Here is a 72,089-nt window from a genome sequence, read left to right as displayed (position 1 = left end):
TCAATTTAAGTTTGATTTCTTCTGTGCTAGGGACAGTATTGTCTGTCACCTGTATGATGAAAAAAAAATTGCTGAGATCATTTTATAAGCAGAACGTTCCACAAGTAAAAGGTCAGAAAGCACACACATACCTATGTATCTGTATACCTGAACGCATAGAAAAATCCAAGGGATGTATACCCAACAGTTACCGGGAGGAACTTTGGATAGAGGAGTGAGATCAGGGAATAGATAAAGGCAGAACTTTACTTGTCCATTTAGATTCTTTAGCACTGTTTAAATTTTTCAATGACATTTATTCATGCATTACTTGTACAATTCTTTAAAAGATGTGGTATCTCCTTTATGTGAGAGACTGTCTTTTTTATACCTCTCCTCACACAAAATATTCCATAGATTTCATAATGCGTTGAGGGTCTAAATATAGTTTCCTCACAAGTTAGTCCTACTTATAGGCTCGTTGAAGGGAGGAATGAGAGAGACAGGCTAACCAAAGACAGAATAAAATTATGTATAAATATCATGAGCCAAATTTGGTGCCCTTTCAGCAGTCAGATGGGTGTAGTACATTTTCCCAGAGTGTGGTCTACTTACATTTGGATCACACAAGGTGGCACTTATTAGAAATACAGATTCCAAGGTCCCACTCTTGATCTACCCAGCAGGATGCTCTGACGATGAGACCTACGAGCTTTCATTTTCGAAGAGCACTGTTGGTGGTTCTTAGGTATACCAACATTTGAGCATCACTGATATATATAAAAGAGTACTAACATGGGATTTGAGGGCCTGACTTTTAGTTACAACACTTACCATTCGGGTGGCCTTACACAAATAGCTATCTTCTCTGACTTTTACTTTCTCATCCAAGAATCGAAAATCCTTCTAGGATTTTAGGATTTGTTCTAGGATTCTATGATTTCTATACTTATAAGTATGGGATAGCACTGCAAAAGAATCACTTTTCTCCAAACAAATCTTCTCATTATCATATTTATATTTGTGCCTGATCCTACCAAGTAAGAGGACATCTTTAATGAAATCGTGTTTATTGTTTCAAACTTTTAAAATCTGAGCTTATCAAACTCTTAGGTGCTTATATTTGACAGAAATTCCTGCTGCTAATGGTCATGAGTGTTAGTCATGGGGGGAATCCTTGCCAGGGTGGTAATACAGCAGTCATCAGAATGTCTCCTGTTTCTTCCTAATTTGTAAATATTTAGAGTGAAGTGTCTGTAAAGTGGCTGGGGTAGGAGATGCAGTTGGTGGAGGAGACATGGGGAATAGAGGGCGTGTTGTAAACATAATGACAATTAATTTCTTAACGTGGAGGTCACTGAAATCCTAAGTTGTCTTTAGTGTGGGTGTGATTCCTTCTTCTACCTCCTTTTTGTGTTTAGTAACTGGATTATTAGGTCTCCTGCAAGTTTGCTTTGCCTCTGTTCTAGCACTTTGGACCAGATTCCCTGTCTGCTGGCAACACAGTGATAGGCGGTTAACTAGGCAAAACGGCCTTGGAGTTACACCCTGATGAGCAAGCTGGTGCAAGCAGTTGGAGAGTATCGGGATAGAAATTCTCTCCCTTGCTGACCTTTGGCTCTGCTTCTAACCTAAAAAAAAGAAAAAGAAGGAAGATTACTGGACTTGCGGTATTTCATTATAAAGAAATTCGTGAGAATTTCTTACATTTGTTTAAAATTACAGTTGTTAAAGACATAAAAATGTGGCCTCACTGTTTTGTATAATAAATACTCTACTGAATTTGGTTTAACCTGGTATATCATAACCACAATGAAAATAACTACATACATGCATACACACACATACAAGCAATACCCTGCAATTTTCCAATGATATGTACAATATCAAAGTCCCAGTTGTATTTTGCAAGACATTGTGTCCCTTCTGTGCTTTGTTTCCTTTTTTCTTTTCTAGTCCTAGAACTATTGCCTACCTTGCTCTCTCCCTCCCTCTCTCCCTCCTTCTCTTTCTCTCTTCCTTCGTTCTTTGAAAATTGACATGTCTAATACTGCTGAGCTCCCATAGTGGTTTTTTTCATAGACGGCAGTGATACAATCATGCAGTGGGAAAACATTTTTTTAAAATGCAACTATTTATAAATTTTATGGTGAGGGGAGGTTGGAGAGAAACAGGACTCAGTTTTCAGAGGAGACTCTTCTTTTGTCTGGAAGAATCACCTTAACGAGACTATTGCTTATGAAAAGGCAAAATCCAGAGTATTTCTGATGAGAATGATTTGCACAAAGAAGAAAAAATATCTATGCTAAATAGTGAAAAATATAGTATTCATTGAGTAAGCAGACAATTCTGAGAGCTTGTTAGGCTAACTGACTCCTTTCCCTGGGTGGTGGATGATAGGAACAGGAGACAAGGGACGTTAGGGGATGATAAGAGACATAGTGAGAGCCCTTGAATTCCAAAGGTCTAAGACTCAGTCTTGAGGACCAGGGGAGAAGGAGGGAAATTACAAAAAGGGACCTTCTCATGGAAGGATGTGGCCTATGAAATTTAGGAGCACTGACGTTCGATCTCAATTCTTTTTCATTGTTACCGTTCCTTCATTTATACTTAAATTTTCAAGTAAGTTTTATTAATCGTTGAAGCTAAAGGAAATGGTGAATTGGTTCTTTGACCACAGTTGTTTTGAGCTCATGATTTGAGTGTAGCTGTTTCTTCTTCTGAGGCTACTGTGGAGGTAGTAACTTCCTTCCAAGGCATGTTGGCAGGCCTCAAATTCTATGAGTCGATCTGTAGTAAATAAAGTGGTTTATGAAAGAGCGAGAAATGGGCAGTGACACTCAAGGTTGGCTAGTAGAATGTACATGTCTTCTCCAAGGTTCTCTATAAAATTAAGAAATAAGAATATTAAAGGGCCATGGATATCTGCAATCATGCTAGATGGAGAGTTGAATAATTTTTATTTGGTTGTTAGAGGAGAGAGGAGTCTTGCAAACTTGGAGACTTTCAGTTCGGTCATAGTATATTGCGTTTTCAAAATTCCTCACATTTTAGAGTACTCATTTTAAATAGCATACTTGGACATGCTATAAGTTAATATTTTTAAAATATCCTGTTAAAAGTGATTTTATATAAGATTATACTCTATGTGATGGTATGGGTGTTAAATTTGATTCAGATATACAAGAGCACTATTTGGTTGCAATGAAAAAGATGACTAATGTTGGACTCAGACTGAACTTTTAGAGGTCATCTAACTTTTAAAAGATGGAGTTTACTTGATTGACAGATCTCATAAAAGAGAATTTCAATGGAAAAACAATCTGACTTTGTAATCAGTAACAGTGTTGTTTTCCACTATCACCCTGGAAATTCATTCCTTCATTGATACAATGCCTGCTTTTCAATCCTTTTTTTTTCTTAGTCACTGCTTTATTTTCTAAAATTCTCTTCAGATTAAGAAATACAAAGCCACACTCAGTAACAGTGATTCATGAATAAAAAATTCACAATCCATAGTCATTCTAGAGGTCTGAATTTTTTCCCTCCTTCTTGAGCTTTTCAGTTTAAAGATAAATACACTCTGGGAAGATTAATTGTTTCAAATTATTGGTATCAACCGAAAAATTCTCTTAGTCATATTAGCATCATCTGCCCTAACAGTGAGGCCTGTATAGATAATATTCACTAAGCATATTTATTTTTAATCTTTGAAGAAAAAGAAATCTCTGTTCCTAGTCAATAGTCCAGTTCCCTGGATTGGAAGGTAAATGTGGATATTAATTGTGGCTGACACTGCATGCCCTACATCAGTGATTGTATCAGGAGTCAGGGGTCTTAAAAGGAGATATAAATTGGTGCCACAGACCTGGCGCCAGGCACAGACAGGGCCTGGTTCTTAGTCATGGCCAGTGTTGCTCTGTCAAAGTGATTTCTGGATCTTTTGACCTATCCCCTGCCCTGAGATACACAGCCAGTACTGAATAAACTTACTGTTAATTGGCCTTTTTGCTCCTGTGTTCCTTTAATTTTCTGGTCTCCCTTTCTCCGTTTTACCCTCATCTGTAGTTGAGAGAAAGTGCAAAGTGATTCTTGAGGAATCGTCCTGAGGGGCCATGATGAGACAGAATTAAAAAACAAGCTCCCAATGGCAGACACCCTGAGAGAGCACGAACTCAGAAAATGTGGACCTTAGAAAGGGAATCTTGGAGGAGGAAGGTTTTGAGAAAGAAAACTTGGGAACTGAGGAATTTCCTCACATGATATCATGACAAAAAGGGACAATATGGGTGTTACCAAGGGAAGAAAACCTCATAGCTGAAAAATCAGAATTTGGCTGAGAGAACTGGATAGGAAGAGATACCAAAAAAAAATTAAGAGGTTGGGAAAGAAAGCAGAAAGAGTATGCTTAAGGAGACTGTTTCAGTGTTTCCCCTAATGGCTAGTGTACACTCATTCCTTTCCCACACCTAACCTTTCTGTAATTTAACAGCTTTCAAATCAGAGGTTTCCCAGTAGGCAATTAAATATCTGAAAATATATATGTTATGAAAGTTCATAAAAATAAATTCAATTATTAGATATGAAAATCCAATTTCCTTTTTCCCTTCTTATCCAGTCTTTAGAACTTAATGGCAAAAAGCCTCAGAAGATTTTTCTTAAATCATTATTTTTTAAAAATCTTATCATCTTCTCTTCTGCCATTAAAGCCTAGCATGGCAGTGGACCAAAGTGCATTGACATTATTGGGGAGATGCTAGCAAGGAAACTTAAAATAAAGAGGATGAGAACGTTTCTGTTTCCTTCAATTCCCAGCAGCCTGAGTTTACTAAGGTCACCACCAGAATTTTAAGCTTGACTTACTGCCTATACTCCATTTTAAATTAACTAAATAATATTTATTTACTTCATGGGTTATATAAGACTTCTTTCTATTTAATATCTAAATATTAAGTAGGGTTTTAAGTTTTCTCCCATTGTGCAATTAATATGTAATCACGAAGAAGACTGTGGGCTGTGTCAGCAAAACATAGGACAGTTTGGTGTGAAAAACAAAACTCAGACATACAGAGTATCTAAAATAAAAGACAACCTGCTTCAGATTGTCTGTGGTTTGAGATTATTTCTGTTGTTAAAATTACTCCTCTTCATTAACGTGGATGACTGCCAGTTGACCAAAGTCTGGTGCCTGAAACTTACAGGATAAACAAGAAGATGATCTAATACTATAAAATCACTGAGAAATGCATTTTTAAATGACCAAACACTCAATACTTTTCTAGAATCACCCTTGATCTCATTTTAAAATCCACGCAATAGCTTTAAAAAAATTTGTTCTTTCAAAAGCTTCTAGTTTTCTGTATTTATGATATAGTGGGTTTGAATATTACATACATATTTTTGTAAAAATTGGGCCACTTCTGCCAAGATAAATATTGTGTAATCCCCTAAACTATCATAACAACTCCAGAAGTAAACTTACAACAAATAAAAAGAAAACAACCCTTTGTAAAGAGCACGATCAGCAAGGCAGACATGGCAATGTATTCTTGGTAGACATTCAGTACATAGCTTATCTTAAATGGAATATAGAAAGAAAATATTTTTGCTTATATTTGATGATAAGTTTTAAGAAGCAGCTCACACTTTTAAATTGTTTGCTCATGGTGGAGAGGAATAGTATCAATATGTCCTCTTGCCTCTTTTGTTAACCATATCTATGATAGTCAGCAATAACATCTGAGTCTTTTTTGTTCTGCTCTGGTGTGGTTGGGTTCCCCTAAAAGTCATCCTTCCATCCGAGGTCATTGTGTTGGTTAATTCCACATGTCAACTTGACTGGGCCATGATGTACCCAGATAGTTGGTTAAACATTATTCTGGATCTGAGAGTATTTCTAGGTAAGATTAACATTTGAATTGGCAGACTGAATAAAGCAGATTGCTCTCCTCAATGTGGGTGGGCTTTATCCAATCTGGTGAAGGCCTTGATAAAACCAAAAGGCTGAATAAGAGATAATTTCCTCCCTTTGCCTGACTGTCTTTGAGTTGGGACATCAGTCTCCTCCCGATCTTGGAGTTCAACTCAGACTGAAATTAACACTGTCATTGACTCTCCTGAGTCTCCAATTTGTGGACTGCAGATTTTGGGACTTCTCTGCCTCCTTAATTGCATCAGCTAATTCCTTATAATAAATCTCTTTATATGTATATGTATACACATATGTATCCTATTGATTCTGGCTCTCTGGAGAACCCTGACTAACGTAGTCACCTATTTAGCTTTTTTGAGAGATTGTCAACAAGAACTGCGCTCCACTATAAAAACACTAATTTCAAAGATTTGTACTCACTTCCTGCTAAGTTTCTTCAAAGAGAGAGTTCCTAGAGGGAAAGCAAAGAGCCATTCCCATTTATGTGTCTAGAAACTGTCTCAAGGCAACCCCATTTAAACAGATTACCAGAGCAGGGAAGTGCTGCTCTGAACTTCCTACCTTAGGCTCATTTCATGTAGCTCTATGCCTATTTGCCTCTGGCGTGGAGTCCCAAAATGCTTTTAGCATCTGGCAGCCACTTGCTCAGTTCCCAGCTGCTGCTGTTTGGCGGCTGGAGGACCTACTCAGTCTCTGGAAGATTATACCCAGCCTCTGAAAGTCAGCTTTACTCTCTTTATTTCCAAAGCCCACCAGTTTGGCTGCTGCTTCTACTGGAGCCGCTTCTGAGTTCCTCAGGGTTGTTTACCCTCACATGAATGGAGGGGCTAATGGAGACTCCGGAATCCCATGACATTACAAAAAAAAAAAAAAGTGCATGTATGTCTTTTTCTGGGAAACAGGTCATATGTTTTTTTTTTCCATCAGATTTTCAAAAGATTCCAAAACAAAAAAAGATCGTCGTCCTAAGGAATTGGTACACTTGCTGGTTCTTTAAGACATTCTGGTTCCTTTTCTGCCCTGGGAAGAGATCTCAGCTGTCACAACCATTGTTTGCTTTGTCGAGCCCAGCAGTATCTTAGCACTTTCTTAACCAACTAATTTTCTTCTCCTTAACTGAGAAGGTCACATATATTTCTTCCTCGGAAGGATATGTCAAACCTCTGCCTTTTCAGATCAAGAAAAATTGCTAAAGTTTAAGGATAACTGTACTTTTTTTTTTTTTTTTTTTAAGGAAATACTCTAGTCTTTAAGCTTTCAGGGTGGGGCATATACAGGTTCACTGTTTATTCAGATTTTATAATACCCTGCTTTCATTTTTTGTTATTTTATTGCTGTTTCAATAAACTGGTTATTAATTAACATGTAATATGTTTTATTTTTCTTTTTTTCTTTCTTTCTAATTAAATGTATTGGGGTGACACTGTTTAATAAAATTATATAGGTTTCAAGTGTACAATTCAATAATACATCATATGTATATTGCGTTGTGTCTTTCTTAAACATATATATTAGTAAAAGATATATTTTTCCCACTACTGCCTACATGTCTCCCCTCTCCCTCCACCTATATTTGGGGGCATTAAAGTTCAATGTTAGGGTTTTCAATGATTTTAAGCAAACATTTATTGAATGCCTCTGTTCTTTTAATGCCTGGATTTTTACAGTTATAAGCTATGGTGACAGGATAAAGTCACTGCCATAATTTTTCTTTGATTACAGGAATAGCACTGCTATTCATTCGTGTTCCGTCAGTTTCCTGATGTTCCACTGATACTTTGGAATGGTTTATTCTTAGTTATGTTCCTTGCTGCCTAACGGTAGAACTGGTCCTTGTCTGCATGGAGCTATCAGTCTAGCAGCAGAAAGAGCTACACAAATAAACAATGATAATTAAAAGTGACAAGTATAATAATGGTGTCTATAAAGTGCAATGGAACTGCAGCTTGGGGAGCAATTAACTGCTTCCCCATGTATGGTGGGGGAGGGCCAGGGGAAGCTACTAAGAGGAAAGAATTTTCTCCTGGGTCCCAGCCTGAATGTAATTTGGCCAGGAGGACCACAAGGAAGGGGATAGAGGGGGATCTGATAACAGTAAAATACTCTAAGGCAAAAAAAAAAAAAAAAAAAAAAAAAAATCTAGAAAGGCATTAGAGAGGCGTTCTTTCTTAAACTAATGTTTGGAAAACAATTACTGTTTGAATAAGAATGTTTGAGTGTTTCTGTTAAGCAATGTCTTTAAAATGCTTATTTAAGGCCAAGAAATTCTGTGCCAGTTTTTTTTTTTTTTTGAATAAAGAAACATCTGTATGCCTTCAATGCCTTACTTTTAATTTTAAACGGCTATTTTAAAACATTTTAAGTGATCATTTTTCTTTTGCTTTTAAATTTAATCCATTCTTTTTAGACAGAGGCACTCTAATTTCCTTATCTGTCTAACATTTATAGAGTGTTTTATGTACTTTATCTAATATATATTTATTCTCTTAAAAATGGATTTAATACTTTCTATAAAACAATATCGCTACTGCCAGCTACTATATGATTTGATTTATTACAAGAGTTTATAATATAGACTCATTAACACACTCCTTACAAAGGGACATTCTGGAATTAAAATTTTAAAGTTCTTATAATTACCGAACTTACTGAAACATCTAGTGCTCGATCGCAACAAAATGTCAGAATCCTAAATTTTTGTGCCTTCATTGATTATTTGAGGAAATACGTTAAAAAAAATTTATGCACAATCATTTATCCTCTCTTATTTAAATAATGCTTCAATGATCATAACTTTTTGTTTTTCAACAATCTTTGCAGTATTCAGGGTTTGCCTTTTTCCTCTTTAAAAATATTTATTTATTTATTTTTAATTCTTTAATATCATCACATATTTGACCCCCTTTACCTCATCTAGCTCCTCTTCCCTCCTCCCCGCTCCCCTCTAGTAACCACTAGTCTATTGTCCCTGTCCATGTATCTCTGTTTGTTTGTCCTGTTCATTTCTTGCTTTTAGGTTTATATACCACAAAGAAGTGATATCATATGATTTTCAACTTTTTCTGTCTGGCTTATTTCGCCTAGCAATGTTCTCTTTAATAAGTTCTTTGTAAGGAGTGTGTTGAGTCTAAGTTATAATTTACATAATTGCTTTTGCAGAGATTTTTGCTGTTTAACAATAGCTGAAACTGTTTAAAAATACAATAAATTTGAGTGCCTACAGAACACCATACAATGTGATCGGTACCTGTCTTGAGGAAAAATAAGCTTGTAGACAAAGAATTATAGTCTAATTGGTTAGGTGTTATAAAAGAAGTATGCGCAGTGTCAGAGACTCACAAATCATGAAGCACTAAATTTTATTTAAGAAGAGGTGAGATGGCTGAAAAAGGTTACAGAGGAGAGAGGATGTTGGTGAAAGATTCTAGGAGGGTAATGAAAAGAGTATTTTAGTCGAAGGCAAATTCATGAGTATAGTGAGTATGAGGAATGGTGAGAAGTCCTATGGGGCAGGAGGTGAGGTCGGAAATGAGACTGGGGGCACGTTGGCAAAGATCCAGTGTACACTTAAGCTGAAGAGGAAATGACATGTTTTAGAGAAATCACTTTGGTAACAGAAAAGAGAATGAACCCCTTTCAGAAAGCAATTACAGGAATTCCAGATAGTATTTGATGGCAGTGTGAAAGACTCACAAGCAGTACTCATAGGTAGGATATAACAACTGTTTCAAGATGATGGGCTTGACAAGAACTGGTGACTGGTGACTGGTGAGGGAGAGAAGAGGGGGAAGACATAATGGAATAGGAAGGATGATAATGACTAATTTTTAAGTTTGGGAAATAGAATGAATAGTGTTATCAATTAATTTAGGAAAGAAAGGAAGGAAAATTTTGGAAAAAGCAAAAGTACTTAGTTTGGGAAATACGGACAGGTTTTAATCTTGGTACTTTGCTCTATTACTAGTTGTGTGAAACTTGGGTAAGCTCTATAACCCCTCAGAGCCTCCTTTTCTTCTTTTAAAATGGGAAAAATTATACTTATTGTGTAGAATTGTTGAAAGGATTAAATAATAAACATGTACGTAAAATGACTAGCACTTTCCTGAAATATCTGAGATACTCAGCGAGTGTTATTTTCACTTCCACCTCCTTTTGAATTTGAGGAGCAGCAAAGGTCTAAGACAGTTAGCCAGGTAGGCAGTAGAATTGTTGGGGAAAAAATCCACTCAAAGAAAGCAATCAACTGAAAGTTCTGGAGATTTTTTTTAAAATAGGATATAATTGATTCAAAGTTCTTTATGTACTTAGATTGTTGTTTGAGATGATATTAGTACATAAAATTAAAGTATAAATAAGTCTTTAACATGACCAAGTCCAGAGAAAAGTAATTTGACTGTTATTACTACCCTTATTACATTATCTATAGTATTATTTAATCGTGATCTCTTTAGCTACTTTCAAAATACAATATATCCCAAATTGCTTATATATGTTGATTTATATGCCCTGTTAAGACAAAATTCAGCTAAGGAGTATTGAGGAAATGAGAGCCACTAGCATTAGCCAAAGTAGGGAATGGATGCTAGAAAGTAAATGTGTTATGAGAGGAGAACATCCAAAATGAGATGTAGTTATAATATTACTTTTTCGATTGTGATAAGATATGGGAAAGGGGGAAAGAGAGAGGTGGTAGAATGGTGACTGGTATGCAATTGGCCATTGATAATGATTTGCTGGCTCAGTAAATGATTCACACTGCATTGAGCATTTTGAAATGAGTATATTTTAGACTACTGTGTTCTAAGTCATCATTCACTCAGCATCTTTTTGTTACAAGAATAAAAAAACAATTGTTTTCTCCCACAGAATATCTGATTGGTCTACAGATACCTCAATGTCAGATTCAATCTCTGGAATAGTTTAAGATTCCAAAAATCTTTTACACTTTTCCCCCTTTTACTCTCTACCACAAGAGGGCATATATTTCATCTTCTTTTAGAAGTTAATAGAGAAATGTAGGAAACATGGGTTGTTTCCATCTATCCAGTTGTCCACTCTGTTCTAAGATCTCAGATTAAGAGAGAGTTTCTCTACCATCTCATGATTGACTTTGATATGGAAAACGGTCTATCTATTTATTTCCAAACACTCCCATTTAATATCATGAATTTATTCAGTACCATTTAGAGTTTGTTTTTTTATTATTTTAGTCTTGGTTAGCCTGGCCAGATAGAGTTTAATTTTTTATCATATACTAAACAATCAACATGGCTTTACCACCTGTTCTATCAAATATTTAGTAACATGTACTAAACCACCTTTCTAAGTGCTGAGTACTATTGTCCTATGTTTCTGCAGTTTGGTCAATAAGATACTGTTCACTCTGCCCTTAGAACTTCATGGTCACATGTAATCTTTCCAAAGGAAGCAGGATGGTGTTTCAGGATAGGTTTGGATTTTGTTACATTGTTATTCCAGATAAAAATTACTTCTAAAACAAACTGATTTAATTTTTCTTAATCAAATTAAACATTCTCCCTCACCTTAGAGTTAATAGGGTTTACACTACCTCAAAACATGTTTATTATCTAGTTTCGTGGGGCTCTTTGTAAGGCTGGAGGCTCTGCAGCTGACAGTGTGCATTTCTGGCTTCTTGGACCTTCTGTGAAACTTCCAAGACTTTGGTTTTTAGGGCTTAGTTCCTCAAACATTCCAGGCTCACTTACATTAGAGTCACTGCTCCCTCCCAGATGTACCTCAGTCCCCAGAGATCTCCTCTTATTCTGAAGTCAGGACATTCCTCTCTCTTTCATCCCTGTGAGACCTTTTCCTTTCTAAAATAATCCAGGTCCTTTTGAATTAAATTTCAGAACAAAAGTCTCTAGAAAACAGAAATCTTGCTTGTCTTCTAGAAAAGGAGGAGAAAATATTTCTCATTTTCTTGATGAACCCAGAGAAAAAGTAAATACTGTTTACTTCTACATCTGATTGTCTTGTCACATTGATTTAGTAACCATTCCTACTTCAATGGTGTTAAAGACTCCTAGTGAACATTTAACTATTTCTAGTTTTAAAAGTGAGCTAGAACTGGGATTTTGTGTGTAGAGGTTTCTTAGGTTGTGTCTTTTTTAATTCTTCGTTAGTCTGGCTAGATAGAGGTTTATCAATTTTATTGTTCTTTTCGAAGAGAACTAGCTTACATTTTTGTTAGTTTTCTTTATTGGTTTCCTCTTCAATTTCATTGACTTCATTGTAACTTTTATTATTTCTCTTCTATTTGCCTTAAGCTTGCATTGCTTTCCTTTTTCTAAAAAATCATGAAAAAAGAATGCATGAGAGGGCATGGGCCCCTCTTGACATTCGTTGGTTTTGTCTTGAGTTTATAGTTGAAATAAAAACATTCGATCTTCTCAGAGGCTAAGGCATCGTTTAAAGTAAATAAATAAATAAATAAAACTTCTGGAAGAAAATATAACCTCCCAGTTATTATGAAATGCTAATTCATAAGTATGTTCCATTACAATAAATTATCTAGCCTTTAAGGAGCTTTTAGAACTTCTACAATGAGAATCATTTCTAGAGTGAAGAGAAGAAATATATATGTATATATTTTTGTACAGCATAATTGCAAAACATTTATCCTGCCATCTAATGCTTTTCAAAATCATAGTGTAGGGAAGAATCCCTTCACTTCCTTTGCTGAAAAAGAAAAAAACTGATGTCTTTAATGGTCTGATGAAATTAGGAAATTTATACTCTCTGAGGCCCATAGAGAGTATGTTAAAAGTTTTAACAGCTTAAAAGTCTCTCTCAACTTCTCTCTGTGTTCATTAAGAAAACACATGAAGAATTCCCAAATGGAAAGTATGGATTTTTCTTTCCCCTAATCACATAAAGTAGCTTCTTATCTCTCTCCTTTCTGCAGGATTGAACTGGACTAAACCACAGGCTACTGTCTGTTTCAGTGCATTCTGGTCCATCTCTACTACCAATTAATTGCCCTGTGCTTAGATACAAAGGTAATTGGCTCTTATGCTTCTAGAAATGTGTTGACTCCTTCTCCTAAGTATACAGAGCTTTTGCCAAAGTTTCTAGGCACATTGTCAAAGATGCACCGTCTGTAATGAAGATGGGGGAGGTCACTAAGAGCAAGGCCCACAGCTGCTTGGAGAAACATTGCCAAGATAAGAGCAGCTTTGAAGGATAAACTGGGAGATTGTGTTAGAAAGCATGGCTAAGGCTTCTGCAGAGATGGGGGAGGCGGCACTTCCATACGACATTATATTACAACTAAGGGTTTTATTCTTTTCTAATGCATTGTTTGTATTCCCTGTGGGACATCAAACAAAACTTTTCTTTCAAGAATAGTATTTCATCAAAAGTGATAACTTAGGCTTTGGGGTAAACATTATTTTAGGACCTATGAGAATCAAAGACACAGGTTTCCACAAATGTCATATCTATTAGAAATGAATGCCCAGAGGGATTCCACATAGTCACACCCTTGCCTTTTCTGCAAATATTTTCCAAAGGAATGAGTGAACTTTAGACCACTAATACACTTTGTGCTGTATGATTTCAAATAAAATCTAATTTTTGTTTTCTGTCATATCTAAATTTCTTTTTTGGGAGGGGGGAATAATTTTTCCCCCTATTTTATTTGGTCTTGAGTTATAGTGTTTCTTGAATTTTTAGTTTTCTTTATGCTATATTTTCCCCTTTATCTTTGAGCACTATTTATAATAATTAAATTTCAGAAGTGGTAGACATTGGCAATATACAAATTTTATGTATATTCATGCGTAGAATTTAAATGAATATCCAAATTTTAAACTTTAGATTTTGTAGTCGTCTGTATGATTTTCCTATTGCAGTCTTGCCTTCTCAGTTATTTTTATTGGACTAATATTAAATTCAGTTTCATTTTTTGAAGAATACATATTGGAAAATACACACAAATGAGGCAGCCTAGAGTTATTCCTACAAGTAGCAGGGAAATATATGCTGGTTGACTGAATAAACGAAGGTTTGTTAATGAATGAATCCCTTCAGAAAATCAGAGTTAAAAAAATGTTTTATCAAATATCAATAATTGAGAATATATTTAATGTAGCTGATTGAGAATGTATCATATTTAAAAATTTTTATCATTATGGCATGTTACTATGTATTTTTCAACTACGATAATGAAATATATATGTGTGTAAATAGATAATCATTTTAACTTGTTTTTAAAACATTGTTATGAATGTTTAATAAATATTTAATTTACCTTGATAATGTATAAGAAAATAGGGCTACAGTTTTCAACAGTACATAGTTTCTACCAAAGTAATTTTCAAGCTTCCATTCTAACTTATTTTTTATTCAGCTCAAATACTCTTTGATTTTGGTGTGAACTGCTGTTGAATCAAGACATAGAAAGAATGAATGGTTATGTCTGTTCACAAGTTTAATCCTTACATTTTTCCCCTGTCAAAATACATTTGACAAAATCTTTCTTGTGTATAACAATTACCCCTGGCTATTTTGAAATGGTGCTATTTTAATATCCTCACTTTATGTAACATAGGACATCTCTACTACATTTAGAAAGATTTGATTGTACGCTCAGGATCTGGTAAAGGCTAATTAGAGGATTGTTACTAGAAAAAGAGTTTGTTGATGTTAGGCAGGAAAACATCATAAATGTCCACTTCTGCTATTATTTAGCTGATCCTCCATGAATTATATATCCATTTCTCTATAGTTGAATCTTTAAGTTCTTCTTGAGTATTTTAGTTCCAATAAGCATTTTTCTCTAAAATCAATTTTTAAGAGCAAAATCATCAGGCCCAAGAAAATTAATATTTTTGATAACATATTTTTATATGTTTTTCAAAATCATTGTACTATTGTACAATGCTAACTGAGCACTGCCTGTTTGTGACAATAAAGTAGCAGTTTCTCCAGAAGGAGTTATAGAAAAGAATTGATCTTATCTGAAGTTACGCACTAACTGGAATTTAGAATATAGTGCACACACCCAGATTATGTTCCTCATAAAACCCTAAACAGTTTCAGAAACCTGCCATGCGCTTGGTTGGTGAATATATTTTGTATTTATTTATACCCCACCTAATTCCAGAAAGTATTTCAAGATGACTAACTGTATCTATAACAATAATTTAGAACAGGCTTGACAAAGCTAGGTGGAACATACATAAAATTTCCTTCCCAGAGGAAAATAGTGGAGGAAGCAAAAGTGACTTAAAAAGTGCTTTAATTTCAACTTCCATGCAGAGCTGATCCTACATAAAGCTAAAACAGGGGTAGAATTATTTTCCTGGCATTAACTTTTATATTCCTTTTGGAAAGCACTTTGGCAAGTACACTATAAGCCATGAAAATGTGCTCACTTTAATTCAGTAATTTTGCTTCTGAGAATCCTAAAAAATAAATTACAAATATGAGAATAATACATTCTATACATTAAATGTTCATTACAGTATTGTTTATTGTTAAACTTGGAAATAACCTAAATTTCCATCTAAAAAAGAAATGATAGATAAATAGATAGATAGAATGATATTTACTTATTTGGATAGCAATTAGGATAGCAATTTGAGTATTAAAGCATGATTACTAATCTGTAACAATTAATATAATATAATGTTAAGTGAAAGGCAGAATATAAAATACCATGTGTAGTGTGACTATAACTGTATTAGAAAAGAAAAAGATCATGGTTTAAAAAAATATATGAAGTAAAATAGACCAAAATATTTATAGTTACAGCATTAATATGAGGGGATCTAAGGGTAGTTTTTATAGTCATTTTTATTTACTGAGATTTTATTATAGGCTTATATTACTTCCAAATAAATTACTTTGAGAAATAATTAAGCTTCCATATCTGAGTAATCTCATTCTTAAATTCTGATGTAATATTAAGAAACAGGAAAAACTACTGTCAGGAGGTTACCATTTGGTGAACGTTCCCAAGCTGGATTGTAGTGGAGCACATGGAGTTCGGCAATGGCGGGACTACTGAGGTCCAAAGGAAGGGGAGGTGATGGACGCCCACAGGGTTTGAGAATTCGTGAACAGCCAACAGCATAAATTCGAAAACCAAAATGGGGCATGACTTAGTCAAACTTTGAAGAAGGCCCCGAGGAACCAAGAAGATCTCCCACATGTGTGGAACCAGTGAGTGAAAGAGAGGATATGCATCCAAAATCTAGGTGGGGCCACGTCAAAATTCCATTCCTATAAAATATGGAAACAGTCATAAAATCTCTCTCTACTTCTTCTTGTAGATGAGAAATGAAAACGAACAGGAACAAAGTAGGCGATAGCCCTAGCTAACTGGAATGAAATCACATAGGATTCTTTTTGAACATGGCATGAGAGTTTTCATACTTTCGTGAACCTACTGTTTTGTCAAAACCAGTGTTCAGTGCTTTATCTATGTTAGATTATTTAACTCACACGAAATCCTATGAAGTAGATGATATTCTCATTTCATAAGGGAGGATTCTCATTTTACAGAGGAGGAAGCTGGATCCTAGAAGAGTCACATATCTTGCCCAGGGTCACACAGCTGTTTGTGGAGTTTGGATTTGAACCTATGTCCACAAAGCCAAGGTATTTTCTATTATTTCTGATGAGTCTGAGAGTAAAATATCCCAGTAGTTCAAGTCCGATGAATTGTTATTGCACTTCCGCCCTGGGGCATAGGGCAGATAAGATGAAATTCTGTATCTCACTCTCTCTAGAAATCAATTCAGTTACTTTAAACCATTAACCTATATATGATCATATAAAAGACCATTTTCACCCAGCAACATCCAGAATAATTGGAATGTGTCCAGGTCCAGAGTCAGACTTATATTCAAGGTAATATCAATACTGCTAATGGCATCTGCAGAGAAAGTCTTTGATGTCACTTCCAGTCTTGGAAAATTTAGCATCTGGTGAGAGATGGATTGCCTCACATTGACAAAAGTACGTGTTTTCAGAGCTCAACTGTCTAAATTCATTCCAAACCAATCCAAGCCAAATTGAGTAAATCAAACCAAAACAAAGTAGTTCTCATGAACAGCTGTGACATTGTTACACAATGTAATAATGTAGAGTATATAGTCAAGCAATGATATACATAGTTATATTTATAGGAGAAAAATATCACACATCAGGTACATGTGCTTATCAGTATGTAAATTCCAAATACATTCATTTTATTTGGTAGTTTGCCTGTTGTCTTAATTGCAGCTTTTGAGGTCAAGTGTGATCTTTTTTTTTTAATGCCCCTTTCATAGTTAATTTCTGCTTTACTTAAGAAGATTCGTTTCAATCTTCCAAAACTCATTGTCCCGGGCTCTCACAAAAATGACAGTTTTCCAAATCCTCTATTGAAGTCATGCAAACCTAGTCATGCTTTGTTATTGATAGATTCACTGGATATTTTCACTTTAAAAAATAGCAAATTTTAACCAGATGCCTGGTGCTTTGTTAGACGCTTCGGTTTACATACTTATAAGCAAGATCATCTTAAAGTAGGGGATTTTACCAAGAAGTTGGTTAGATCTCTAAAAGCAGCAAAATCTAATAAGAGCTTGAATTATGGCAATTTATGTCACTCTTCCTATTTATTACTGGATGGTAATCACCTTTAATAGACCATCTGTAGTAAGATAGCTGAGAAAGCCTCTCTGCCCTCCTTAAGATCATAACAGCTGACTTACTTAAAATGTGATAATCACACCCAAAACTATTCTCATTTCGGTCATAACTGAAATGTGTGACAGGAAAGAATTTAAAAGAGAGGATAAAAACACCATGTTGAAATTTCAAGGTTCTATTTAGTATCCAGCACTTTGAGGACCATTATCATCTCTCCCCTGTTTTCTTTTATGGCTGTTCCCTTCTCCAGTGCTAGTTCTACAGCTCACTCTGAAAGCCCCTCTCTTTCTGAGCATGGTAAATATCACTGTCGTGGGTTCCTACATCAGCCCAGCCCCTATTTAGCTGGACTCTGCTTTTCCCAACTCCTCATTCTTAGATTCGGTGATTTTTTTTCCCTCTTCATCCCATTTCCTGAGCCAACTCTGCCTCCACAGAAAATATCCCTATACTATTCAATACTCTTGCCAGTCTTTGGATTTAAAAAGTAAGTTATCAAGAAGCCAATCTGAAAAGTTTACATACTGTACGATTTTAAATATATGACATTCTAAAAAAGACAAAACTATGGAGATAGTAAAAAGATCAGTGGTTGTCAAGGGTGCAGAAGGGGAGGGATGAATAGACGGAGCACAGAGGATTTTTAGGGCAGTGAAAATACTCTTTTGAACACTACAATGATGGACATATCATTGTCCAAACCTTCAGAATGTACAATGCCAACAATGCATTATAATGTAAAGTATGGACTTTGGGTGATTATGATATGTCAAGGTAGATTTATCAATTGTAACAAATGTACCACTTTGGTGAGGGATGTTGATAATGGGAGAGGCTGCGCATGTGTGGGGATGAAGGGAACATAAGAAACCTGCGTAGCTAAAAGTGTTCAAAGAAAAATGAAATCCTCATAAAAGAAAAAATATATATATACATATATATATTTTTTTTTTTTTTTAAAGAGTAACACTTTCAGAATCTAAATGTAATGAATCAGGTAGAATTTCTGGCCTTCCCTGTTTCTACCTATTCATATTGCTCTGTGTCACAGCTCTCATTTTATACCCCCCAATTCATTTTGCCTGTGGGACTAGGCTCCTCCCATACGACTGACTTAGTACTTAGTGTAACCCAAAGATTTAGCTGGGAAAGCCCTGACCTTTGGGATTCATAAGACATTGTACCCATTACACACCACTTGCAATGGAAGCCCCACGTTTTCACCATTTCTCCAGTAGCATTTGGGGCAAGATGGGGTCCTAAACACTTCTGGCTCTTTATTCCTTAAACTATAGCTTTAATGTTTCCACTCTAAATTAGTTCATGGGTTGTTTTCCTACTCCAGTTATGCAACTACTTTTTATTCCTGACATGAATCATAGCCTCCTGTGCTTGATTTCCAACACGCGCGCGCGCGCGCACACACACACACACACACACACACACACACACAATCATTCATATAAGGCAGATGTATGTGGATTAGATTTACTGCATATTCAGTGTGCAGCCAGCTGGGGCTCTGGGGCTGGCATTCACCTGGTTCCTCACTCAGGGGTGAAGAGAGATTGGATAGTCCCTGGGTTAGAAGGCTCTGTGGAAACAAATACCTATCTACTTAATTAAGGTAGGTTTCCAAATCTCCAACAACATTAGGATGGATCTGGATTGTGTATTATTTTGCCTACAAGTTGCTTTCAAAAGATTCTATCAAGATCTTAAAGTACAATAATTCCCAGAAGACATCTGAATTTCATTTATTTTATAATGAATTGAGTTCAAGAATAAGGGAATTAACAGACTTGTTGACTATAATTTTAGTCAAGGAAACTGGATATGAAGAAGACAATAAAATGAGGATGACAACTCATTTACTCATTTATGCATGTAGTTTTTCATGAAATGTTTAATGAATGCCTTCTTTGAGCCAGGCAAAGTACAATATGACTTGGTCACACAGTTAATAAAAGGGCTATGGTCTAGTTCCTCATGGAACTTACAATCTACTGAAAGAAGTAGATAATAGTTGAGAAAACTGGTGTTGGAGGAAGTCATTGAAGGTGTGTGACCATGAGCTTGATTGATGAAGTCCAATTTATCACTTTTTTTATAATGGTTCATTATTTTATGTTCTGTCTGAGAAATATTTGCCTAGCACAAGGTTGCAAAGATTTTCTCCTATGTTTTCTTCAAAAAAAATTTTTTATAATTTTAGCTTTTGCATTAAAATCTATGATCCATTTCAAATAAATTTTTGTGTGTAGTAGGAGGTAAAAGTCAAGCATAATTTCTCCCTCCCCCCACATGGATATCCAGTTGTTCATTCCAGCATTATTTGTTGAACAGACTAACTTTTCCTCCATTAAATTACTTTTACATCTTTGTTGAAAATTAACAGATCATATATAAGGAAGTTTATTTCTGGCTTCCTTATTTTGTTCCATTGAACTACTTGTCAATCCTTATACCCATACTACATTATCTTGGTCACTGTAGTTTTATAAGTAGTCTTGAAATCAGTGTAAGTCTTCCAACTTTGTTCTTTTTAAAAATTATTTTGATTATTATGGTCTTTTATATTTCTATAAAATATTAGAATAAGCTTGTCGATTCTATTTTAAGAGCCAGCTGTGATTTTGATTGGGATTGCATTTAATTTATAGATAAATTTGGGGGAGAATTGACTTTTCAAATATTAAAAAAAAATGTTGAGTTTTTCAATTTGTGAACATAGTAAATCTCTCATCTTTCACTTCTCTCTGAAATGTTTGCAGTTTTTAGTGTACATGCTTTGAATATATTTTGTTTTTTGAAGCTATTTTAATTAGTATTGCCAATACTAATTGCATTCTTAAAAATTGTCTAAATATTTGTTGATAATAGGTTATTTTGATAATTATCAGAAGCCTAATTGTTTGCAAATTTTTGGTATCATGGTACATTTGAATATAATCTACAAATCTGTCTGTTTTATGGTCACCTAATAAGCATACCACCTCTAAGATACAGAAATTAAGTACATTTCCACTGTTGACAATATACATATAGAATAAAATTAACTTATGCTTTATGATATCCCATTTATTTGCTTGGGTTGGTTATTTCAAAATTTTTCCTATAAGCTTTTTGATTATGAATCCCCTTCTATTAATAAAACCTTTTGAGCACACATTCTTATGTTTGTATCTTGGGAAGTTTACCTATAAATTATATATACATAATTCTGTACTAATTTGTAATCTAAATGACATAAAATACAGACATTTTTAAAAGATCAAAATAAAGCATAAACCACATTTTAAAATGTATTATTAGTAGTAATGGCTTTATGTTCTCATTAGCTGATTTCTTAAAGAATGAAATATATGTAGAAAAATCTTCTTCCTTAACAACCGTGGATGTAAATCTATTGCCTAAATAATCTTCTTGATTATTTGAATTTCTTTGGCTGACTTCTTGTCAGACTGGATTAGAGTGTTCTTTTCTTTAATCTTGTATTGTAAATATTGAACAGCTTGTTCTAGGAGTAGGAAAAGTGTCAGCTCTGTTATTCTTTTTGTAATTTGCTTGTACTCGAATCAGTAGCAATAGTCTCAATTTGTAATTTATTTGCCTGACTCTTTTTAAGCCATTCTCCCTCTTGTAAAGTTAGGCTTAGCTAAATCTAAATAATTTAATCGGTAAATATAATGAGCCTGCTTAAACTGCAACGAGCTAGAAGCTAACAAGTGAATGAGCAGCCATGTTGCAGAATTCTTTCCTAGTCTTTCACAGGACCCCTTGCCTTATAGGCTTGACATCAAGTTACTTGACAAAGATAACAAGCAATGATACCAGTTCAAAGATATATTAAGTATTAATTAACCTTAATATCTTCTTAATTGTTTCATTTACAAGTAAACATACTTAGAAATTGTAATCCCCCCCCCCCCTTCCTTCAATGGATCACCTTTGGAATTCTCTGATGTAAGCATCCTTCTCTCCTTGGGAGACTAATGGTTTAGACTGTGTTGCTACCAAATCTGTGTCATTGCACTTGATTTGTCTATCAGCCAAACTATTTCACACAAAAATCGTATAAATGATAAAGTAAAAAACTTTCTCTTCTACAGCTTTCTGTCCCAGTCAGCTGAAACATGACATGGACTGTGGACCTTATAATAAGGATGAATTTGGAGACTCTTTGCAATCCTACATATTTTGAAATAACAATGTAAAGCATGTCTGTTTCTGAGTACCTTATGATTCCACAAATTATTTTACTGGGAATCTTTGTTATAGCACAAACTTTAAAAAATGTGTCTAACAATTTCCTAAGTATTTCCAGGTTTTGTTTATTAATATATACATATAATACACACATATATAATATTAATAAACAAAATATATATCTTCATCCTTCTGTCCCATCCTACTTTCATATTGTTTTATACAATTTTTTGTCATAGAAAATTCAAAACAATTACATGGCATGGTTTTTGGTTTCAATATCCTTGCCATCTTTATGGGGAGCTAAGAGGCTTATAGGTGAAGTACTTATACAAAAAAAAAAGACAGAATATAGGTAGTGTCCATTTCTATATTAAAACTAAACACAAAAGCCTCCTAAGAATGACTAGAGAAGAGTTTAGGAGGAAAATACTCTGGTGGGAAGCAAATGGGCCATCTCAGCTGAGTTTTTTTTTTTTTTTCTAGGATGTTTCTGCTCACACATTGGAATATTGGGTTTTGTTATAATGGAGACAAATATTCCTTTAGTGTGACAACACAGAACATGAGTACAATTGGAGATTAGGGAAGAAAAAACTGCATACGGATCAAAACAATCATGGAAGTAGGAAAGGAGAGAAGCTAAGCAAAGCTGATCTGCCCCATACCCTACTATTCTTACTTTAACTGGATCTTTTTTATGCAGAGCAATAACAGAGGCTCTATGGTACACCAAACCTAAAGCACTTACTGTCTGGGCCTCTATATTTAAAGTTAGCCACCCATATTTAGATGATCATCTGACCTTTCTTTCTGGCTTGAATTAATGTAATTCCTTAAAGGAGAGAGGAGATAACTAATATTTATGAAGTATCTATTTGTCGTTATTTTACCTAGTCCTAATAACAGCCCTATTAGGTGGACATTAACACTCCATTTCATAGATTAAGGGATCAAAGTTCAGAGAGTTTAAGCAATTTAAAAGATCACGTAGGTGGTAGGTTTTGGAGCCAAGTCTCAAATACATGCTTTATGTATTACATTATTTCCCAAATTCTTCTTTGTCCAAGGAAGCAGATTTGTTATGCCAATCCAAAAGCATAAATGAAAAGAATTGTGGGATTGTGGGAAGGGAGTCAGTCATTTAATGAGTAGTTAGTTGGTCGCGATGTCGGTACCTAGTATAGTCGGCACCAAGCTGTCTCAGCAAGACTGACTCTGAGTTCATGACAGGAAAGTAGCCTCAGGTATTTTTCCTTAGCTCATGAATACTTTCACTATAGAGCCTCTTTTTCCTAAGGATTATGACTCTTAACAGAAAGTCTCAAGTAATTTTTAAGAAGATATCTTTCATACTATCTGAATAAATCTTTTTTACACAAAACAATATGAACCTTAAATTGTATCCAACAAATCTTCCTGATTTTCCAATATGCAATTAAAGTAGCTCAATTTAAAAGTCACTCTCTCTTGTTTCTTGTTTTTTTTTTTTTTGTTTGTTTGTTTGTTTTTAATATCTACAGATAATACAGTAGCAACTACAGCAGTGGGAATCTATTGGAACAAATTATATTTGTCACTAATTGATCTCCAAAGGCATATTTCCTTTAGAAATTTATCTTTGAAAATTCCCTTCGAAAAATGTATAGTGCTTTAACTGAACCAAACTGCAACATAGCTTAAACATTAATTTTAACTGTCTCTCTAATTGATCCAAATCATCATAGCCAAATACACATTCAGAGAAACGAACTAACACTAAAATACTAAAAATAGATGTCGGCCATGTTGTAACCTATTCATTTTTTGCAAGTCTATATGATCCAAATTTGATTTGGAAGGAATAAAATGTCTCTCTGTGTTGTTGTCAGTAGAGTCCTTATTCCTACTATAATTTTTCTCAACATTTTTAGGTCAATTTTCTCCCCAGAAAATAGAAATGTGCAAATGCGTATTATCTTCTTACTCACTTATTCCTCTTCTGTCCTCATGCCTCCTTATGTGTGACCCAACATGCTCCCTCCCCGCCTACCCCACTGTATCATTCCTTAGAAAGCAAACTGTGATGGGAATAGCCACATGGGCTATAGTGTACTTAAAAGCTCAGACAAAAGCCATGAATCCAAGGACACTAAGGCGAGGTTGCTCAAGGTCAGGTGGTGGTCAGAGTGGCAGAGGTGGGCACTCTGAAGAGGGAAATTCTAAAGGAAAATTATTTCCTAGATAGGATCACTAAAGAGATGTTATAAATATATGTCTTTTATTCAGTGCAGTAATATATAAGGGAATAAAACAGAAACAACAAACAAATAAAACCATAAAAAGCCAACATTAAGTGAACAGTTTAATAATTGTGCTCTATCAACACAGCAAAATTTCCTATGTCCATTAAAATGGTAATTATAAGTTAATCTTAATAGACCATCAAACTGAATAGGAAAACATTTATGAAATAATGTACTTATATAATATAAAATAGCAGATCTCAAAGTAGAGTTCTTGCATTACAGGAATGCTATTAACCTGGGTAATTTAGGCAGAGAGAAGGAGAGGAGAGGGATAGGAAGGAGGAGGGGGAACAGGATAGAAGAGAGAAAAGTAAAGATTGAACAATGCTGGGAACAGAGCAGACAATAAATACTTTCAACAAAGAGGCTATGAGTGAATGAAAGAATGTTTTCTAATTTTATGAAGGTCAAGAAGTAAACCTAGAGAATTTCATTATGATATTACTAGACTTTTTTCTTTTAATACTATTTGAAGGAAGAATTTTCATCATTATTTTATTAGTTGGGAAGATTAATAGATATTTATTTTAAAATTACTTTAAAAATGTTACCTTAGATATAAACACTTTTCTTCACGTCCTACCTTAATAAATCTGGAAGTTGAGAAATGGTCTTTGAGTCACTTCAGATTCTGTGATTGCAATCTTTCAATGAAATACAAAATCTCACTTGAGAGTGGAAAATATTATAGCTATTTAAAAAGTGAGGAACTGAAAAATTAATTTCAAGAATAAGACCTCATTGATTTTTAAAAGCATAAAGTTTATGTCAAGCCTGTTAAAATTTAGAATTTGTTTTTGGACTTTACCATGCTTTTATAATTTTATATAATTGTGCAAGAGGAGATAATAGAGACAATTGAAAATAAAAATATATGCTTGAGTAGTAAAATGTTTCACGAGTGTTATTCCCACTCTTCGAATATGAATTCAGATGTAGTTCTCTTATTTAAAAAATCGTCTAAGTTGTACCACTACTGATTATTATGATAAACTATAGAAATAAAAGGTTTTATTGATTTTTAAAAATTATATTGTACTAATGCTCTTTTTTTGTTTGTGTGTAGTTGTAGAGAAAATGTTTTCAATAGTGAAAAATTATCAGTCATATTGATATTATCAGTCATATTGATGGTACCTGTCTGTGAATGTTAAAAGATTTGCAGATATTTTATAAGCAGCTGCTAATAAAATAAGAAGGTGGCTGACCTCTTTGGAAGACAGCCAGTTAACACCTCTCCCCAAATCTCATCTATCAGGGGAATCATTGACATTTATAAAGAATAGAAGTGTCTTCTATTGGACAAACTTACGTGTGGGCATAGGTATGTATGTCAGTTGTGGGTAGGTTTGCCAAGTGGTTTTTCAGGGCTTAAGGTAGTGAGAGAACAGCATCTATTTTAGGTTAGACTTATTTATAGTCTTGGGACAGCAGACAGCTTAAGAGGAAGATAGAATGGAGTTGCCCAACCCATTTGTTGGTTCTGATACAATAAACTTTTAGATTTCTTTATATTGTCTTTCCTTTCTTAGCATTTATCTTAAAATAAGAATATGCATCACAAAATAACATGTGTTACTTATCACTGTGTTTTATTTTAGGGTTGGAGGATGGTATAGTCTCACATTATAACCTTTTATGATCTAATAGGATTGTTTAAAATTCAGTAAAGGAGTATTTTTAGAAAAGCATATCTTCAAATCACAATGTCTTTATAAACTCATTTTTAGATGCTATACTCACCAAATATGTTATTTTTTTAAATTTTTTAATTTTTTACCTTGAAAAGCTCTACAGCAACGGCAGTAAAGTCTTTAAAATGCTTTGGTCTTTGCTTTTGTTTCTGATTTTAATTTTTAAAAATTACATTTGCATATTACTTTAAAAGTTAAAGAGGTCTAAAAGACTTATTCCTGCTTCCTCTTCTGGTTCCCCTAAATCTCTGTACAATATTTTTAAATTAACACTTCTTTGGTTTTTCAGTTGTAAGCAGTTCTCCACACTAAGAATAAGAACTAAGTCTCTTCATCCCCACTGCTCTTCTAAGTACCACCCGTCACTGCCCCCAACATGCACATTCTATATCTCCTACTATCCTATTAATATGGCTAATCGTTAGTGTTATTATTATTACTACATAAACACTTTCACAGCCATATTGTATATTATGATTACATTTATTCCTGGTACAACTTTTATTATCTGTGGATTTAATAATTGTCTCCTTTCCAATAGTTTACTTCCCCTTGTATCTCTTGACATATGACCTTCTTAGACGCATCTATTTTGGAGCCTTCTGTCCTGCTCAGATCAGGTTAAGGGCTCTCGAAGATGGCTACCAAACCACCATCCTGGGCTACTCTACCATCACCCTGGATATTCTAATTGCCTGTTTCCTATTCTCTTCCCTGTTTCTTTAACCCATGTCTTCCTTTTACTTGATTTACTTTTTGGGTCTACATCTGGGTATAAAACATTCAAGTCAGCCAAAATAAAATTGACTCAAGCTTTGAGATGTTTTAAATGTTTAATAATAATCAAATCATGTGTATCAAGTTAATTACAACATTTAAAATCAGTCTTTAAGATTATTACTAGAACTGCCGTGCTTTAATTTGATTAATGTGAGTGACCCACACAGTGTAGGTTCTGTGTCTCATGCTTTGATGGTTGGTTCTGGGTTAGTGGCAGAAATTTTCCTTTCTTTTTCGGATTTTTACTTTGCAGTCCAATTTGTAAACTTCCTTGTCTTTTTTTTTTTTTTTTTTTTTCCTAGTAAGACTAGCTACAACCACTCATGTAATACTAAGGATACAGAGTTCTTTTCCTTGTCTCTAATTTCCCTGCAAGAGTTGGAAATAAACTCACTCCAAACAAAAAACCTAAGACTCTTGACATTTACATGATTTTTATTTTTTATTTTTGTCATATCTTTAAGTAGCTGCCAAATTTTTCTCTTCTTTCTTTATAATAACCACAGAGACGTAACCTCTTTTGCTTTTCTTTCCTTCCCTCATCAGCATAAGCCCGAATACATTTTGAAACAGAAACTTGGTAACTGATTCCTGGAACTAGCCTGACTGATATTCATACAAAATAGCAAATGTAAAAACTTGACAGCAATTATTGACTAATCTTCATTCTTTTCAAGTATGGTCCCTTAGTCCATGTAGAGGACTAGGCTAATTAAGTTTAGGTGATTGATTTAATCATTATGCAGGCCATTTTTTTTCTTTAAATATTCAACATATAAAAAAAAATAAGCAGTTACTTGGCCGAGTGCGGCTTTTCTTAAACACACTTTTTACCGCTATTATTTATAATGGAGCCTTTATTCAACTTTCAAAGGTAGCTGCTGCAGTACTGCTTAAGTATTGTAGGCTTAATCCACCCACATCCTATTACAAAGAACCAAGGGTTTCAGATGGTATGATGAAGGGAACTGAAAGTCAGTGTTTTCTTGTGTACCTTTTACGTATCCTCTTGTGTACCTTTTATGTATCACGCATTATGGTAGAAACTTTCTTGTTTCATACCTACTAAAATGGAAACTATGTGGACGGAGATTTTGTTTCATTCACTACTGTATCTTAAGTGCCTGACACAATGTAGGCTCTGAATGAAAGAATAGATAGACGAATTGGTATCATTATTTAATCCTGACAATAACCTTTTATGCTATGTTACCAAAAAGTTCAAATAGTTTGCTTTTGTTCTCATAGCTAATAGTAATACTTTGTAGGTGAGATTCAAATTAACACCCATATGACTACAAGTTTATGCTTTTAAATTAGATTTAATTGAAAGCTCTTTTTTTGTTGTTTAGAACTGTGCCTTTTACAAGGTAATCACAAATTGAGAAAATGTGTGTAAAAAATGAAAAAATAAACAAAAGAAAGGTCTCTTACAGAGTTTTAAATACTTTTGTTCATTTCTTTTTGCTAGAATTTTTTTTTTATCTTTTCCGTGTCTTAGAATAGAACTTCACACTTATTTTAAATTTTTCTTTTAACACAATCTATCCTGTTGTCTTCTTGTGAATCTGAGCAGAGTTGCCAAAGGGTGTGGTTTTTAGTGATTAGATTTGCAGAAATCACTCATGTTGTTTACTTCAGCTTTCATTGTAGTTAAACAATAATCTGCTTTAGACATTATCACTTGACAAGTACTATGTAAAATACTATATCTGCATCTGATCAAAAGCAGAATTCAAAAAAAAGTCTATCACTTTAGTTCAGAAATGTCTGATACAATTTGTTTTAGTATCTCAATGTAGCTTGAATAAGCTCAAAGGTATGAGTACATGTAAATTATTCCTCTTGATATTTAAGGTGACAAGCAGATTTTATTACTTGTTCCCTTAAAGGAACTCTTAATTAAAACTCCATTTCAGGTTTAGTTTTGTTTTTTCAACTACACAGAAATTTCACTTTTGAAGAAAGTAGCCTATAAAGAGCAATGGACTTGGTAAAGTTGATCTGTATCTGAGTCAGAGCTTGACCAATCCAAAAACTCTGAGGACTTAGCAAGTCATGAAATTTCTCTGAAACTAAATTGAATCATGTGTAAAATGTGGACCAACATTCATGCGTTAACCATCCCTTGGGGCTGTTGCAAGAGTTAGATGAAAGATTGTATGTGATGAAACTACTTTACGTATTCGAAAACATTAAATTTCTTTTATTAGTAATAGTATAATAATTAACATTTGGGATCCATGGCAACCTTCTTAGTGAGCTGTTCTCAAGCCTCATGAATGATATAGTTTCACACTTCCACTATAATCGACAATAGTCAATTCTCCTCTCCATTTTTTCATTCTTCTGAAAACAGATTTGAGACAGGTTACAAGCAAAATAGATACATTATGATTGACAAAACAGAAATGAAAAGAAGTTTGGATAATGAAAAATGAATTCTAAATAAACACTGGAAGTTAATATGAATAATACTAAAACAGTATACATTTTGGATTGGAGATCTGATGTTAATAGTGTGATAACTGCTGTTTATTAGGATGGTGCAGAGACACTGACAGTTTCTAAGCAGAATTCTAATTCATCTAAGAAAAATGAGTTCTACTCATGTAACTTTCTGCCTTTGCACATTCATTTAAAATATATGGAACACTTATACTCTATACAATGTTCAGGGCACTGGGGAATAAAATGAGCATGTCTTGACATCAAGTCAATTTGGGTGAGATATATAGATGTGCAAAAAACATATGCCTAGTAATTAAAATATATATTCTTATAAATTATAATAAATTACATGAGGGAGAAGAACTGGATTATATGAGAGGGAACAGCAAAACAACTTATTTTAATTTGCGGAAAGAGTCAGTATCATGCCCTCTGAGGAATTATTTGAGTGTATTTTAAACATATGTAACTTTCTAGAAATTAATCATCTTCACTTTTGTCCATTTATTAACCCATTCATTCATTGATTCATTCATTCAATTAATACCTGAGGATCTTTTCTATAGGCACGGAAATAAAAAATAATAATTGCTAATTTTTAGAGAGGCTTATGTATCTTTCATTGTTGTAAAAACTTTATGTATATAAACTTTTTTCATCCTTGTAATATTTCTGAGAAAGAAAATATTATTTTATCCATTTTATAGATGAAAAAACTGAGGAACAGTAAAGTAAATGACTTACCTAACTTAGGTCAGCACTTTATAAGTGGTGATGAAAGGATTCCACAGTCTGACTCCACATCACACACCACTAAGCACCCTCACTGAGCTCAACAAAGAAGAAACAAAAATATGAGGAAATCACAAAAAAAGAGCAATGCATTGTTCTCAGTCCTAAAATAGATGTATGCAGATGCATCTGGGGGCATAAACCAACCTTCAAACAAGTAAAAGTGCAAGCTTCTCAGGGAAGTATTTGTTTGATTTAAATCTTGAGATGTGAGAAGAGTTAGCCTAAAGTCTATTTGTTTGAAATTTGGAAGCTGAAAAAAGTGAAAGAGGGGAAAAAATCTGCAGGCCTAGAAATGTAAAAATAAGTGGCTATCTTGAGGGGAACTATATTTGAGTATGGTTCTCATTATAGGAAGAAGTTAGAATTGAAGCTGTGGAGATAGGTCAGGGACAGATCACGAAGGGCCTTCTGATCCTGACTAAGGAGTTTGTACGTTATTTTGAATGTCATGTGGAAAACTGTTCTGAACAGAGAAATTATATAAAATTTGAGTTTTAGAATGATCACACTAGCAGCAGGATAAAGGATAGATTAGAAAAGGTGGGGCGACTGATTAGGAGGAGGCTATTGCAATTATCAAATTGCAAAATGATGAGGACTCAAAATAGGGCTATGGAAATTAAGAGAAAGATATGAATTGAAAACCTATTTAGAAGAGCAAATATAAAGGATTTGGAGAGCCACTGGTATGTGAGTTTTGAATAATAAAGGTGTAATTTAGGATAGTTTTCCAAATTTCTAACCAGAGATACTGAGTGCATAATGATGTCATTCACCATATTATAGAAATCAAGGACTAGGAAAGATCTTAGAGAAATAATGATGCATTAAATCTAACACAAGGAGTTTCAGATTTCTATGAGATGGCAGTTGAATGCAGCCATGTACTGCTTAATGACAGGGATATATTCTGAGAAATGTGTCATTAGGCGATTTTGTCATAGTGCAAATATCATAGAGTGCACTGACACAAATGTAAATAGTATAGGCTGATACTCACTGAGGCCAAATGGCAGAGCCTATTGCTCCTAGGCTACAAACCTGTATAGCATGTTACTGTACTAAATACTCTAGGCAACTGAAACACCATGATAAGTATATGTATAAACATATAAGAGATATAATAAAAATATAAAAGATAAAAATAGTACACCCATATAGAGAATTTACCATGAATAGACTTACAGGACTAAAAGTTGCTCTGGGTGAGTCAGTGAGTCAGTGGTGAGTGAATATGAAGGCCTAGGACTTACTGTACACCACCATAGACTTTATAAACACTGTACACTTAGGCTGTACTAAATTTATAAAACAACCCGAGATTAAAACAAGCATGAAACAATGATGCAGTCAAGAGACACAGAAAACACAAGATGTATAAGGCTACTGCCACCATAACACAGCACATTGTTTCATAGCAAACTATTTTTTATAGGTAGAAAGAGAACACTCTACATTGATAAAAAGTATGGTACAGTAAAACGGAAACCAGTAGCAAAGTCATTTATAATCATTATCAATTACTATGTACTATACATAACTGTATGTGCTATAATTTTTATGATCGGCAATGCAACATCACCACAAACATGTGAGTAATGCATTGCGCTATGTTACAAAGTCCGCATGTCACTCAGCAATAGGAATTTTTCAGCTCCATTAAAACCTTGTGGGTCCACCATTGTATTTCCATTGGGTAGCTGACCAAAACATTGTTATGCGGTGTATGACTATATGTGGATCAGGAGCTTAGAAGTGAGCTTTGGGGGGAAACTATTGTCTTGTTACTTAAAGCCAAAAAATGGTCAAGGGAAAGTGTACATAGTAATAAGAGAAGAAAAGCCATGCGTTCGGCTCTAGGGAACAGTGGTATTTAAGGAGCAAACAAAGAGAAATCTTCATAGATAATTCCTTCTGTGTTCATGATGCTTGGTCTAATGGTGAATATTTAACAAATAATCTCTCAAGTAACCACCCAGACTTAAGAGACATTGCCTGGATAGTGGGAATTATTAGAAGTCCCCAGTGAACAGTATTTTTTTTTTCAAAAGAGATATTTTCAGGTGTACATTATAATTTGACATCCATATATTTTATTGTGATTACCACCCAGAGTTCAGTTTCCTTCACCTACCATTTATTTGATCCCCTTTACGCACTTCGCCCTCCCCAAACCCCCATATATTTGATCCCCTTTACCCTGTCTACCTCTTCCCTCCTCCCCTACCCCCTACTTTCTGATAAGCACTAGTCCATTGTCTAAGTCCCTGAGTCTCTGTTTGTCCTGTTCATTTGTTGTTTTTAGGTTTATGGCACACACATAAGTCTGGCTTATTTTGCTTAGAATGATTATCTTGAGGTCCATCCATGTTGTCGCAAATGGCAGTATTTCATCTCTTCTTATGGCTGAGTAATATTCCATTATATATATGTACCACAGCTTCTTTAGCCGATCATCTACTGTAGGACACTTCGGTTGCTTCTATATCTGTGAATAAAGCTTCTATGAACATCAGTGTACAAATATCTTTTCAGATATGGGTTTTCAAGTCTTTGGCATAAATACCCAGTAGAGGGTTGCTAGATCATAGGGTAGATCAAGTCTTAGTTTGTTGAGGAACCTCCATACTGTTTTCCATAGTGGCTGTACCAATTTGCAGTCCCACCATCAGTGTATGAGGGTTCTCTTTTCTCGCATTCTCTCCAACATTTATTATTTTTCCTGTCGATTATAGCTATTCTAACATGTGTGAGATGGTATCTCATTGTGGTTTTGATTTGTATTTCCCTAATAGCTAATGATGTTGAGCATCTTTTCATATATTTGTTGGCCTTTTGTATGTCCTCCAAGGAGAAGTATCTGTTCAGGTTCTCTGCCCATTTTTTGATTGGATCATTTGTTTTTTTGTTGTTATTAAGTCGTATGAGTTCTTTGTATATTTTGGATATTAATCCTTTATCAAAGAGGTAGCTTGCAAATATGTTTTCCCATTCAGATGGTTGTCTCTTTACCTTTTTGATGATTTCTTTTGCTGAGCGGAAGCTTTATAGTTTGATGTAGTCCTATTCATTTATTTTAGGTTTTACTTCCCTTGCCTTTGAGGTCAAATTCATAAAATTCTCTTTAAGTCCAAAATCCTTGAGTTGAGTTCCTATGTTTTCTTCTACGCATTTTATTGTTTCAGGTCTTCTATTTAGGTCCTTAATCCATTTTGAATTAATTTGGTGTATGGCGACAGACAATAGTCTGGTTTCATCCTTTTGCAGGTGACCTTCCAATTTTCCCAGCACCATTTATTGAAGAAGCTTTCCTTTCTCCACTGTATGTTTTGGCTTTTTTGTTAAAAATTATTTGCCCATATAAATATGGGTTTACTTCTGGATTCTCAATTCTGTTCCACTGGTCTGTGTGTCTGTTTTGCTACCAATGCCATGCTGTTTTGATTATTGTCGCATTGTAGTATAATTTGAAGTCAGGCAGAGTGATGCCTCCAGCCTCATTCTTTTTTCTCAGGATAGCTTTGGCAATTTGGGGTCTTTTGTGCTTCCATACAAATCTGATGATTTTTTGTTCTAATTCTTTAAAAAATGCTGATGGGATTTTGATGAGGATTGCATTAAATGTGTATAATGTTTTAGATAATAAGGTCATTTTAACTATATTGATTCTTCTAATCTAAGAACACGGAATATCTTTCCATTTCTTTGTACCTTCTTCAAATTCTTTTAATAGGGTCTTGTAGTTTTCATTACAAAGTCCTTCACATGTTTCATTAGATTTATTCCTAGGTATTTTATTCTTTTTGTTGCAATTGCAAAAGGAATTATTTTTCTATTTTTTTTTCTGATCCTTCATTATTAGAGTATAGGAAAACTATGGATTTTTGAATGTTGATTTTGTATCTAGAGACTTTTCTGTATTTGCTTATTGTTTCTAGTACTGTTCTTGTGGAGTCTTTAGGGTTTTCTATATAGAGAATCATGTCATCCACAAATAGTAACAGTTTGACGTCTTCATTTCCTATTTGAATGCCTTTTATATCTTTCTCTTGCCTGATTGCACTTGCTAGGACCTCCAATGTTACATTTAATAACAGTGGCAATAGTGGACAGTCTTGCCTTATTCCTACTCTTAGAGGGAAGATTTTTAGTTTTTCACCATTGTGTGTAATGTTGGCTGAGGGTGGCTGAGGGTTTGTCATACATAGCCTTTATTATGTTAAGGTACTTTCCTTCTATACCAATTTTGTTAAGTGTTTTGATCATAAATGGATGCTATATCTTGTCGAAGGCTTTTCTGCATCTATTGATATGATCATATCACTCTTATTTTTAATTTGTTTATGTGGTATATTACATTAATTGGTTTGCGTATGTCGAACCATCCCTGTGTCCCTGAGATGAAGTCCTCCTGATCATGGTATATAATCTTTTAAATATGTTGCTATATTCGGTTCGCTAGTATCTTATTTAGAATTTTTGCATCTGTGTTCATGAGAGATATTGGTCTGTAGTTTTCTTTTTTGTGTTATCTTTACCAGGTTTTGGTGTCAGGGTGATATTGGCCTCATAAAATGAGTTGGGAAGTATTGCCTCCTCTTTGATTTTTTGTAAGCGTTTGAGGAGAATAGGTATTAAATTTTCTTTCAATGTTTGGTAGAATTCACTGGTGAAGCCGTCTGGTCCTGGACTTTTATTTTTTGGTAGGTTTTTTGATGATTGTTTCAATTTCCATACTGCTGATCAGCCTATTTAGATTTTCCAGATCTTCTTGATTCAGTCTATGAAGACCGTATTTTTCTAAGTACTGGTCCATTTCTTGTAGGTTATTAAATTTGTTATTATATATTTTTTCATAGTATTCTTGCATGATCCTTTGTATTTCTGCAATGTCATTTGTAATTTCCCCTCTTTTATCCCTTATTTTGTTTATTTGTGTCCTTTCTCTTTTTTCTTTAGTGAGTCTAGCCAGGGTTTTGTCAATTTTATTAACCTTCTCAAATAATCAGCTTTTTGTTGTATTTATTTTTTATATTGTTTTGTTTTGTTTTGTTTTCAATTTCATTTATTTCTGCTCTAATTTTGATGATTTCTTTCCTTCTGCTGACTTTAGGCCTCAGTTGTTCTTCCTTTTCTAGTTTTTTAAGATGAAGCATTAGATTGTTTATTTGGGCTCATTCTTGATTTTGGAGATAGACCTGTAATGATATGAACTCTCCTCTTATGATCACTTTTGCCATGTCCCAAAAGTTTTGATACGTTTTACTATCATTATCATTCATTTCTATATATCTCTTGATCTTTCTTTTTATTTCTTCCCTGACCCAGTTACTCTTCAGTAGCATGTTGTTTAATCTCCATGTATTTGTGGTTCTTCCTGATTTCTTTTTTTGCAGTTGATTTCTAGTTTCAAAGCATTATGATCATAGGATATGGTTGGTATGATTTCAACCCTCTTATATTTGTTGAGGCTATCTCTGTGTCCCAGTATGTGGTTGATTCTTGAGAATGTTTCATCTGCACTAGAGAAGAAGCCGCTGTTTCGAAATGCAAGGCTCTGTATATGTCAATTATGTCTGGTTGGTCTAATGTGTCATTTAAGGATGTTATTTCCTTATTGATTTTCGGTTCGGATGATCTGTGTATATCTGACAGTGGGGTATTTAGGTCCCCTACTATGATAGTGTTTTGGTCTGTTTCTCCCTTTAGTTCTGTTAGTAATTGCTTTACATATTTCAGGGCTCCCTGATTGAGAGTATAGATATTAAGTGTTATATCTTCTGGTGTATGATTCCCTTTATCATTATGAAGTATCTTTCTTTACCTTTTGTATTTTGAAGTCTATTTCATTTGAGATTAGTACCACTACTCCTGCTTTTCTCTGAATGCCATTTGCTTGAAATATCATTTTCCACCCTTTTACTTTTAGTCTAATCTTTCTATGGAGCGAAGATGTGTCTCCTGGAGGCAGCATATGGTTGGGTTCTGTTTTTTGATCCATTCTGCAACTCTGTGCCTTTTTATTGGGGAGTTCAGTTGATTTACATTTAGGGTGATTATTGAAATGTGAGGTTTACTTATAGCCATTTTATGTTTTCTTTTCTGCTAGCTCAGTGTTCTTTGTCCTTGTGTTTCTGTTTTCTTTATTTTGGTTGGCTTTTGTGGATTTTGCCTCTGGTTCTTCTTGTTCTATGTCATATACTTCAGTTCTGAATCTTTGGTCTGTGGTTACCATTACAAATATGAAAAGAATAGTTAAATCTATATAGTTGTCCATTTTCTTCTGGGTGTGCCTTCTCTCCTTTCCCCTTTGCGAATTTGGATCTTTGAATCCTCCCCCTTTCAGTCATTGTTGTCTCTATTTGTCCCTGTGTATGCTGAACATTCATTACTATCTTGCTGTAGCAATTCTCTTCTTATTATTATTCTTATTATGTCCTGTTCTTAGTAAGGGTTGCACTCTGCTTCTATTTGCCTGATAGTCACTTTATTCCTAATTATGTATTTTTTGGTTTTGTTTTGTCATTTTGTTTTAGATGAGCTGACACCTTTCAGTATTTCCTGTTGTACAGGCCTCATAGTAGAGAATTCCCTCATTCAGACACAAATAAGAAAAAGAGGGCTTGAAGCAGGCTGTAGCTGGGGGAGAGAACAGCTAATGCTAAGATCACATTCGGAGTTTTGATTAATATCTTGGACAAGACATTCCAATTACTGAATAGAGACTGAATTTGAGACATAAACTAACAGCACAGCCACCTCTTTCTTAATATTAAGCAGAAAAGCCATAGGATTAGCCAAAGTTTTCCTCAAAGGGCAGGGTAAAATTACCCTGAATGAATTTAAAGTTATCAATGAGAGACAGAAATAAAGTTACCTTTTCCATTATGTCTGGGGTTATGAACTAGGAAGGGTCGCTTCAGATCGAAGAGTGATAAGAGGTGAGGGGTAAAATTAAGTAGAGGCTCTTTTTTCAAATATATTTAAAAGAGAGAAAGTATAGATTGAGAAGGAGGCAGGCCATGGCAAATTTTTTTTCAGATTGTATAAACTTGAGCATATTTACAGTAGTCCCCCTTATCCACAGGGGATATATATGTTCCAAGACTGCCAGTGGATGCTCGAAACTGCAGATAATACTGAAACCTATATGTACTATGTTTTTTCCTATATTTACATACCCATGATAAAGTCTAATTTATAAATTAGGCACAAAAAGAGATTAACAACAATAACTAATAACAAAGTAGAATAATTATAAAATATACTGTAATAAGTTATGTGAATGTGGTCTTTCTCAAAATATCATGATGTACTGCACCTACCTTTCTTCTTATAATGTGAGCTGATAAAATGTCTTCATGATGAGATAAAGTGAGGTAAATGAGACATTATTAAGTTAAATAAAAGTCACTTGAACGCAAGCTCTGCAGTACTGTGATAGTCCATTTGATACCAAGAGGGCTACTAAGTCACTGCCCAGCGAGTGGTATATACAGTGTGGGTACGCTGGACAAAGGGATGATTCATATCCTGGTGGGACAGAGTGGGATGGCATGAGATTTCATCACGCTATCCAGAGTGATGTGCAATTTAAAACTTTTGAGTTTTTTATTTCTGGAATGTTTCATTTAACATTTTCAGACCACCATTGACAACGAATAACTAAAACCACAGGAAGTGAAACTGCAGATAAGGGGGGACTACAGTGAAGGGAACAGTAAAGAAATATTGATGAAGAGATATCGAATGATTCTTGAGTGCATACTAATTCTTGAGTTACCTAGACCATGTGGTTAAACAAAGCTCCTCATTCCTGGATCATGAATATTAGCTGCATAATCAAGAAACTGTGGTTTCATTATAAGTTACCTTTCTTTCCATTCCCCGACTTTATTCTTTATCATCTACAGGTCAAAGAATTCATCATTCCTTGTGAAATTTTTCTAAGTTAGTAATAACTTAGAACTTAATTGGAATCTTGGAGGACTGAATAAATGTGTGAGCTCTGTGACAAACTGTTTTATTTACTTTTACCATGTAAAGTTTATTCACTCATGCATTCCCGGCAGCTATAACAATACCTGATGCATAGTATATGCTAAAATATATTTTCTGAATGAATGATTTATGAACAGTAGCAGAAACTTAAGAGATCGGGTGAGTGAAAAGTTCCACATAGAAAATAGTAATACCAGATCACAGTCAATCAGTTTAAAAAATCACAGATCAGAGAAATTTGGTCTTTAAATGAACATTGCTTATATACTTATTTGACATACTTTAAGGTGAAGTATTTTACGTATTACCAGAGATGGCCATGTTGTCAGTTTATGACTCAAATTCAGTCTCTATTTAATATTTATTTAGTTATTAAATTTTTATTTATTAAAAATGAGGTTGATGTGTATGTTCACTTATATTTTCCCTTTACCAAAAACTTTATAAAGTAGTTACGACGGAAAAGTAAAGAGAGAAGGGGAGCATATATATCTGGATTACTGTTATTAAACCAATGGTGGGACCAACGACATAGTCCAAGTTTCCAGATTCAAAGATATTATATAAGTAAAATTTCTAGAGCCAATAAATATCTTCAAAATTTTTAAAGAGAAGTCTATCAACATTTCAAAAGCACTATCTCAAAGGTTAGCCATTAAATAGAGGAAATAATTTAAACTCCATCATTTCAAACCTGTACTTATTTATTCAGTCATACTGGAATATTTTATTTTTGTTGTTTTAATGCACACAATTTAACAAAATGAGTGTTACCATGAATTATATGGATGTAGAATTCTGACACTGAAAATTATAGGCTGAATATAACAGAGATCATGATTATAGCCTTTTTATTGTATAGTTTCTCTTTCTGCATTTTTAGCATGTAAATGGCATCCCTATTTATTATCATCAGCTATTTTCAAAATGTAACTACCATTTTAACAATACTTATTATATTTGTAGAATAATGAGAAAGTAGATGCAATTTGTTATTCACAGAGTTACAGGTTTTCTATATATAAAAGGTGATAATTATCATAGGAAAACATTTTACACGTTAACAGAGTGCAAGAGTGACAGTTATTCCTAAAATTTATGATATGAAAAGTAGCCAGTTGGGATGTTTGGCTTTATATTTAACAAAGCTTTCAATAAGATCACCCTAATGCTAACTGTTTACCAAACAATGATTAAACAAGAATAGAAAATGTAAGGAACACATTACTGATTAGCAGACGCTATTGTTAAATTATTTTCTGTAACACTATTTCTTCTATAGGTGAAGATACTGAGGCTTAAAGGTAGTAAGTCACTTTACTGAGGTTCAATAACTAGTAATTTTTGGAGTCAGGATTTGAAGCCAATACTCTTAACTATCACTCATTAGAAACCTCACCAATTGTAAATTCCTTTAAAAAATTAGGTCTCCTCAGAATGTGTGTGTGTATCCTTGTAAAACATAAGTATTATTTTTACATTTTATTTATTTTGAATCTTAATTGATACTGGTTTATTTTGCTGAAAATTTTATGATAAATAGAAATAAAGATTTTGTTTTCTTTAAAAAGGAATTGAACTTTGACCATGGACAATAGTAACTATTATAAAGAATTCTTCAAAAGGACAAATGACACTTTGTGGTAGTCACATTAGTCATTCACCACCTGCAAAGTTACTTTTCCTAAGAAAGAAGGATTGAGTCCAATAGGTCAAAGCCATAAAGTGGTAAATCTTTTGGAGAGGAATCTTATTTCTGGTTTGTTTTAAAATGAGGAAGTATTTATTCGTTTGTTTGTTTTTAAAATGGAGCCAATGTCTTATAGTAACAAATTCAGGATTAGACTTATATTTGTTGAATAGCAAAGAACCTGGCCTTCTGGGCAATCATTGGTTTAAAATTAACCAGACAAGATTGTGTAATCACAGGAATATTTCCTTGACAAAAACAGAGATATCAGTAAGGTTTTCAAGATTTAGAAATCCCCTAGCTTCTCAACCTAAGTGTCCATCAATCAATGATTGAATAAAGTAGTACATATATACAATAGAATATTACTTGCCCATAAAAAAGAATGAAATCTTACCAATTAAAACACTATAAGTGGACCTAGAGATTATTATGCTAAGTAAAATAAGTCAGACAGAGAAAGACAAATACCATATGATTTTACTTATATGTAGAATCTAAAGAACAAAATAAATGAACAAATAAAACAGAAAGATTCATTGATACAGAGAACAAACTGATGATTGCCAATTGGGAGGGAGGTTTGGGGGACTAGATGGAAAAAAGTGAAGGGATTAAGAAATACAAATTGGTAGTTACAACATAGTCGCCAGGAAGTAAAGTACCATTTAGGGATATAGTCAATAATATTTAACAACTATGTATAGTGCCAAGTGGATACTAGACTAATCAGGGATCACTGTAAATGATAGAATTGTCTAGCTACTACATTGTACACTGAAACTAATATAAAATAATATTGAATGTCAACAGGAATTGAAAAAAACTGAAAGTTAAAAAAAATTTTAAGTATAAAAAGAACAAAAATCCCCATACCTTCTGTACTTAGTAAACAGAAAATTTTGTACTTAGTAAACAGAAAATTTTGGTGCATACTAAAAAAATTAAAATGCTGTCACTAACCTCTTGTATTTTTTCCTATAATACCATCATCAGGGTGAAAAAAAAATATTAAGTACCATTTCGATGAGATTAAACACTAACATCAGGCAACTATTTGACTAAAGCTCTCTTTATTTTATGGTGAGGTTACCTTTCAATGACTCTGTGGGTCCCAGGTCTCACTGTGATCTAGGCTTCTGGCTAGGGATAGGACTCTGGATTTAAAATGTTACATTAATGTAGTAAGGCACCTGCACCTAAATTATGACTCAGCCTATTGTTTATTGTACATATGTGGCAGAATGCCACTATTGTCCCCTGACATATATAAAGCCCAAGCGGTCCCCTAGCGGAGAATCACGCGCTCCCGGCATTCTTTTAAGTGGGTGTCTCACCACCGAGGCCTTTGCGTCTTGATCAGCTCAGTGCTGACACATGGCTTAGCTGGTAAAATGAGGTGAGTACAGCCCCCATTGCTCCGGATGGTCCACCTCGGGCGGTGGATATTTAAGTGGAGAACGTGTGGCCCCTCACCTCCCAGTGGTATTTGGTGGCCGCGTATCTGGCTACATGGACATCCTGGAAGATTGGGATGGAGTGAAGCTACGTCTAGAAAGCCCTGTAGTTTCTGGAGCTAAATGTCCCGACCTCTCACTGGGAGACAGAGGGTTGGGTGGCCTGGATATTCCTGGCCGTGCTTCGGCGGGTGAGCCTGGAGGTTCAGGACCAGACTCAGCAGGTGCAACAATTGCAGCGTCAGGAAGAAGTACTGGAAAGGTGGCTGGCAGCAGCGGAACGCATGCTGCAGGGCCCTGAAGGGTCACTGCCATTGTCCAGGTCTGGGAGCCCACCGGTCATACCGCGGCAGGTGTAGCCAGTGATATGGCAGCAGGTTGAAGTAGAGCACCCATTGGCAGGGGGGTGGGGTGGGGAGGACAAGCTGGCAGCATCCCTCAGGTCAAAAAGCTTACCACCTTGATCCAGTACACCCTGGTCAAACTCTAAGACCTGAAGAAACAGGTACGGCAGAGAGCTGGGGAGACAGTTCCAGGGTGGCTGCTGCTGCTGTGGGCTGACAGAGCTGAAGGGACTGAATTATCTCTGGAAGAGATGGATCAGCTGGCCTATGTAATGGTGATACCATCCCTCAGGCAGCGCCTCCAGAATGTGGCACATACTGCACGGAGTGCAGAAAACCACTCCCTCATCAACTGGCTCATGTTTGCTGTACGGACAGTGTGGGCCAACCCCGGGGAGCTGCCAGAGACAGTGAGCAGATGGGCAATATACTCAGATTTGATCCTGATAATTCGGAAAATGGGTGTGCGACAGATGGTGTTTCACGCCCAGTACACTAGCCCTGATGAGGAGGTATTTACAATCCCTATGAAGAACTTGATCATGACCTCTGGCCCAGCTTGTACCTTTAGTACCATGGCAACACTGCTGGCCCCCCATGTGGCTAGGTGGATCCACGAGGTAACGTCCACCATGGCAAGGTTGAGGGCTGTGGAAGTGAAACACAAGGAGCCTTCCACCCAAGTACATGCTGTACCACCCCCTGCACTCCCAAACCAGCTAGTGCATGGAAGGAGGTGTGGCTGAAAAGAGGGGGCGGGGCAGTGCCTAGCCAAATGAGCCGTGAAAGTGAGCCACAGGCAAATGTGGTTTGATCTCCTCACAGCAGGGGTCGCTGCAGAAAACATTGAGCAGCAACCTAATTAAGTGCTGCTGGCGCTGTGGAATCAGCTGTGCTCTAACCAGCAGTTCACTCCTGTTCCTACAACCCATAAGGTGCGGCTGGACGATTAACACCGTGATTAGAGATTTGGCCGGGTCACCTGGTTGGCGAGGGATCCGGTTGACCAGAGGCCGCATGTGGGACTGACTATACATTGGTACCTCCACAATGCGCAAAGCCTATTAGCCATTATGGACACCGGTGCTGACAGCACCCTGCTCTGTGGGAATCCAGACACGTTTTCTGGGCCCACTGCAACCAAAGAAGGCTATGCGGGTCAAATCATTCACGAGTGCCAGGTGCCTATGACATTGGGTATTTGCAGATTGCCTACTCGGATATACCAAATGTACATATCCCCCATACATTTTGGGGATTGATGTTTTGCAAGGCTTGACTGGTAAATTTCACCTTCGCATGCGCGTGGTGAAAACTATTATCAGAGGATGTCCACACTATGTCCCATTGATGCTGCCCTAGGCTACCCGGGTAGTGAATACCAAGCAGTACCCCCTGCCAGGTGGCCATGAGGAAATAGGACGCACCATTCTGAAGCTGGAAGAAGCTGATGTCATTCAACCTACTCATTCATAGCCCATACAACTCCCCTGTGTGGCCAATGAAGAAGCCTGACAGTTCCTGGCGCATGATGATTGACTATTAGGAGCTGAATAAGGTTAGGCTACCCCTGCATGCTGCCAAACCAAATGTCACCGACATCATGAACCAGTCGTCACATGAACTTGGATGATACCGTTATGTGGTAGATTTGGCAAACACCTTTTTCACTATTGCCATAGCCCCAGAAAGTTAAGAACAGTTAGCCTTCACCTGGGAAGGGCGACCGTGGACATTCCTCAACCTTCCCCAGGGCTACATGCACAGCCCTACTTTGTGTCATGGTTTCATGGCTCAAGATTTAGCCACATGGAAACGACTGTCCGCAGTGCACTAGTGTCATTATATTGATAATATAATACTAACCTCTGATTCTCTTACAGAACTAGAAGCAGCAGCAACCAGCCTGCAAGAAGCTCTCGCCGACTGGGGTTGGGCAGTCCACAAGGACAAGGTCCAGGGACCTGGGTTCTCTGCCAAATTCTTGGGAATTGTCTGGTCAGGTAAGACAAAAGTAATGCCAGAGGCAATGATTGATAAGATACAGGCATGTCCCTGACAGGAAATCGTGAAGAAGATCCAAACCTGTTTGGGACTGCTGGGGTTTGGGCGAGTGTTCGTTCCTCGTTTAACCTCCTTGATGCGACCCCTGGACCATCTAGTGCAATGGGGTGCACAATGGGATTGGACCCCAAGACAGAAGAGGCCTTTAAGGCTACAAAGCACGCTTTAGCGCAAGCCTAAACTCTGCACATGGTAGATCCAGCCCTCCTGTTTCTGCTCACGGTGTACGTGGATGTTGCAGGGTTTGGACGGGGCTTGTGGCAGAAGCACGGTTCCCGGAAGGTGCCAATAGGCTTCTGGTTCCAGTTATGGACAGGTGCAGAAGCACAGTATTCTCAGGTAGAGAAGCAACTGGCTGCTATATAGCAGCTCTTCTGGCCAGTGAGGCCATCACTGGCCCCAGTCTGTAACTGTGCAATCCACATACCCCGTGGAAGGGTGGCTGCAGTCTTGGGTAAAGACTCCCCATACTAGAATTGCACAAACCCCTACACTGACCAAGTGGGGGGCGTACCTGGAGCAGTGGGCACAGTTCTCTGTGAGCCCCCTGTCAGGTCAACAGCACTCCCTATTGGGACCGGTGCAGTTTCAAGCAGAGCTCCTGTGGAACCTGCTGAAATGGGAGATGTGCCGAGTCCCTATGTAGAAGGTCCCTCCCATCCCTGAGGATGCCTGGTATAAAGACGGCTCATGCCATGGGCAGCCTCCGACATAGGCTGCCGTGGTATTACAGTCGTGCGTGGCTGGTCCTCATGAATGAAACAGGCGCAGTGCACGTCTGCACTGACAGCTGGGCTGTATCAGGTCTAACTCTGTGGCTGCCCCAGTGGGCGGCCCAGGAGTGGATGATAAGCCACCTTCCCCTACAGGGCCAGGGGTTGTGGGAAGACCTCTGGAAGTAGAGTCTTCAACAGGGGGCCACTATATACCATGTCCCTGGCCATCGGCCGTTACAGGCCTCAGGCAATGATGCAGCTGATGTGCTGGCACAAGCCCGCTCCAGCTGTGTACCATATAGGGGCCTGTACCATGGAACAGGTAGCGAAGCAATGGGGGCTGTCATTGACCCAGGCACAAGCACAAGTTGCAGTGTCACAATGCCCCTGGTGTGCTGAGCAACACCCAGAGAGACAGGGTGGGGGTTCATGGTGGGGGTGGGAGTAAAGAGTACCCTGAGGGTGGTGCCCTGCGGAACTAAGCTGCTCCAGGAATGGCAAGTGGACTACATAGGGCTTCTGCCCATAGACCAGGGACACCACTATGTGTTCACAGGTGTGGACACGGCTACCAGTCTAGGGTTTGCATGTCCGGTGGCAGCTACTGATCAACGCCGTACTGTGACCACTTTGGAGCACCTCACAGTGGCCTATGGCTAGCCCTTATTAAGCATCAGTGACAGAGACACTCATAGTACTGGACAGGAGGCGCAGACCTGAGCCTGTACCAGTGGCGTGCGGTGGCAGTTACATGTTCCTATCGCCCACAGGCAGCTGGAATGGTAGAACAGTTCAACGTCTTGCTGAAGGACAAACTGCGTGCCTTGGGCTGAGCTGGCGCCATTGGTATAAACCTCCCACAGGCTACACGCCTTCTGAATGAGCAGCCCTGGCGAACGGGGTTGTCTCCCCTTGACAGGGCTGTAGCTGGCTTCCTGCGGGCTATCAAAGTGTGCATGGGCACCGCTGCTAAAAAGTTCTTACTCCGAGCCTACTGGGGAGCTTTGCTCCTGCCAGTCCTAGAACCTTTAGCAGCAGGTAAACCAGCCACCTGGTCATGACCCTGCACTATACAGGTAACACAAGAGCCATGGTTGGCCCTGGTGGAGCCCTGAGGACAGGGCTTAAGCAATGGGTTGCAGGTAGAACCCTGGATTTGCATTTGACCCACGCCCTTGCCAGTGTCACTCTCAGTGACGGCGGAAGATTCGCTGTTAACAGAGAGTTCTGTCCTTAGTCTCTGGCCTATTCCTCTCTATACTGTGATACTGGTGGAGACTCCCTGGCCCGCTACCCCTTGGAGGAACTGTCTGGTACCAGAGGCCAGGGGCAGCTCTTCTCCCAGCCACTCTTCTATCTCAAGATGGGCAGGTGGCCTGTGACCTCCTGGAAGGATGGGACTTGTCCCTAATGGTCTTTTTGTCTGCTCTATCTTATCGCCCGGGTTGACAATAGGGAACAGTGTCGCATACTGGGCTCATGTGTTTGCTGCTGTCCACAATGTTTCCTGCTGCTGAGTGTGTACTGAACTATCACTGGAGGCAGCCGAGGGACTGCCGTGGCACATTAGTCAGCTACGGCTGAGAACTGCACGTGGCTGTGCACCTGGATCACTGCACCTGAAAGGGACCAGCGACGGTGGGCCGTGGAAGTGCTGCTCCACCGCGATTATCGCAACTCCCTGCCCCTCATAGGCTACGCCATTTCCAATAGGTGGGGATGGCTGGCGGGAGAACACGAGGAACTGCGGGAGCAGGCCCCTCCCTGCAAAGAGCAAGCAAGATCTGTGCCCAGCCATATCATGGGGTGGGTACCCCCCCAAGGTGTGTGCTAACACCACCCTTGCTAATATTTCCAAGGTCTGGTGGAATGGGTGATGTTATGTTGGTACAAAGCCTACTGACTGGCTACCTGCAGGGTATCTCTGGACTTGCAGGCAGTACAGCTGTCTCTACTTGACTGCTGATTGGACTGGCTTTTGTTGTACCTGGGGACGGCCGTATTATCTGGACACATATTATCCACCTTGCCCCAATTGCCTCGTCATTGGGATCCTGTATATCTCCACTGGCACTGGCAGAAACGGACAGCATGGTGGTTCTACCCCCTGGCATTATTCATTCCAGGGGTGGGATCTATAAATATAGAATTGCAGGTAGAAGTTTTAGCCCAGCACACTGCATAGGCATTAAACACTATGCATCAGGCTATAACCCTTTTAATGGATGAAACCACACAAATGTGGAAAGTAGTTCTGCAAAACCGCATGGCCCTTGACCTCCTAACTGCTGCCCAGGGTGGCATCTGTTCCCTACTCCATGTAGAATGCTGTGTCTACTTTCCTGATCATGCCGAGCAGGAACAGGCAGCTCTCCAGGAAATGGATGCTGAAGTCCAAGCCATCCATGTCCTGGAAGAAGACCCCTTGACAACTTGGTGGAATTCCTTGGGGTCCTCCTGGCGGTGAACAGTAGCCGTCCTAGCCCTTGTACCCTATAGCCTGGTAGTATTTTGTTGTTCTTTATATTGTTGTTGTGGATTGTGGGCCCAAGATAGCGCTCTTTGGGCCAGATCCCACACTGCAACCCTGTAGGGGTGGAGTATGGGTCCCAGGTCTGGCTGTGATCCAGGCTCATGGCTAGGGATAGGACTCTGGATTTAACAATGTTACATTAATGTAGTAAGGCACCTGCGGTTAACTTATGCAACTATGATTCAGCTTACTGTTTATTATGCATGTGTGGCAGAATGCCACTATTGTTCTCTGACGTGTATATAAAGCTCATGCAATCCCCTAGTGCAGAATCATGCACTCCCGGCAATAAAGTTGGTGCATTGCTGCTTCATTCTCACGTTGGCTCCTCAAGCATTCTTTCAAGTGGGCATCTAATCACGGAAGCCTTCCCTTCTTGATCAGCTCAGTGCTGACAGACTCTGAAAAAGAAAAAAAGTTTCCTTATTTCTTTTGGAAATAAATGACACAACCTTATTTTACTTATGGTCAAGTTTAAACATACCTGTTTCCTCAGATATACCCAAAGTAAGAGAGAAAACAAAAGATAACTTATTTTTCTTTCTTTATAATTATGCGAGTAACTATTGTAAAATACAGAGTTAATATTTCAAAATCCAAACATATGTAGATTATTTTTAAGAGAAAGGATATCAGGAAAATAGCATATTTAGAAAAAAGTGCTACGCAATTATCTATATGAAACTCTACCAAAAAATTTTTATTTGGTGACTGTAATTTATTTGCAAAAATACTTTGATTTTCTATAGACGGGTAGAGCAAATACATCTCTCTAGTCTTAAGAAGTAATAGCTCTTTTGCCATGCTTTGTTTTGCCTTAAAGTTAGTTACATACGTATTTTTCAGCCCAATGAAATTTTGATCTTTTTCAGGGAGAGTATCAATTATTCAATGAATATTTATTGTATACCTACCTTTTGATAAATTGTGTGTTAGGCTTTGGTGATAAAAAGACAAAAGAGACAAAGTCTCTGTCCTTATAGAATTCGGAAAAACATTGAGAGGGAAGAAAATTAAAGAGTAATATGATCAATGTCATGATAGTAGCATACATATAATAACCTAGGAGCCCAGAGAGTAATGGTAAACTCAATCTCATGGAAGTAAGAAGGAAGAGGGGAGAGGGAGAGAGAGAGAGAAAGATTGAGAGAGAGAGAGAGAGAGAGAGAGAGAGAGAGAGAGAGAGATTGAGGAGAGATATTCCTCTGGCAAATTTATCAGAACACAAGGTTAACATCGTTTATCCAGTTATGCTAAAATAAGTTAAGTCTCAAATGTGTAACTGGTGGTATGTTTTATACAGATAGTCTTTAACTACAATTTCACATTTCAAATAAAACAGATTTTGAAAGTAGAGAGGCCAAATATTCAGTTGGTCTATTTCCTTTGGCATTCTTATCAGTGCATAAATTTGTGTGTGATTTTTTTTTTAATGCATAAGTTTTTGATTATCTGTGAAGCGAATTCAGAACAACCAAGCCATTTGTAATCAGATGATCTCTTTGGCTTTATTCGTGGGGCTGAATTCCTGTAGTGCGTATGAATGATACATTCAAGTTAAGTTCTTACCAAAAAAGAAGGTGTTTATCCATGGAAGGATAGGAGAAATAGTTCATTATCACAATACATTTTTGGATCTAAACTCCTTTAAGACAGGCATCATATTTTATGCTCCTTATGCATCTATCTCCACAGCATTAAGCATAGCGCTGATTGTATTAACTGTCAATGAACAGTCATTGAATGATTGATTAATATATCACTTTATAGATTTGGAGGCTACATTTCAATATATTTTATATCTAGGCATTTAATCTATGTGCCTTCATTTTGATATTAATATGACATTAGCAGTTTTAACTGAACTACGCTACTGTTCTACCTCACTTCTTTTTCTTTGAGCGCTATGATAATAGAGTGTAGAGATTGTAGTATGTCCAAAGTAGAAGAGAGATTTTGTAAACATTATCATACCTTCTGGCATTGTGGAATTATGGCTTTGGATATCTCTAGAATCAGCTCAAGAAAGGACATGTGGTGGAGCCTTATAAGCTACACATCCTTTTTCTGATTTGCAGCAACACACTCCAGCTTGTTTGTTTCAACAACTCTCTACCCCCATCACATTAACAGGTGTTAACAGGAGAGATGGAAAGAGCAAATCACCAAAGTGACCTTTGCCCTCAGTTATTTCTAGAAATACTCATCTTTTTGAAAATTCTCCAGTACCTTTCCTTAAGAATTGCTAGGGTTTTTTCAACCTGGTAGCATCAAAGACTTTGGTTTCCTTGTCCCTCATAAGCAGTACAATTAGATTAGACAAATCTATGTAAACTCTGTATGTCAAGTTTAGGGAAAATTTGATGGCCAATTAAGATAATAGAAAAAAGTGGGTGATTGATGTGTGTTCAAAACAATAAATGAGAAACTTAAGGATGACAGAACTGAAATGGTGCCTTGTGTGACAGAAGAGGAAATAACTAATACTGATGAAAGCAGATTTGAAAATCCATGCCAATTGAGTGAGGAACCCAGAATTGCTTTTTCGATTCCTACCAGCATCCTTCCCAAAAGCCTATATATTTTTTACAATACTACTTTTAACCACACAAGCCTAACGCCTACATATCTAATTAAATGGTCAGCCAGTAAATGAGGTGGCCATTTCATTTAGAATGTGTAAGAAAAATATTAATACGTTTAGTACTTCATTGTATAGCCCTCTCATTTTAATACAAACTTAACCTATTCTCCTTTGCTTCTAGAAGTTGCAGTTTGTACCAACTGGATATTTCACTAAATAGGTTTTCAATGCGTGCGCTAGCTTTTGTAACAAAAAATTAGTTTGCCTTTTTCCTGAACTTGCATCACAGTTCTGCGGAGCTGATTTCTCCAGCTGTGTTCAAAGAAACGGAGTAAGACAAGAAGCTGGTGTAAAGCCTGCCATCAATGATGATAATAGCCTGGATAGAACAGAAACACACCAAAATCCAGGCTTTTACGGAAGCTAGTGGGTGAGTTGTTCTGAAAGGTAAAAGTCTTGCTTGGAGCCACCTGTTCTCAAAGATCATTTCCTTGCTCTTTAGCTTGTCAGGTTTACCAAGGCCAGCCAGGGTTCAGGAGGTAGGAGAAGCCCATCTGTAATGCTCAGGCAGTCTCTTGTCACAAGTGACTAGTCATGCAAGAAACAGGAAATGCTCAATCAAATTGTTTAAAAGCATTTGTTCATTTGTTCATTTATTCTCATTTTAATGGAAAGGTAAAAACGACAACAACAACAGCAGCAGCAAACAAAAAAAGAAACCACAGCTCAATTATTTTTAGGCTTCTATAGGATCCAGGTTCTTCATTGTCCTCAAAATAGAAATGACTCTTATATTACTCATCATTTGATCCATGGAAATAAAGGTAGCTGCTCATTTATTTTAGTTCCTGCCCCTTCCCAACTTAGTTTATAAGAAAAAAGAAAAACACCTTTGTCCCCTTTGAACTAACATAAGGCAGACACAAGTCTGACATGGAATAACTTTTGCAAAAGGACTGATTAAATCTCTCTTTCTTCTCAAGATGAAAAGGATCTTTAAAAACAAACAGGTTTTATATCTGTAGGTATTAAATTTGCTCTTTGCATTTGCTTTACTCAATGTAACATTTGTGTGGTTTATTACATCTTTCATGTAGCAGATCTAAAAACCTCTTTGTGAAGTTGAAGATAATGGCATAGTGTGCTATAGGTTTTAAAGATCCTGTTTTTTAAAGCAGCAAACAGCCCTTTGGGGAGAGAAGCTGCTGTGCTCATGTGAAAAGTTTCTTTTTCTGGCTGTGGTTTAATTCTCCATTCACTTTAGCAATTGCTTCTCACAAATAAAATGTTTGATGGCTATTTTCCCTCTCTGTCAGGCCTAAAGCAGAAGTTGCCAAATTTAAGGGTAAATAAGAACCACCTGGAGTGTTTGCTACACTGTTGATTCCTGGGATCCTCAGCTAATACACTCATTTAGTAGACTTGGGGGTGGGGCCCAGGAACCTACTTTGTCAGAGAGCATTCAGCTGACGCTTAGGCAGGAGATCGTTTAGAGAAACACTAGCCTAACGAATTCTGGAAAAAAGTGAATCCAAGGGCATTAAACGGCTTTCTTTGTAAGATATTTTCTAGTTCTGATGAATTACTTTTTTACTTTGAATTGTCACAAACAAAATAGTAAATCATTTTTAAGAATGAAAAAGGTTTAAAAGGAAGGACAATTACTTTGCCTTCCAATAGGAACTACGAAAACTGTGCAAAAACATGTAATAGAAAAACAAATTAATCCATTGGTTTGATTACAAAGCAGTAGAGATTTCAGAAAACCTGATTATATGTCATGAAATCCGGTTCTTAAAAAGTGTCTTGGTGAAGATAAATTTATAGATTATAGTGTAGATTAGTTTATTAAGATTCTGTTGTATGTTCCAACTTGTTGGCTGTCAAGCCAGCATACACTACATGCATAGATGGCAAATTGCCTGCCATTGTAGTATAAATGTTGACATGCCCTCTGCTTGCTAAGAAACCTAACACAGGCCTAGATCCTTTCCTATTTCAGTTCAGTTCATGGGTTGTATAAGGGGAAGATGATAGTGGGCCCTTTTTGGCGACACCTGGACCAGGCACACCTGGAGACCCTCTAGTGAAACCAGAAATGCAAAGGAGAATAGAAAACATCCAAAGTGATGCTGCTCAAACCTGACTGACGAGCTGCCAGTAATGTTGCCAGCAGCTTGAGGAATTGGCAGCCTGCCTACAACACCTGGAGAAATTATGTATATATGCCTATTGTAGTTCCATGTTAAACAAACAGACCCCTTGAGAAGTTAATTTGAATTTATACAGGCTTATTTGGTTCCTAGTGTTGATGTCCTCAGGAATTTTCAACCCTGTAGGATCTAATATTTCTAAAAATTTAACTCTATCTTTTGATCAATTATAACTGTAGTGTAGAAATTAGAGGCAGCACAGCTAGGTGATCAAGAGAATAGGCTATAGATCTAGATGCCTTGATTAATAGACTGACTCCACCAGTTTCTACCTGTGAACCACTGAGCATATTAATGCAATATTCTGTCATCAACTTCATTAAGGTATAAAGTGGAGATAGGAGATATCATCTCTATGGTATGAAGTATTGTAGAATTCTTAGAAGGTTAAATTAGTTAACGTGCATGAAGCATTTATCATAGTGCCTGACAGAATAGGTGCTTAGTAAATGTTAGCTTTATTATCATTGTTGCTGTTGCTGCTGGTAGGAAAAGACAAGTGGAAAAGTATCTTTCTTAATTTGAGAAATAAGTGTATCGAAATACGCATTACATATAATAAAATACACACATTTTAAGGGTAGAGTTCCATAAGTTTTGACAAATGTATAAATCTGTGTAGTCAGTATTCCAATTAATATACAGATTATTTCCATTATCCCAAAAAGTTCCTAATGTGCTTGGCAATCTTTCAATCTGACCAACACTCCAGTAAACACTCTGATTTCTAAATACGTAGCTTTATTTTGTCTCTTTTAGAATTTTATATAAATGGAATTATACAAAATGTACTCTTTTGTGTCTGTCTTTTTTTCATTCCACAGGACGGTTTTGAAATTCATCTTTGTTGTGTGTATCAGTCGTTTACTCCTTTCTATTGGTAAATATTCCGTTTTCTTAATATACTATAATTAGTCATATCACTTGTTGATGAACATATAGACTGTTTCATATTATTCAGTTTTTTTGCTACTAAGAATAAAACTGCTCATTCTTGTACATGTCTTTTAGTGAATATGTTTTCGTTTATATTGGGTAAATGCCTAGAAATGGTATTGCTGGGACATAGGGTATGTATATGTTTAAATTCATGAGAAACTGCAAAGTATTTTTCAAAGTGGCTGTTTCATTTTGTACTGACTCCCCCCCAACAACGTGAGAGATCCATTTATTCTACATCTTCAGTAATTGGTATATTATTTTTAACTTTAGTCATTCTAGTTAGTGTAAAATGATATCTTATTATTGTTTTAATTTGCAGTTTCCTAAAAACTGATGATGAGTATCTTCTCATGTGTTTTAGAAATTTCTGTGTCTTCTTTCTTTTTAAGTGTCTGTTAAAGACTGGCATATTTTTATTGGTTTGTATTTTTATTACTGAGTTGGAGAAGTTCTTTATTTAATCTGAATATACAGAGTGAATTATTATCTCAGCCTATTTATTATCTTAATGATGTCTTTTTAGAAGCACAAATTTAATTGTGATAAAGTATAATTTATTATTTTTTCAGTCTACAGCCCTGCTCCCCTGAATAAGCCCAATCCTGTCTGATCTCAGAAGCTAAGCAGGGTCAGGCCTGGTTAGTACTTGAATGAGAGACCACCTAGGAAGACCAGGTGCTTTAGGTGTAAAAATAAAATAAAATAAAATAAAATAAAATAAAATAAAATAAAATAAAATAAAAAATATTATTTTTTCTTTTATGATGAGAGCTTTTTATGTTCTAAAAAATCTTTACTTACCCAATATTGTAAAGATATTCTGTTTCCTTTCAGAAATTATATAGTATTAGCTTTATATTTAGTTCAGCAATAGATCTGTAATTAATTTTTCTGTATGGTAGAAGTTGAATTTTGTTTCTGATATTTATGTATATTCAGTTGTTCCAGGATAATTTACTGAAAAGATTTTTCTTCTCCAATTGCGTTAACTTGCTACTTTATAGAAAAGATCAGTTGATCGTATATATGTATATTGTAATCTCTAAAGATGTGTAGAAGATTTTTTTTGTTTTTGGACTCTATTCTATTTATCTATTTTTCTGTCTTTACATTGCTACTACATTTTTTGGATAAATATAGCTTAACAGTATACTTTTAAATGAGATAGCATAGGTCCTTTAATTTAGTTACTCTTTTTCAAAAAATTTTGGAAATTTTATGAAAAAGAGTACTACTTTAAGTACTTTACATTCTCCTAATTGTTGTAGAATCAGCCTGTCAATTTCTCCAAAAAAGCCTTAACTGGTATTGGATTCTATCTATACATTCATTTAAGAATAATTGACATCTTAACAGCATTGAGTCTTTCAACTCATGAACATAGTATAATGCTCCATTTATTTAAGTTTTCTTTAAATTGTCCCAACAATGTTTTACAGTTTCAATATAGAGAACTTGCGCAACTTTTGTTTGATGAATTCCCAACTATTTTATGTTTTTGCTGCTATTGTAAAACATATTTTTACATTGTATTTTCCAATTGATATTTCTATATTTTTCTATATTTCTTTTGTAAATTGTGACTTTGCTAAATTTACTTTATTAATTCTAATGGATTTGGGGTAGATTTCTTTAAATCTACCCAAAATATCAAAGGATGTCTGCAAATAAAGATAGGTATATATCTTTCTTTGCAGTCTGGATTCATTTTACTAATTTTTTCTTGGTTTATCATTGGCTATGATTTCCATACAACATTAAATAGAAGTGTTCAGTTCAAACATCTTTGCCTTTCTCAGTCTCAGAAGAATTAATCACTATTAAATAAAATATTAAGAATATTAAAGTTATTTATAGATGCCTTTTATCAAGTTGAGAAAATTATCTTCCTAGTTTGTCAAATGTTCTTAACATAAATGGCTACTCCATTATATCAAGTGACTTTCTATATTTATTGAAATATTTCTTTTTCAAAATTTCCTGAAATAAATTCTACTTAGTCATGATATATTCTCCTATTCATGTACTGGTAGATTTAATTTGCTAATAATTTGTAAGAATTTTTGTGTCTATGAGAGATACTATTCTATTTTTCTTTTCTGGTATCATCTTTGTCAGGTTTTGCTGGCTTCATGAAACAAACTGGGAAGCATTTATCTTCTCTTTTTTAAAAAAGATCTTGCAAAGATTTGAATCTTAGGGTTTTAACTAGTCTGACAATTACTTAATCAGTTACTTTCTAGAATTCTGTTCTAGCTCTTCTGATACTTTTTTAAGCTATATCTCTTGGTATCATTTTTTTAGTGGTTGCTTTAGAGATTATAATATACGTCATTAACTTAGTAAAGTCTATTTGAATTAATATAATTTTATCACATCTAATGTGAGAAACTCAAAACAGTATAACTCCAATTATCTTTCCTCCATTATTTGTGATATTGATGTCATATCACATGATGCAGTTCATAGTATAAGTAGATTTCATATATTTACTTATACATAAATTATAAACCCTGTAAGACATTGATATTAATTTTTACTGTAAGTAGCTAATGTATTTTTAAAGAATTTTTAGAAAAAAAATTCTTGTATAGTTAGTTACCTACATACTTACTATTTCCATCATTCTTCAGTGCTTTTCAGGGGGTGATTTGATCTCTTAAAGACACATCTGTTGTATCTATGGATACAACAGATCTACACTGCAAGAATGAGATGCTATCTTTGGTCCAGTTCCCTAGAAGTAAAGCCTGAAACGGAGTTTTCAGTCCAAGTAATTTATTAGGAGAGTGTCTCAGAAGAAAGGTAGAGCGGGGAAAAATGCTAAGCATGACTCTGGTTTCAGATGGAAACTAGTTTTAGTCTGATCCTCTGGGGAAGATCTGGAACACAAATGGTATCACAAAGTTTTATATTGAGCAAGGGTGCTGACTAAATACATGTTGAAAGATTTAAAAAACATTTTGATTATCAGAAGGGTTAGTCTCAGCATCTTTTTCTTCATACTATCAGAAAATGGGTCAGTTTTTTCTCTCTCTCTCTGTTTTACCAAGACTATTTTTAAAGTCATAATATTTATTGATCACTTATTATATACCAGGCAGTACATATATTAACTCATTTTAAATCACTCATTAAACCTTTAAGTTAGACATAAATACTGTACCCACATATTGGCTAGTAAAATGTTAATTCACATTTCACTGATCATTCATTCAACACATACTCTTTGTTTCATTAATTTTTTGTATTGTTTTTTTTTTTTTAGACTCTATATTGTTTATTTCTGCTCTTTTATTATTTCTTTCCTTATACTCACTTTGGACTTTGTTTATTGTTCTTTTTTTCTAGTTCCTTTAGGTGTAAGGTTAGATAGTTTATTTGAATTTTTCTTATTTCCTGAGGTAGGCCGGTATTACTACAAATTTCCCTCTTAGGACTGGTTTTGTTGTGTCCCATATATTTTGAGTCAGTGTGTTTTGATTTTCATTTGTCTACAAATGAAATTCATTTGATTTCTTCCTTGATCTCGTTGTTAACCAATTCATTGTTTTGTAGCATGTTATTTAGCTTCTATGTGTTTGTGTATTTTTCAGATTTTTTTCTTGGAATTGATTTCTAGTTTCATACCATTGTGGTTTCAGAAGACTCCTGACATGTTTTCAGTTTTCTTAAATTTACTAAGACTTGTTTTGTAGTCTTAGTAAATTACTTAGTTTTATTAACATGTAGTCTATCTTAGAAAATGTTTCATGTGTGCTTGAGAAGAATGTATATTATGCTGCTTTGGAGTGAAACGCTCTGCCCAGAACAGTGCCTGGTACACCATAGATGCTTAAATATTTATTGAATGAGTAGATGTTTAACAGCATTTTCATTATTAAAAATAATATGTTACTAAGGTATGTTACTTTACAATGAACTTTCACACAAAATATGTCTATAAAAATTGCTCAAAAATCTGTGGTTTTCCTATTGGCCTTTAGAAGATCTGTATTCCTGAGATGGAGAAAGTTAAGGAGGTTCTTCCACTTCTTTCCATTTGGCCAACATGGAGAAGAGAAAAATGAGTGGGAAGTATTTTCTTCTGTCCTGAGGGTAAAATGAGATTTTTTTATAATGCATAATTATTTGGCATGCAGAGGGAGACACTTCAAATGTGCTAAGTATTCTTAAAAACAAAGCCCAAACAAGGCTACATTTGCTCTTGTTCTGCAATTGCCTTAACTGGAATCCGTTCTTTAGTCTATGACACAGTCACTTCCTGTTTCCAATCCATTAAGTAAGAGGCAATGCTACTGTTCATACCTTGAAATGGCACTGAGAGGCTTGAGTAATTAGTAGGTGTTTATAAAACACTTTGACATTCTCAAATGGAAGACATTAAAAAAGTACAGAGTGCTATTTTGTTTATAACAATCAGAAGTATTATATGTTTAATAATCATAATGTTAAAATAATGACATTTTATACTTTTATGAAATCAGAAGCTTTATGAACAAATATCATTTTATTTTTAGAGAAACTAAGGCCAAATAAGGCTTAAGACTATTTTGAGAGGTGATTCTACAAATCAGTTGAGCAGATACGAATGGATTTTATGTGAATACATGTGCAGAGAAAGACCACGACATGTCAGGTAGAGTTAGTTTAACCACCTTAACCATGAGCACATCATGACTTCAAGAAGAAACAGCATACTGTGGGGAAGTCACTTAATCAAGAATAGGGAGACCATAGTCATTGCCCTGGCCCTCAGACTAACAGGTGATATTAAATAGCTCATTTAACAAGTATTTAGTGGGTGTCTAATAGCCTACACAAGCATATGTATTACTTGACTTTGTCCAGATCTTGATGGCAGGAGAGAAGAAAGAGACCTGGGAGAAAGACTTGGCTTTTTTGGATCCTGACAAGGTCATTGAAGAGACACCCACATTTACTCCAGGAATAGCAGCACCTGCTCCCTTTCTGTGTGCTCTCTAGGAAGTGCTCACACAAACCTGGGAATCCCCAAGAACCTGGAGGTAAACGGCATTGTCAGCTGAATTATTCCTGGCTCTAGGATTTGGACAGAGTTGTTGCTTACACTGGGAGGAAACTGGAAGCCAAGTTTCTCCTTTGTACTTTATCAAAGTGTTATCTGCTACCAATACCTTCACTACCAGCCATTAAGTACAAAATGTGCTTTTTGCTATTTTCTGGACCGTGGCTCTAATGTGATAAAAGCAAAGATAAAGATTTCATCACTGCCTGAACTGCACATGTGCAATGAGACATAAATCTATAAGCAAAGAAAGAACAATAACAACTTAATTAGTAAGAGCCAGTTATTGAGAGGAAGAATAAGTGACTCTTTTTTTTTTGGTTAAATCAGTGAAATAGTCAGAAGACAATTTTAATAAATCACTAGTTGCAGTTGGGTCACATGCCAAAAAATTCTTCCAATGCCTACTGAAATGGAGAGTCAGTGATGAGAGTTTATTTTATAAAGATCAAGTGGTACAAAATTCTAACAACACAGAGCCAAAGTACAAAGTGAAGAATATCATTAAACAGAAGAACCTTATAGAAAATAGTCTGAAAATATACATAGGAATATTAGGGGTTCCACAGGGAGAAAAATGAATAGAGTCGTAATAACTTAAATAAATTAAGAAAAATTGACTGTGTCTAAATAGACTTGAGTTAGTTAATTGGAAAACCCTCCTGAGAACCAGAAAAATTAATTTACAAAGCCTTTTTCAAGGCCTATCTTAGTGACTTTTCAGAATTTCTAGAATAAAGAGAAAATCTTACAGATTTCCAGGGAGTAAATAACCTAGAAAGAAAATAGCAGCTTTCTAGTATTGAGCACATCATTTGCATCTTTGGATGCTAGAAAACAGTGGGGTTACTTTAATAGATTACTAAGAGACTGCATTCCAAGAATCCTAAGCCAGCCAAGATATCATCTGTCTAACCAGACAAAGGAAAGAGATTTTCAAAAATGTAAGAGTTCAGAGAGTACATCACTTTATTCTTTACCTAAAAAATGGGCTCAAATCTGTATCCCAACAAAATGAAAACCTAAGAAGAGCTTACGATGTTAAGAAGAAAAAGTGACAAGTAGTAAATTGAAGGTGATGATGTGACTATGTAGTTTTAAGCATTAAGTTTGAAATAGACGATATATTTATTCTGCGATAGAAAAGGCATTGAACTAAATTTTTTGGTGTTGAAGAAGTAGGAAGTAGGGGGAGGGAGGGAGAGAGGGACAGAGAGACAGAGAAAGAGAGACAGAGAGAGAATATCTAAAATCTAAAACAAATAAACTGCACCTTTATTGTAGATCAGCAAAACCCAGGAATTAAGGAATCAGTGGTCTAGAGATCTTATATGTGGTTGTAAATTGGGGGCAGTAAATGAATTCTAAAAATTTCACCTTGGGTGTTAAGCTAGAGAGTAAAAGAATATATATATATATATATATATATATATATATATATATATATATATATATATATTCTAAACAATTGTTAGTTAACAGAATTGAGCCATGCATCAAAGAATACACCATAATTCAAGTTGCATTTATTTAAGGAGGGTGAAGACAGATCATTGTCTAGAAAGCTATCAATGAGATTAATTATATTAGCAAATTAAAGGAGAAAATACTTTATTATATCAATGTGTGCTTAAAAAGTGTATGCTGATTGGGGGTACCATACCTTATTTTTAAACTTCTAAATAAGATAGTGATACAAATAATCCAATTAAATATAATATTTACTCAAATCCAATAAAACACATCATAGCACATGATGAAATTCTGTCATCGCTTCCCTTAAAATAAAGGACCTCTCTCAACTATTAAAATTTTTTTATTTTATTTTAAATTATTTTAAATTTGTTGTAAAAATTACTACTTAAAAAATTATAAAATACAATTAGAGATTATCACTTTTCCTTCTTTGACCACCTTTTCGATTATTATTTTATTAATTTTATATTAAAGTTTATGACATTTGAATTCTTCCTATAACTATGATTCCCACATTGAATTCTACAATTAAGATTCAGGATTCTTTATTAGTCTTTCGACCATAAATTCCATGAGGTTATTATCTTGTGTTATCTATCATTTGGCTGCTTTTCACTGACCAGTACTTCTGTAAGTACTCATGAGTGCTGTGTTCTCTCTGACTCTTTAATGCAATAGATCACTTTGCTAGGCATAAAACTGTTGTGTCACTTTTTTCCACTTTATAGGAAGCTTTTCATTATCTTTAGACATGGCATGTTACTATAGAAAAGTCTGAAGCCAATCTGGGTACTTCTCATTGTACATCATCTTTTCCTTTCTGGAAGATTATATTTTTCTCTTTTATTCTTAATGTTTAGTAATTTTACTAAGGTGTGTTTTTGTATTCATATTTCTGTGTTAATGTTTCCTAGGTCAGATGCATGTTTTATTTATCAAATAAACTTTCCTTCCATTAAAGTTTTAAATAGTTTTTATACTCTGTGAATTCTCTCTTATAAGAATACCAAATATAAGAAAATTTTCATCATCCCATATTCTTTTTAATAAATGTATATGTCATATATTTATTTTGTTTTATGTTTGTGGTTACTTCTAACCTGCCTACATCTCTTACTCCATTTTGTCATGTTCCTTTTTTTATTCTGCTGTAGCTTTCAACTCTATAACATTTCTATTTTCCTCATACATTTCTCTCCTGACTTCTTCTACCTTGCTTTTCACTTCCTCCTAATCTAATAATCACTTCTTTAAACATTTGTTTCTCTTTAAAAAAAAAATTAAAGAAACTGATTATGTTATTAATTATTTCTTTGAACCTAGCAGAAGTATTTGGTAGGACTTTTATCCTTTTGGGGAGAATGTGTGGAAGGAACATTTATTCTAAGATATAATTTCTTGGTCTTCTTTTACTTAGTTCGTGTTTTTCTGTTTTCCTTTTTGAGTTGTATTTTCCCAAAGACAAATGTACTCTTTATCACATTGTTATTGGGTCCTTTCTTGCTCATGTTTGAATGAGGCCAGTTATTTGTTGAAGAATTATTTGCGGAAGGGGAGGGAAGTTAGCTATAATAGTCCGAACTTAAATTTTATTTGCCTATTTTAAAAACCTTTCACACAATAATTTATTTCGTCCCTTCTGAGATGGAGTTTCCATCAATTTTGGTGTTCTGGGCTTGGAAAGTCTTACCACAGAAAACTTCATATTACAGGCTTTCTGGTTTTCCATCTAATAATAACTACCTCCCTTTTCTTGTTCTATATTGCTAGCCCATCCACAGACTTCTTGCTAAGAATTAGGTTGAAGACAATGCAAACGATGTATATCCAGAATATGGACAAAGATTCTAAATAGAAATTTCTCCAAAGAAGATATACACATGGCTAATAACCACATAAAAAGAAATCAACATCATTAGTCAATAGGGAAATGCAAATCAATACCACAATGTAATATTGCTTCACAGCCACTGGGATGTAAAATGAATGAAAATTGGTGTAGCCACTTTGGAAAGCAGTTTGGTAATTCTTCAAAATATTAAATGTAAAATTACCAGTAATTCCACTCTTACATATATACCCAAGAGGACTGAAAATATATGTTCCCACAAAAACTTGCATGTGAACATTCACAGCTTTGTTATTTATACAGAATTATTCAGCTTGTGACCAAAAGTGGAAACAACCCAAATGTTCATAAACTAATTAATGAATAACTTAAATATGGTCTATCTACAGAATGAAATATTATTTGACAATAAGAATGAAGCATTGATGCATGCGACAACATAAATGAATCTTTTAAACATTATGCTAAGTAGAAGCAGCTAGTCACAAAAGACTACCTGTTGTATTACTGCATTTTTCCATTTATATAAACTGTCCAAAACAGGAAAAACTACAGAAAGTTTTAGTGGTTGCCTATGGTTGGGTTTTGTTTTGTAGGTGATGAAAATATTAGATTGTGACTGTGATTACACAATGCTGTTAATTTACTAAAAAACATTGAATTCTACACTTTAAATAGTGAATTTTAAATATATTAATTCTATCTCTATCTTGATATCGTTATTAAGCTGTGTAAAAAACTTTTTTTAAAAAAAGGAATGATCGAGTCAGAACACCCAGGTTTAAATCCTGACATCTCCATTTGGCCATGTGACTGTGTATGAGCAAGTTCCTCCACATTTTTATACACCCGCATGATGTGGATAATGATAATACCTACCTTAAGTGTAGGTTGTGAGGACAAAGTAAGCGGGTGCTCAGAACAGTATCTGGTATATAGTAAGTGCTGGGAGTGTCAGTTTTATTATGAGCCTATCCATCGCATTTAAAAAAAAAAATCTTCATATTACTTTTCTTATATTTTGATTCCTTCTTTTACATCAGAATAATTTTTAACTTCTTATTTAAAAATTTATCAAATATTTTGTCTAAATTACGTAAGTATACGTACCTGGCACTTAGAAGGTACGCAGAAAATATTTGTTGAATGTATGAATAAATGCTTAGTAGATAATCTTACTTTCCTCACTTCTGTTTCCTTAAAGAAATTATTTAATTTCTCTTTGCTTCAGTTTTTCATCTGTAATGCAGAATAGTAATATCTACCTTTGAACACTGCTGTGAAATCTAAAAGAAATTGTGTCTAGTTTAGTGCTTGACTTACAAGAGATGCTTAACTATATTAGTTCCCTTCCCTTCCAGTTCCCTAATTATCTTTTTATGTGTGTTACCAAGAACCCTAACTTCACCCTCATAGGAGTGGCTGAGTGCACAGCTTTTAAAAATATTTTGGTTAGAGCTTTGCTGTCCTCTTTGCAATTCTTTATGGAATCTATTTCTCATTCTCACGGTTCTTTCACTATTGAGGTCTCTAGCGCCTCACATATCCTGATGTTGTCCTGTACAGTTTCTTTTCTATTATTTCGCTGCTCTTGATGCGCTGTCTTAGTTGCTGAATTAATTTCTACTTTCAGAATGATAATAATGCAAAAGCACCTTAGTATCTACTCTACAGAGTAGTAGATACAGAATATCTACTCTGTACATAATGATTTACTCAAACAGTCACCTCTGATTTGGCTGCTTGTCACTCAGAATTTCTTTGGTGTTTCCCTCACTGGTCTGCTGAGGGCTGCACAGTAGCTGCACTCTGGCGGATCTGTGATCGATTCTCTTCCTAGTTTTGAATGGCCAGACTGGGGGGCCACGTTTTGCTTCATTTTTTGAGTTAAACAGGGTTTGAGTTCTTAGCAAAGGGGTATCAGGGCTACCCATTAAAAAGAAAAACAACAACAAAAATCTCAAGTTGTCTATTTAGTTCTTGCTTGTAATTTAAGTATAAAGTGACCAGCTACTCTTAGATATAAGGATCTACAGAAGATCTTTGCATTTTAAAATTTTCCATTCCCTTTGGTGATGAAAGTTTTCAGCAGATATTAAATTATTATATAAATTACATCATTACTAAAATATAAAATAAAATTTAGCCTCAAGTTTCAAGTACTGTCTAAACACAAGGATACTATTATATTATTGTTTCATCAACAAGAACTATCTGTAGTCTTGATGCTGTTAGCTTTAGGGTTATCAGTAGGTGGTTTCTTTATTGTGAAAAAAAATTGAAGCCAGAAATGGGATGATAAAAAGAGAAAAGATGTTTTTAAAAAAAGGTGAAATATTTTCAAGCACTTTTCAGTCCCCCAAGTGTTATTTTTCCTTTTCTATAGCTAGAGTTCTAAAAATTCTTCTTGCAACAGAAATCAAATATTCAGTGAAGGCATTTATAATTATTCATATAGCCTATGGTTTTATTATTATATAGATTTATAATATTGGATGTTTATTATTATATTTTGTCTTTCCAAAATTCACTCCCTCTTTTGCTGGAAAAGATTTTAGTTTTTCTTTGTGGAAGTCATCCATTCCCCACTCTTAACCCAAGGGACTTGAGTGAGATTGATCAGCATATACGATTGTTTTTGCCAGCCACTTTAATTTATTTAGATATAGGTACAATCCTATTTACAACCAGCTATACCTGATAAGGATTATAAGCTCTATTATTACTCAGTTGCTGAGAAAATGGTCTATCTTATTTCAGTGATTATAGGATATCCTATTTTCACCCACATTTGAACATCTCCGAGCTTATAGAACTATGCTATAAGAAATCATAGTGCTATTATTTAAGGGTCAGCATTTTTCTTTTCTAACCGGTACATAAAGTTTTTTATTACAATCAGTAATGCTGTAGCTTTCATGAAATATGGGACTGACTCCTGGAGCTTCTGGCAGCCATACTGCCATCATGAGGCCTGAGGTGGTCCAAGAATGGGGAGGACAAGGTAGGAAAGCAGAGTTCGGAGGTGAAAAGAAACTGAGCATTAATGATATAATTTAGACTCTGTCATATCTAGTTATGTCTGAAGTTAATGCTCAGGTTCTGCACACCAATTACTTCCCTTATCACTCTAAAAACACTTTTTGTTGTTTTAAAAAGTATAAGCAGCTCATCTCTCACTTTTAACTGTGAGAGTTCTGACCTCTTAAGTATCAACTAGAAAAGCACTTGAGATATTATTAAAGACTAATACTTGGACAAAGAGACATTTTTAGTCACCTACCACTTTCTCAAAGTTAGTTGAAGAGAAATAATGGACACGAAGCAATTTGGGACATCTAAAACATTTGACGAACATAAATAGGTCAGTAACAAGCATTTTCTGTCAGGAAATACTGCGATGCCTTATAATTTAGTAGGCAAACATAATCCTTAGATACCTTCTAAGGCATGTGAAACAAAGATTCTTAGTTACCCCTGGAATGAAAATGACTTGCAGATATTGCTGCCTCCAGGAGAAAGATATTCTCACATGCTCATCAAGATTTAGGGAATTTACAGATAAGGTACAGTCCAGCAAAATTTTAACAATAGATGCACTACAAAGGATGTAGCAAATAGGTAACAAGGGAATTAAGGGACTAAAACCTTAAACCATGCAAAATAAATTTTATATATTAAAGTAAAGAGTGGGAATACATTTTTAGAGGTAAAAAGGTAATGTGAATGAAGATTTCTGGTAGCACTGTCATGAAACTGTATTTTGATTATAGCCTATTCTACAAACGACCAAAAATAATTTCTAAAATTTCAAGTTATTTGATAACTATAAATCTTTAAAATCCTCCAAATAGGACATATGTGGAGATACTGTTCCATCTTGTTCAGATGCCTTCTGAAAACTAATTATGCCTTTGTGCATAATTAGCATATTTTGGCCTTGAGCCTTGCCCTTAGTAATACTCTTCAAGTGATTAGGACCATCTGAGAAGTACTATAATCCCCTAGAATGTACTGTTTGGTTTTTCTCAGTACTATTATGAGAGGAATGTGTAAACTGGAATTAAGGAACAATGTTTCCTGCCAGTTAAATGAACAGAACAATTGTGTATGTGTTCAATCATGTTTGCTGTACTAAGGACAGTTCGGGATCACTTCTTAATTGAATTGTTTAAATAACATCATTCCAATCCCAAGTTGTTTTTGTCTGTATTATAAAACTAACAGTATGCAATTAACATTTGTTCTCAGTCTATCTTTCCTTTGAAATTCTAAATCAGTGACACAGGATCACTTTTATGTGATGAGGGTATGGGCATGTCTTTAAGAAATTACTTAACACCTCAGGCAGATTCAATATGAATCAAAGACATTCTTTTTTTATTTGTTTTTATTAGATTTTTCTTCAACTTTTGCCATCACAGAGAGAAATTTGCATGATACTGATCTAGTTGAGATTACTATCTTTTTAATGGTCTATTAAAAAAAAAATGTTGAGCCAAGCTCTGAATGAGCACTTTGGTTTACAACAAGAGAGGAGTGTTTGTGTAACTAAACATATTTAGATATTAAACCCATAACTCCATCTTGCATAAAGAAGGTACAAGCAAAACCAACTTGAGAGCCTCTGTGCCTGCCTGGACACTCTCTGGTTACAGTTTTATATTCCTTAGGGACATTTGTATTCAGTCATTACTAATATAAGTAGTATTTGAGTTTTAGACCAAAAAAATTATTTGTGAGTTATTATATATACCTCACAAAAAATTTATTCAATAATTAAATTTTACACAATACGATACAAATAGGCTGTATTTTTTCCCCCCTCAAATGATGTTAATGTGAGTAATTTTCAACAGCCAAAATCTTTCCTGGTCCCAGGATAACTATCGTAGTTTATTGACCAGGAGTGACAGATATACCTTAGTTGTATTGTTTCATTAGTCATCTCATTTTGTTCTCTTGTAGTACAAATTCTTGAGTAATTCTTTCCACAGGTTACTCATTATTAGTGCTATATATAGGTTTTCTGATCCCTATGCAAAGCCTTATAAGTTTATTTTCTCATTCTCCTGAATATAATTTTTCTTCCCCTTTAAACTTACATCTACCCCTTGATTCATTCTCTATTCCTCTTCCCATGTGTTGGTCACTAGTTTAACTTTTGCTTAGCTTTCTATATGGCCTAATCTGCTTTCTGTTTGTGTTCTTGGTGACAAGGGCAAAAAGGTGAGTAGCGTTCAGTTAGAAAGAATGATTTAAAAGATCATTTTGTATACTCTAGTGTACAAAATAAAATATTCTACAGTTCTTTCTATAACTTAAGACAATTAAAAGCAGTACAACTTATTTTACAAATAACTGTTGAACAATTGCATGACATTTTAATGATATTGTTTTAGAGTATACAGTCTCTGAAGCCAGACTTCCTGGGTTCCTCACTCCACCACAACCAAAAGCTGGGTAACCACTCCTTGAAGAGTCAATGGTATGTGCCAGTTCACTGTTCAATGTGTTCTATGTCTCTGCTTTCTCCTTTTTTATGCCCTTGACTCTGTGTCTCCACTGTGTATCAATCACTAAATTTCATAGTCATAAGCTAGACTTTGTAATGAGCTATCTATATCTGAATTACTAGAATTTAACCTTCCAAACTCACCTCTCTAAAGTTCTCTAATTTTATATTTTACTCCCGAGAGTTCTTTGACTTCAACATTAATTTCACAAGCTCCTAAGATCCGCTTTACACTACCTATCACTCCCTGATGTACCTTTTATTCTCCTTCTCCAGCTTAATTTTGTGGTCCATCATTATAATTACTTCTTTGTACACCCTCAAACCTTTTGAGCTGCTCTTGCTCCAGCATGATCATCTGATCAATCAAACTTTCAGTCCGCCCTATACCTGTACCCTCATAGCAGAATGTGACAGGAGAAAAGTATACAGTCAGGCTGACTGGTATCACTTCACTTTGACTGAGAACCTAGGCCTAAATCTGTGCCCATGTACTCTGCCTTTTCTCCTCATACTATGGATGAACAATCCCTACTAAAAGATAGGGCCATCTCTAATTTGTGCATTAGGTCATCTCCCTTCTCACCGACTCAAGAACTTTGTTCCAACCATTCTTCCCTCTTTCTCTGGCACATCCACTTTTTCTATCACTTATATAAAGCATACAAATGAATAGAAATCTCTTTCATCTTAAAAAAAATATCTCTTAAGCTTCTTTCATTCCCTTCAATCTTAGTTTTCTTTCCTGTATAGCGAAATTCTACCAAAGAACTGTCTATGTTAACTCTCTTAAATTGCTTTATTTCCATTCTCTTTTGAACTCTTTCCAATTAGGCTTTTAACCCCATACTCAATCAAAAAAGCTTTGGTTAAGGACATCTAGGACATGTATATTTCTAAATTCAGTGATCAATTCTTAGCCTTTGTCTTACTTGAGTACTCAGCCACATTTAACAGAGTGGATTCCTATATCCTCCTTAAACACCTTCTTCAATTAGCTTCCAGGATTTAGCATAAGCCCGGAATTTCTAGCCACTTCTTTTCTTATTTATCCTACTTTCCTGAACTTTAAAGGTGGGCAGGCCTCAGGGCTCAATTCCTTAGAAAATATTTTGTTCTAGCTAGCCTCCCTTAGTGATTTTATCCAGGTTCATGAGTTTTAAGACCATCTGTAACACTGACGGCTCCCAGTTTAATATCTTTGATATAGCTCTCTTCCTTTATTCAAATTCTTCCATACAACATCTCTACTTGATGGAGGTATCTAACTTGATAGAGGCACCTTAAACAACTAATCAAAAACCGAACTACATATTAACCCCCAAATTTGTTCCTTCAACACTCTTCCCCACTTCAGTAAATGGTAGTTCTATTCTTCAAATTGCTCATACCCAAAACTTTTGTCAAAATATATATATATATTTTAAAAAATGACTCTCATACAGATATAAAGTGAGTATGTGTGCTCACTTTAAAATTTACTTAATGTGTCAAAAATTTATTAACTCACATGTGAGGGAACCAGCAGGGTGGTAAAGCTGATTCAAAAAGAATCACAGATTGAAAAGAGGTAAAGCTGACTCAAAGGAGAAATAAATGTTGTATAGTCAGTCAGGAAAGCAAGTAAAATAAGTTTGCTAAGTTGGAGACAAAAGTGATTAATAATCTTCAGGAGAACAAATTGTTGAGGTTATCTTCTCTATTGGAGAGAAAATGTTTGCATCTCTGCTGGAGAGAAGTTTACAAGTAAACATATAATTTTACAATGGAGAAATTGTTTTATAATAATAAATAGCAACTTACTATTGGTACATGCCCTACAGAATTAAATTATCCTTGTCAGGGCCTGTGAAACAATGGACTAATATGAAAGAACACACAGTTAATTCTTTGTCTTATTTCCAAGTTTTGTATACTATTTCTTAACACCTTTAGTCATCCATGATTTCTCTTATTTCCACACTTTACGTCCTCAAATCTTGTTGACTCTTACTTCAATACATAGTCAGAATCTTATCATTTCTCACAACCTTTACTGCTATCACCCTGGTCTCAACCAGCATCATTTCTTGCCTAGATTGTCGACAATTCTTCCTGATTGTTTTCTTATGTACTTACATAATCTAGTTTCAGTGAAGAAAACAAAGTGATCCACAAGTAAAAGTATGTCAGATCATGACACTTCTCTTGTTAAAATCTTCTAAAATAAGTTCATATCTCACTATTTACCCCTCTCCAGCCCCAACACATACACAAAGTCCTTGCGATGGCTTATAAGGCCTTACACAATCCATACCTTTCTCCAAGCTTATTTTTCTTAGATCATCTCTGACAACAATAATCAATTACAATGTTTGGTCCACACAGCCTTTCTTGGTGTTTTTTTGAGAATTCATAACATATTTCTACCTCAAGACCTTTTGAATTTGTTACCGCTACTTAGATTATTCTCCCAGATACTCCCCTGGCTCATTTCCCACCTCCACTAAGTCTTGCTCAAATGTCACCTTTTGAGTGAGGCTGTCCCTGACCATGCTATTAAAATTCCAACTAAGTTCCCCAGCATTTCTGTCCCTGACATATCCTTTATTCTTTCTCTGTTTCCCGCCACCCCCTCTCCATAGCTCTTATTATCCTCTTACATATATTATTTATCAATGGAAAGTATTTTTGCCTTTTTTGTTCACCAACATGTTCTAAAAGCCTAGAACAGTTCCTAGCACATGGAAGTCATTCTAATAATTTTGAATAAGTAAATGAGTGTGTAGATTATTAATTTTCTATTGATTTCCTAGCACCATTTTTTGTTTTCTTCCTGAATGGTCTATGATAACTTTGAAATGAAGCCATTATTTATTTTTTATTTCCATCTTAATATTGTTTCTAATTACACCAAATTAAAAACTAGTTATTGCCTACACGTGAGGCACTTGGTTAATCCTATGGAGAACATAAAGAAAATCGGACACAAGGATATAAGGCTATCAGATAAAAAGTTATGTACTAAGAAAAGATATAAGCAAACTTTCAAATCAAAACACCAATGAAATATCAAAGAATAGAAATACTTAATTACTAAAATATTTTGCTTTCTGAGCCTCGCACATAGATATTATTGAATCGAAAGTTTATAGGCAATAATATATTTTCTGAAATAAAAGAAGGGAATATATTTAACTATATAAAATAATGAAGCAACTTGCAATAGGTTATTTAATGACATTGTGTTTGTCTTTCTCATTGTGAAATGCAAATGTAATGAGAAATGTATATGTCCTTAGCTCTTGAGCAATTGCATGAAGACCTATTTTGAGGTGGAGCTGACCATTTTGTTCCTGATATTTTCTTCAATGCTCTTATCTTTCTCCTGTCCAAGATTTGTCTTTGTACTGAATTACATGTTCTGCTTTTTTTCAAGTTTTTCCTTCCTGTCCCTTACCCTGCCCCCTACACACACACACACACACACACACACACACACACACACCCCACTCCTGATTGTGTTTAATGGAACGACAGTTCTTCTGTAGCTCTGATAATAGAACTAGAAGCTTATTCACTAAAACAGGTGTGTTTCAGTTTCAAACCAAGGCTTTTGCCAACATTTTACCATTTTTGGTTCCCTAATCTCACAAAAAGAAATGTTTAAAATATATATGCACTGCCCTTCTCACGATGATTTAAGCACCTCAAAACTGTATCAAGATAAGTTGGATCCCAATATAACCAGTGCTGCTCTGAAAAGAATGTACTTTGCTTGAGGAAAATATTTATATTTCATTCCCTGGCTTCTTCCAAAAAAGGTTTTAAGCTACGTGGTGCATGGGGTACAATGAACGCAGCTTTACCAGCATAGCTTGTTTAATATCTTTTGAAAGTAACATCACTACCTTTCCTGCAGTATTTTAGTTGATACTAGAGAGAAAATTCCATTTGCATGTAGAAGCTGCCAAATATAGCTTAAGTCAAAAAGATAAATAGAATGTAATTATCAAGGCTGTGTTCTCTTCCCATTTTGAAATTTTCTCTACCCTTTGGATGGGCACCACCCTGTCTATGTTTGATGCAATACTAACTTTATCAGTAATGTTAAATAAATAAGAAATAATGAATTTTCATATTGGCTGTGGCAGCTAAAGGACATGTTCTCTGTTAACACTGATCATAAGTAACAATTTAAGATAAACTTCCTTTTTGAACGACCAAATCTTTAATATTTGGTTTGCAATAGACATCATTAATCTTTAAACATTAACTAATTAAGGGTCTTAAAAAACCTAATAATTTTTCTAATCTATAGCTAAAACTGGATTTAAGTATTATATACTCAGTGTGGCCAGCATTTCCTCATTATTTCTGTTATAGAACTTCCCTTTGTAAATGTAGGTCAAATGAAAATCATGTTTCCTTTGCTTTCTCTGAAGTCATTTGTAGTTTCTTTTTCTTTTTTGTCTGTGCTATTTCTGCTTCCCTTGATGCTTTATGAAGAATGTCAAGGTATATTGCCCTAGATATGTATATTGCTGCCATCAAAGTCCTTTCAATTCTAGGAAGAAATGATATAAATCTTGAGAATAATTTATTGATATTAGGTTCAAATAAGTCCCACATGTCAATAACAATAATTGATTAATTTCTATTACTTAACATTGTTTTCTCAAAAGTGTTATTTTTTTTAAGAAATTTATTCCTTTATAGGTTTAATGAAGTCTCTTTATAATATCGATTCTTGAAGTCATAATCACAACTTTGTTTATAACCTATGTCACTAATAATAAGTATCATTAGAGCAAACATTAATAGTAATAATAATCACAAACAAACTTTCATCTGATATTTGCTGTGCACTAAATTTTGGAACATGTTTTAAGTGCAAACATCATTTAATAACTGGGAAGCACTAACATTAAATTTTTGATGGATAAGAAAGATAAAGTTTGGGAAGATTATTAAATTTGCTCTTGGTAATGCAGTGAAAGTAGGTCACACTCCCAATAAAAGTGGGAGAATAGCAATATAAATATAAATCTGTCAGACACCATTTCTTAAGCAAAGAACTTTGTTATATGATCTTATTTAATTTTTTTTTTTTTTTGCAAATCCTAGGACATAGTGTAATATGCCAATTTTTAGATGAAGAAACTGAGACAGTTAGTACTTAGCTTAAGATTATTCAACCGCCAAGTGATTAACTCTGTATTTATTGAATGACTCAGTCACTTTTTGAATGTGTACTCTTCTTGGCATTGTGCTAAGCTCTGGATTTATGAATATAACAAAGACACATTCATTGGCCTGTGGGGATTTACTGCCTAAGGAGAAAATAAACAATTTTAGTATGGTGCTTAATAGATGAGATATCCACAGAGGCCTGTGGGAACCCACGGGAGAGTAGCACTCTAATTCAGATAGCAGATTGGGATGGAAGTTAGAAGGAATGCTGCCTAAATTGAAATTAAAGAATAAGTAAAATTAGCTAAGTGAAGGGAGGGAAGGAAGGAAAGATGTTCTAGAAAGAGGGACAACTAACATGCCCAAAGTCTGGAGATGGAAGGAGTATCGACAATTTATAGGAGTTGCAGGTATAGCCAGCAAAATAAAATGAGGAGATAGTAGGGAGTGGTGAGACTGGAATGCCTGGGATGCTATCTTAAGGTGTTCGGACTATTTATTCTGAAAGCAATAAGAAACTAAAAAAGGAACTCTAACAGATAAGATCAGAAAGATTTGGCAGGTGTGGAGATTAAATTAGAGGTGGAGGCAGGAAGAGAAAGAATGAAGCCACTGTGGTAAATGTCACAAAATGATAAATTTTAAACAAAATCGTTGACTGCTGGAATTGAAGAGTAAGGAGAGAAAAGGAGAA

At 35.3% G+C, this 72,089-nt stretch overlaps 1 long non-coding RNA gene and 1 pseudogene across 1 annotated transcript; one reads left to right on the top strand and one right to left on the bottom strand.

Moving 5' to 3' along the window:
• Positions 1-28,735: 28,735 nt before the first annotated feature.
• Positions 28,736-37,226, bottom strand: LOC118613866. Its single transcript, XR_004955983.1, has 3 exons — positions 37,118-37,226; positions 29,742-29,823; positions 28,736-28,895 (listed from the first exon to the last, which is right to left on the bottom strand). It is a non-coding gene; the product is annotated as an uncharacterized LOC118613866 (long non-coding RNA).
• A 4,309-nt stretch (positions 37,227-41,535) lies between these two features.
• On the top strand, positions 41,536-43,528 carry LOC118613588 (annotated as a pseudogene).
• Positions 43,529-72,089: the final 28,561 nt, after the last annotated feature.

The sequence above is a fragment of the Rousettus aegyptiacus genome, unplaced genomic scaffold (assembly GCF_014176215.1).
Source record: "Rousettus aegyptiacus isolate mRouAeg1 unplaced genomic scaffold, mRouAeg1.p scaffold_m13_p_2, whole genome shotgun sequence".
Lineage (NCBI taxonomy): Eukaryota > Metazoa > Chordata > Mammalia > Chiroptera > Pteropodidae > Rousettus > Rousettus aegyptiacus.
The sequence above is the reverse complement of the archived record's forward strand: the minus strand, read 5'-3'. Positions and strand labels throughout refer to the sequence as shown.